We start from the raw sequence: 72,089 nt of genomic DNA, 5'->3' as shown, positions 1-72,089 counted from the left end.
TATATATATATCAATAGCCAAAAGATTTACTTAGTAATATGAATCAATTGAAATGTTGGTGTTCAAATAGAAGGTGACTTTATGCTCTCTAGTAGCAAAATAATGGAACCAATATCGAAGGAAGTGTGCTTAAAAAGATATCTCTCAATTGACAGCATTTTAGTGAATTGAAAAAGTGGTAATTGTAGCACCTTTATACATGAATAAAACATTTTACAATCTTCCGAAATTTCAGATTAACTTACATTGGCTTAATATTGCCAGTTCTGTGAATCCTTATGTTCCAGATTATGACAACTGGTCAAATAGAAGTATATATATCTTTAAAAGGGTAGCTGGAAGCCAAATGGCCTTCAAAAGCAAAGCTCAATCCCTATCCTAGCTGAAATGAGGAAATTTAGATCAAAAACCACAAGTACTTAATCAGACAGGTCTGAGTCATGTTCAGTGCTCTGACTAGGGATCAGTGATGATTAAAATTTTCATGATAATATCATATTTCCAAGAGATAGATGAGGTTACAATTTGTACTCATGTAGATTCACGTGATATCATTTCTTTAAATGTTTTAACATGTAGATTTTGAAGCTCAATTAATTTTTTACAGTTCAAACACTTGAATCAAGAACCCAGTGAAAAATATTGAACATTTGACAGGCTGGCATTACCTGACAATGATCTCCAAATAAACTATATCCTTGTAATGACAAAAACTGTGAAAGTTAAATGAATTCACTCTGAATGTCACCCAAAAATGTTTATTTTTAAAAAGACAATGTTATTGCAAGAAACCAACACCCAAATCCATCCTTAATTGATACAAAAATTATTGAATCATGTTTTCCCTGTAACAGAGTAGATACTGAAAAATAAATAATTCAATAATAGCAAATAACATAAAGAAGAAACTCATTGCAGTGTAAAGTCTGTAATAAGAGATAAAATTCAACAAGACATAATTGCTATATTCTGGATATTAACACAGTCCCAAAAATCATGCCACTGGACAGGCAAACCAGCAAGCTTGTCAGATACAGCATTTTTTTTTTTTCTAAAAGCACTCTAGAGGAAACAGTGTTGTATTTTTTTTTCTCCCTCTTATTCAGTTTTATAATCCAGTGAAGACTCTGGGATCCTCTAGAGTGGAACTATTTTCTGAGGATTTTTCTCCCTGGAGCTGCTGTACAATCACATTCATGTGCTGATTGCTCTGTGATATATTCCTCCTAAGGTCAAGTTTACTTTTTTTCAGAAGGCGCTTTCTGGCACAGATGTCACATATGTGTAAATAAGGATATTATAGGCCTTCCAATACTCATACATGTCACATTCTGTATGTGTCCTTGTGTTACTCTGGAGAGACAGAGATAAAAAAGAGTATTTCTTTGTTTTACTTGAAGGCTAAGTCATGTTTAACTATCTTTGCATTTTTGCTATCATTAATGTAGCTATTGTGAAAGCTTTCGATAGTGGAATTTTCAAGAATACTCACATTTCATTTTAGAAAAAGAATGACAAATTTGCTCCCTCGGCCTCTACAAAAACTAAGGACATTGACATTTTCTTATAATTCTGGTACATCCCAGAATAGGTAACCTTTGGTATATAAGTACATGCAAATATATACAAATCATAGAATCATAGAATCACAGAACGCTTAAGGTTGGAAGAGACCTCTAGAAATCATCTAGTCCAACCCCCCTGCACATGCAGGGTCACCTCGAGCACGTGGCACAGGACTGCATCCAAGCGGGTTTTGAAGATCTCCAGAGAAGGAGACTCCACAACCTCTCTGGGCAGCCTGTTCCAGTGCTCTGTCACCCTCACTGTTACGAAATTTTTCCTTAAGTTCCTGTGGAACTTTTGGTGCTTCAGTTTGTGGCCATTACCTCTAGGTCTGTCAGTGGCGACCACTGAAAAGAGGCCAGCACCATCCTCTTCACTCCCTCCCTTGAGGTGCTTATAGACACTGATCAGATCCTCTCTCAGCCTTCTCTTCTCCAGGCTGAACAGGCCCAGCTCCCTCAGCCTCTGCTCATAGGGCAGATGTTCCAGGCCCCTGATCATCCTTGTAGTCCTGCGCTGGACTCTCTCCAGCAGCTCCACATCCCTCTTGTACTGTGGAGCCCAGAACTGGACACAATACTCCAGATGCAGCCTCACCAGGACTGAGTAGAGGGGCAGGATCACCTCCCTCGACCTGCTGGAGATGCTCTTCTTAATGCAGCCCAGGATCCCATTGGCCTTCTTGGTCACAAGAGCACACTGCTGCCTCATGGTCAACTTATCATCCACCATGACACCCAGGTCTTTCTCCACAGAGCTGCTCTCCAGAAGGTCAGTCCCCAGCCTCTACTGGTGTCTGGGGTTATTCCTTCCCAGGTGCAGAACCTTCCACTTGGCCTTGTTGAATTGGATGAGGTTTTTCACCGCCCAGTTGTCCAGTCTGTCCAGGTCCCTCTGGATGGCAGTGCAGCCCTCTGGAAAATTGGCTTTTGATTGGTTGGTCTGTGAAATCCTTGCAAGATGCAGATCCTCAAGCTGTTCACATACATTTGCTCATTGAATATGCTTTACCAACTATAAGGAACGTGATGGAAAAGGAGGTGCTTTTTAATCCTTTGAGACTTCTGTAAAACACGAGATAAATTAAAGATACTATGACAAATAAATATATATATTTAACTATCACTGAAAGAAACAAAAATATCAAAATGAAGGGAACACAATTTTAAAAGAGGGAGCATTTGGTTCAGCAGAAGCAAAGGTGACTGAACAGTACCTCTTACATACATGTAAATACATGCATATATACACACACCCATGTGTGTGGCACTGTATCCATGACATCAAGAGAGAGACCAGCTAACTGAAAGTTCTGGAGAGGACATTCATAGTTTCTCAGAGAACAAAGGAACCTAGAAGTAATGCATTTAGAATGGCCATTTTCAATAATGTTTGAGAACAAGGATTTATTTATTTTTATACAAATGTATTGAACTGGTGGTAATGCTTAATTTAAATTTTGGGTGAGCTATGAGAGTTACTTTACCATATTATTGGGAAAAAAATGGGTAGCTAATTATCTATTGTTGAGTGAAACACATGAGGATCAACACTGTAAACCTTTGATTGTGATACTGTGAGAACAGCAGTCTGTTGGAATTTATGTGCTTTATGTTTCAAAAAGCTTTCAAGGCTTTTTGTTATCTATACACCCATTCCCAAGAAAATTTTTTATACTTCTGTGCCAGTATGTAAGTGGCCTTAGTGGAAAAGCACTTTAAGATAATATATTTGTGGATGTGTTTCCATTCATAGGTAGGGTGTGCAACTATAAGTAAACTTATCTTTAGATCAATTCTTTAAATCACATATTTGTTCTTTATATCACCACTTTGTCTCCAAGATCCCAAAGAGATATCTGCAACTTCACACAAACTTTTAATTATTCCCCATGATGTGTACATGACACTTCTGAAGGTGCTAGCTTTGTAAAAAAGGTATGTGAATTTTCCCCATAATGTGGTCTCATAGGCTCTTCCCTATTTACATGGGTATATTCAGGTAATCTTCACGTGATTTGAACTAATGTGGCAAAGGGGTTCATATGACACAACTTTGAGGCAGATTGGTTTATTTATACAAAATAATGATAATCTTGCATGGGATAACATTTTAACATAAGACTTTTTTTTTAGACAATTGCTATAAAGAAAACTGGATACCAATTATAGTTTTACATCTGTTCCTACTGCTATAATTAAGATGATATTGGTGAGTTTTGCGCTGTCTACAGTGTATGTATTTCCTCCACAGAAGTTTTAAGTATAAATATCACAAATTTCCAGAGCTGCCTAACGAATAGTATGATACTGAGTACTTTCAAGCAAGACTGGAAGATATATAATTTACACAATTTCTGAATATTAAAGTGCTAATCTAGTGTTACTGCGGGATAAATTTATAGAATATTCTGCAAGATGGCAAGAGCTATAATTATAACTTTGGATGCTGCACTACCATAGAAAATATAATCCAGCTGCAAGAATAAATGTCAGTCAGTCTGTAGTTTATGATCAGCAATGATCAGCAGTAAGCAAAACGTATAATACCTCTGGGTACAATGGTTTGCCCTGTAGGATCAGGAAATGGCATGAATAATAATAATTATTATATATATTATTATAATATACTATTATAATTATCTGTCTGTTTTTCAGACAGATAATGGTATATTTTTCTATGTTTATGAGAGATTCTTGAGGGACTATTTAAGTTTATTTTTGGTATTCAAATATTCATATTCTTTTAACTTTTTGGATACACCCTACAAATATTCTGCCCCCTACAAATATTCTGCATCTGCCCTAAACTGTATTCCAATAATTCCTATCCTTCTTCTAAGCAGTACTTTCCTGATGTGGTCAGTATTATTTAGTATGTGCTAAAAAGGAGGTAGGAATATATTCTGCTACTGTAGTTTCAGGATCAATCTATCTAAGACATTATCCTTCAGATAAATTGAACTATTTTCTTCACTCAATGAAAAAGAAAACACTAACCAAAACCAAAAGTAGAATATCAAATTCTACTTTTAGAATTTTAGAATCTAGAGGTCCATTTCACCAGAACACAAAGAAGTGCATCCAAATTTTGGTTTACAAATAATAAGTAGCAGTGTAATTACTGATTCTTATACTTGCCTATTTCTTGAGATCCCACAAGAAGATCACAAAGGCAAGTAGATTAAACAAAAAATTTTGGTAGTGACAAATGTCATTTCTCCTAAGAACTTCAAAAGTTGCCTGTATGTTTATGCAGACATTGCAAGTTCTGAAAAATCACAGTTGTGAACGTACACACTCACTATTCTGTGTTAGAATACAGAATTCTGAACACTAGTCAGAATTATAAAAAGATGTGCAGCCGTCTCAGTTGGGAAAGTCAGGAATCCTGAGAAAAATCCCTGATACTCAAGGGTAGGAAGGTTCTTCATAGCATGGAGAGGTTATTTAGTGATACCACCGATCACTAAAACCACAAAAAAGCAATATTTAGCTTAGACAAAGCAAGAAATTTTTAAATTATATATCAAATTAGAAGCACAAAATGGCATGAAACTATATATGCAGTTAACATGTACTATTTTTAATAAATAACACTGTTTTCTTAGATTTCCTGGATTATTTAAAGTGTTTTACTCTATCATTGGAAGTATAAACTGACAAACTACATGCATGCAAGCAAGAAAATGAAGGTAATCAATTTACTGAATTGTCTTAGGTTTTGAGAAAATCTTATATTCTCCATCCAATTAAAATACTTCATTCATAAGTTGTGAAAGAAAAAGAGGGGAAAAATATACATTTTGTAAGCTCCATTAACCAACCTTGTCATTCTAAAACAAACCCTCCTCAACTAACTTCTTGAACACCAATTATTTCATTGTTGTCTTTGAGAATGATACACTCTGACAAGACATATAATCTGTGAAAATATATGTATATATTTTGCATTTTTGTTCTGCTATTAATGTCTGAAAGTTCCCAGGAAAATAGCATTCTTCCTGCATAAAACAACACAATTTTAAAATGTATTTTCTAGCATATTACCATTTGTGTGCAGTGTGTGTGTACAAGAAGCAAAATGAAGAAAATATATTTCCTTGTGAACTGCTAATTATTTTACCTCAAACTATAGTAAAAAGAACTAGAAAGACTATTTTTCAGATTGATTGGACTTTTTGTAATATAATCTACAGCAGTATTCCAACTTCTTTCTCTTCATGAAACTATTTTTTCAGTTATTTCTGTTATTGCTATGATGTGATCCATGGTTTGCTTTTTTTTTTTTTTTTTTTTTTTAAGTGTCAAAGCATTTTAAGTCAAATAGACTCCTAAAACTAATGTAAAAAAATAATGTCCTTTTTAAAATTCTTCCTTGAAGGTATTTATTATTAGTTCCTTCTTTTCTTTTAAGTGAAATAAAATATGAGATGTGCATTTCCTAAAGTACTCATGAATATGATTAAATTTTCTACCTCCAGGTACTGATTTTTAAGGGCATGTAATGACTTAATTTTATAGTCATTACTCTAAATATTGCAGGTGAAGAACTGCGATAAAATCAGACCTTATTGGATAGTTATCAAATCTAAAATACCTCTACTTCAGTATGAATAAATTTGGTATTATTACCCATTTTATTTCTTATTAAATTACCATAGCAACACTGCTAGATATTCAGTCTCATTTTATAGTATTTTTTTTCTGAACAACACAACGACTGACAGATAGCAGATTTTGCAAGACAGTAACAAGAAATGCTAGATTATCAGAATATATTGAGATAGGTCGAATGAAACACAGAGATGGGTTATTGCAGGTATTTCTGTGGTGTTCTGTCACTTAATGTCATTATCAAGATCTATTCTATTGGTGACTGCAGGAAGCCTGTAAAACTGCTTATGAAGAACTGTTCCACAAAAGGATGTCCTGATACTAATTTGCAACAAACCAGCAAGTTGAGCAGAAATATTGCAGTATTCGTGTATCAATTAACTTAATGTTGAAAATAATTGTATATCTATTTCCCTTTATTAACCACCTACTGGTGGTTAACCATATTAAAATTTTTATTTCTGGGAAAAGTAAGAGTGATAATTGGGAAATACTGTCCGGCCATCATACTGAGAAGTTACAGTGATGATATCTTCATGCACATAGTATGTAATTCAGCATATTCATCTCTACTTAGAGAAATAATACTCCTTGCTGACTTGAGACTTTAAAAATTCAATTCTTTTAGATTAATCATTACTGCAAAATAACAAGTTGTTCTCTGCCTCTCTGCTCAAACATTAATGATGTCATTTGTGAGTGATAGCTAGATGTCATCAGTTTCAGGATTTTATTGAAAAAAAAAAACTTCTACAGAGTTTTTAGAAAACTTGGGATTTTTTTTTCTTAATTCCTGTTATTGCATGTAGTTTAAGTTGTTCAGGTGAAGATTCAGAGATCATTTAATTGATTTTTCAGTGATTATTTATTTCTTCAGATGATAGAAAAAATATTAAGAGAGTTTGCAAAGACCTGCCTCAGTGCAATCAAAAAATGTGGTCACTGTACTTGTCTGGATGAAAATTTAGGTGCCTTATCTGGGCAAGGCAAAAAGTGTGTTTATGCTAAAGATGAGGATCAAGAGGAGAGAGGCATCATGAGCGCATCAAGAGTGATCTGAATTCTAGAAAATATAATCTGCAGAAAAGATTGAAAGACTTAGGGCCAGTCAGTCCAAGGAAAGATGTGGCAACCCAATGTAAACTGTAGCAAAGTTCATTTAAAATCACTTTCAGGAAAGAAAGAAGGGCAATAGTGAAACTATTTATGGCCTGTAATAAGCCTGCAGAGGTGACTTGTTTTTTTAAAAAATGATTTAGGCAAACCTTTGTCAGGAAGTTTCTCTATGAGAAAGGTATAATTGACCTGTTTAGATGAAAGGAATTAATTATAGAAACTTTGGAGGTGCCTTCCAGTGCTATTTACTTCAGATCTAGAAATCTGTGTTTCTGCGGTTTGACAGTGTACTTAATTCTATGAGCTACATATAATATTTATTTTTGGTTCTATTTTTGGAAGAAAAAAAATGCTTTTGTACTCCTTTTAAAATAGTGCAAGAAGATTTAGAATCTCAGTTTAATGTCGCTTGGAAAAAAATTCCTGCTTAAGTGAAAATCAAAATCTTTCCTTTTCTGTGCCTGCATGGATATGTAACAACCTTTTAAAACAAAATCTGTTCTACTCTACAAGCAATAAAAAAAAAAAAATTGTTCCAAGAAATGTAAATTACCACACTTAGTCTAGCAGAAAGCCTCTACTTTGGAGTATTAAGCTTCTTCCAAAGCCTCAGTTCATGGCTCTATGGGGATCCACTATGGCTTTGCCATGATTAGCATTTTGGAGCAATTTTATTAGACTTGCCACAGTTAGTGCACAGTAATGTATTCTTGCCTTGGAGAAAGACTTCAGATTGCCTGAAGAAAAGATTTTAGGGATAACTAGCTCTCCACCTGATGGCTAGCTCCTTAAGAGAAGACACTTGTAAATCAGGATTTCAGGAAAATTATGTAGTGGTTTAGAAATATTTGGGCTGAGCAAAGCAAATGTAGGACACAAGTAAGGCAAAAGCCTTGTGTCTTGTATTGAGACTTCTGAGCACAAAGGAACCACTGACTTCTCGGTTGTGTTGCCAGAAGAGAAGGGATGAAGAGGCTCTGATTTTAGAATGTGGATAGAACAAGAATGAAGTCTCAACATATTAATTTATCAAGCATAGAACTCTTACTAAGTAGGGGAAAAAATGCTGCCTTTGGAAGTTTTCCAGCTAAAAAGTAAGCACTAGTAGAGGGCACCATATTGCAGACTATACTGGTTTCTCTAGTGGCTGAAAGGATATAAGATACTATAATTTATAACCTGGAAAAAGACCAGATATTTTGAAGATATTTCAGGATTCACATTATTTCAGGATTTTATGTAGGTTTTTAATCAGAACATTACCACATCCAACTCAGTGACATGCCATTATTAAGTGAAAGAGATAGGAACTGCATACTTTGTCCCTGCTCAAAGTGCAATGAGAGTCCTAGCTGGTACATCAATAGTGATGCATAAGCTTTAGACTGTAGCAAGATCAGCTGATTTAAAATTAAGATTTTGGATTCTCAATATCTATAATAAATTTATTTCCACTGCCTTTTATTTCTCAGGGTGCAATACCGAGTGTCTCAGTTTTCTTTCTCAGAAATAGTTCCTTGCATTTGGTTTCTTCTTGCTGACTAGCAACCTGCTACTGAAACTTCCTTATGTCTTAGAGCATTTGTGATATGCCAGTGTTATATGTGTGTATTCCTAACTGAATGTGAGCTTTTAATACAAAAGTAAAAGAATCTTAGATTAAAAAATATTTAAACTTCTGGAATACTTTGCAGAACTCCTACAAAAAAAAAAAAAAAAAGAAATTATAGCAAATGATCAACACTAAAATGAAAAGAATTAATTCTATCATAGTATCACTAAAACTGCAACATATCATTGCAATCACTTCCCCAATGCATGACTGTCTCAGAAGTAAAAAGAATGTAACAAATCCTCTTAAAGGAGCAATCTAATGTCCTCTACAGCTACAGTTTTTACCAAAAATAATTCTGCAGTGCAAATGATTACTTTGGTTAAAAATGTTACTGTGCTACTTCCTAGAAATGGTCAGGTAAGTTATATCATTATTGTGGTTATGCATGTCAACAGCAATTAAAAAAAAAAAAAGCCAAAACTTCTCAAACCCCAGAAAAACATCATCAAGATGTAAAACAACACATCCCTTGGCTTTCCGAGGACCTATCACCACACAGCTGTTCTAATTTAAAATTAATGCAATACTGTAGACTGATTCATTCAAAATTACCTACAGGCACAGTGCAATGGAACTCAAGCTCATTACAAGCAGAAAATGGAACCCAAAAAATGTTTTCTCATGCAATTTAAATGATTCATGATGAATCTTTATCCAGGAAAGACTAGCCAGTTCTTTAATGCACATCTATCTACAGTGATTCATTTTCAGGCAGCAATATACGTGAAAAAAAAAAAAAAAAAAAAAAAAAAAAAAAAAAAAAGAAAGAGGGATTTAGTTTATTATATGCTGTTTCTGAGTGTTTTCTCATTCAGCTCTCCCAGAGCACATTATTATAAGCTGCAAGCAAGTGCAAAGCCTTATATATATATAGCCCTTTTGGCAAATACTTTGAGAAATCCTTCAAGCCACCTCAGCCTAACCTCATAGCAGAATGTAGAAATAAGCAGATATTTTAAAATATACTTTCTTTTTGAAAGCATTACTTATTAGTAAACTTGTTCAGACAATTTGTAATGTACTTCATAGCTACACATGCTACCTGCAGAACCTGTGCATATCAAAAATCCACTATCCTTTGAAACCACAATTTTAGTTCTTATGTTATTTATGTGTCTCTTGAAAGACTTGCTCACTGGATTGTAGCATCTATTGTTATTCAGCTATATCAGTTACAGCTAGAATATGAAAATATTACTAACTATTTGTGGTTTTGAATTTTTGCCTTTTTAATAGCTTCTCAGCAGTAATACTAGGTACAGGGAAATCTTTGAGCCAATGTAAAAACAATGGTTATATTCTCCACTTAAATCAGTAGCTGAAGTTCAGTTGGCTTTGTTCAACCATCATTTGCAAAAGCAAAGCAAGAAATTATACCAATGGGAATTGCTCCTGTATCCAAAATTCAAATTTAGATAGATATATCACAGTACGCTGAATGGGCTTAAGTTTAAATGATTATATACGATATATAGAAATTATATAGAAATGCATTTTTTTTTGTCAAGAATGTTTCTCTAAATGCAAACTTTACATATCAAATCATAGAATAAATTAGATTAGATTTAATACTTTCTAATTACATACATCTCATAGTTACAAATCAACAATATGTATATTGCCATCAACAAGCTTATAATTTACTTTTTGAAAAGCATGTTAAAAGCTAAAAAAGGGCTCAGGAAATATATGGACTTTATTAGATGCAGTGTAAATCTTAAATGCACGTTTAGGGTATTTTCAAGAGCTCTAATTGCAAGTTAACATGGGAAACCAAGCTGACACACGTGATCAATACTTAGAAATGGATCACGTTCAGGTATATCAGTAATTATAGTTTATATGAATCAGTATGGTCACATATGTATTAAATGCCAGAGACAGCAGAAACTTTAGATATATTTAATCCCTTTAATCTGCTATACACTGGAAATATAAACATCCAATTGTCATTCACAGAGATACCAGTGGCACAGGGAGCACATCACACATTTCTGTAAGATGAAGATAAGTGCATCAGCCACACTGATGGAGATAAGCTTCTTTGATTTCTGGAGGGCTTGCTTTCAGTCCAAAAAAAAAAAAAAAAAAGGGTACTGACAAACAGTTTGCTGACAGATAAAAACATAATTAAATAAAAGACCTGAAAAAATAACTGCGGGCTTGATGTAGCTTGTTAACTGTTCTATTTGAAAAGTTCTGAAGAAATTTTGAAATAAACGATCTTATTTCACAGGGATAAGCAGCTTTGTACTGCACAATGCTTCTTATTTAAACAATGTTATTTTGATTAGCTCCCTTATTTTCATCATATGACAGAAACGAGGACTACTAATTACTCTGAATTTACAAGGTAATTAATGTATCTATGTTATGAATATCTCTCAAAATCACCATTACAATAAGAATTCGGGTGTACTGTGAGACAACTGCGTTGCTGAAAAACGGGTAAGTCTGAATATTGGAGAGAAGAGTAGGTGCAAATACACCATTTGCTGACATGTTGGTAAATGTGTTAAGATAAGCCTGTAATAACATTTTACTATTACCTCACCCTTTGCCACCCACCCCTGGCTATTTGGGATAAGGAGCAAGAACCATTTGCTCGTTTTCCCATTCATCCCTCTTCTGCTCTAAGAGGTGAGGACAGACTCTGAGAAGGGATTAATTCTTTACCTAGAAGGCAGGTAAGCAATCAAGGATAAGAAGGGCCATGACCACCATGAAAAATCCATCTGGACTTTATACAGCACAGTTTATAAGAAGCTCAACAAAAGGAATTCCAAGAAATATCAAAAAAAAAAAAAAAAAAAAAAAAAGAAAAGACCAGTGGGAAATTCTCTATTTGTCTTAAGTATATTTAAATGCAATGATTTACAAAAACAGATGCACAAATATTTATTTATTTAAATCACTGGTTATCTTTTATCATACATAGAAACAAGTACCCTTTTAATTTGAGATGATGACAGCGATGGCCAGACACAAACTCATTAGAGTGCTTTACATTTAATTTAAAAGACAAAATTATCACATACAACATACTTGTTTTCATAGCATTAAAAAAATTACACTATTAAATTAGTGAAAGTCACTGACTAAGCAGTTTGAGTGCCATAATTGCATATGCTGATCTTAAAATCTTAAAAGCTGAAATGATCAAAAACGTTAAATCAATTTGCTAAACACAGGCATGAGTTGGTTTTTGTTTGTTTTTGTTTTCTAATTCTCATTTACCTGTAAAATTGTTTATCTATGGCCTGTAAACTTATTCATTTATTATTATTATCATTATTACTGTTACTATATTTTTTTAAAAAATATAACAACATAAAGGCCCTCTCTGGGCTATGGTCTGGGGCCGATAACAGATATGGGTTAACCTGAAACACTGAGTTATTGAAAAACAACTTTTCAGGAGATTAGCTAACCAACGTGAAGAGTGACGATTCTGATGATTAGATGGAAGTGAAGATGATGACCTACTACGGTGTCTAATCTTTCTCACTCATACATACAAGAACTATTAAAGAGACATTTTTTTCTATTCTGTGAAGTCGAATATCTAAGAGAACTGGAGATAAATGCTATTTTTTCAGTCTATTGAGAAACATAGGAAGCACACATAGGATACACTGACTGTAGAGGCTATCAGGAAACCAGGAAACGAGAAAAAGGTTTAGCCCCATTGTGGTGCTTGCATCTTTTACAGGTATCCAAAAAGTCCTTCAAATAGTCTAGTCTCCAGCTTTTCCCTTTACAACAAGTATTGCTGAAGAAATGACATCTATTACCATTTTACCTAAAAATAATGGTAAGTAAAAATGTCAAGGACTTATAAGTGGAAGCATACAGATCCATACAGATGGATACAGATTGCTAAGAGCTATCATGAGCATGAGTCTTACTCCTCAGAGTTCAAGACCATCCCATATATGGTGAATTTGAACACACTCACTCTTAAAATATAGCCAATCCCACTTAAAATGTAGTTCAGATGCTTTTCAAGGTCTGTAGTTCTTTGCTTCTGCATTATAAAGAAGAAGAATCTTTCTTCAGGGAAAACATTCTCAAGAACCTATCTTATCCTTCATTAGTAGCTTTAAAAATCTGCAAAGCAACTGAAAAATAGCTGTATTTCTAAGTTTGTACATCATGAAAACCAACAATTTTCCCCTCAAACAGGTTGTCCTTCCTTTCATATTTCAAGAGGTTCCCAGGTACCCGACTGCTATCACATATTCTCTCCATGAGCTTTTCTGACAGAATACTTCTTTTTTTATCTTTCATCTTGTGTGCAAAATAGCTGTTGATTTTACATAATACTGAAAAAAACACAAGAAGGAAATCCTTTCTCCATTTAAGTCCTTGACAAAGATCCTACTAAATAAGAGTGTTTGATAAAAGTATTCACTGATTTCAGGAGTTTTTAAAAATCACAACTTTGATATAATATGAATTTTACTAGAGTTTTTTGTGCCTCGATCTGCTCCTACTCAATCTGTTCTCATTAAGGCTTGTGGCAATTTTCCTAGGCACAGTAGTGAGATCATAGAATATTCGTATTCAAAGTTTGAGGCTTTTTGTAAAAGAGTTGTGATGAAACCTGTTTAGAGAAGTAGAGAGATCATAGTGCGAGTAATATTTGTAAAGAAAAACAGAGATAGTATATGGAAGTAGAATGGCTCTGAAGATTAGCATAATTAAATGTATTTTTTTCCAAATATTTTAGGGGGTATAAGTTATTGATTGAACTTCCATTAATAACTTCTTATTAATCTAATCTACTCAATTGTAAATCATCTGATGGAAAAATGTTGTATAAGCTTTTAAAGTTAGCAGAGGTAGATAAGTTCCATATTGCAGAAAAACAAAGAAAGTAAAAATACATAGAGAAAATGAGAATCAAATTAGGATGAATGGTGTCACCCACTGAAGACTGACACAAAGTCTAAGCCAAAAGGAGCTTTAATCTGGAGTGAACAAGAAAAAAGATTGGGCAACTGTTAGTAGTATATCCAAAAACTTATTGAAAGCCAGATAAATAATGGGACTATAGAAAGTTAAATGTTACCAAAGTATATAGAAAGTGATTTAAACTAGATCCAGTCTCAGAAGACCAATAAGTTTCACTGCAGCATCCTGACTACAAACTTGGATCAGGTACAGCCTAGGAAGAAGAGCGTTTCTCATTAATTAAGAGTATTTAACATTGAACTTTAATAAAGCAGTCTTGTAAACTGAGAATAGTAAGGAAGTGATTTTGCTTAGTTACAAAAAAGAATTGATGAAATAAAAATTATGAATTCTCTTGGGGTATCTTCCTTTTATAGAAAGCTTTGTTGTAATAGAGCTCTGAAGACTAGTAAATAAAGTCAATATCTGTAAGAGAGAAATGCAGTGCATCTGGGAAACTAAAAAACTACATTAATTAGACTACTCACGATTGAGGGTAACTGAAAATGGAAACATCTCATGATGAAATTGTGAGGGTAATGGACTGACTTGGGCTAGTAGAACCAAATCTGTTTGCTTTCACTTTCCCAGAATGTTTAAGATTATCCAAGACTGTTCTTAAAGGCAATAATGGCATATCATGCACCCCTTCTTTAGTAAATATCTTTTAGTTCAAGACAGTAGATGTATTATTGTGCAAGGGCAGTAACACTTGCAATGTCCAGTATCAAATACTATTTGTACTTAATTTTATTATAAAGCCAGAAATCCTTTAGATAAAATTGCAATATACATGACTAAAGTGATGTCACTGAGCTTTATTATTTTCATTATATTTATAGTATACATTTCATTACATTTTATATTTGACACAATTTCTTTTTTGTTATTATGGTATCTTTCATTCTGACTGTTTCAAACAAGACCATTTTTAACTGTTGATGAGACACACTGTTAAATACCACTAGTAGACTGATTTTTTTCAATTACTTGTATTGTATGTAGAGATGGCCAACCTCCCACTGTCTACATCTGCTTTCAATTCACAAGCAGTTGGTATAAGTCATGCATCATCAACATTTTTTTGTACTACGTGCTATGCTGTCTCATCTGGAAAGCCATTATATGAAGTAATAGAAGCAGAAAGTAGGTACACTCCTTCTTTAAATTTTCAGCAGGGATCCTGCTTTTTGTAACTTCTGCAAATTGCACCATTAAATTGCATATGTTGGCCTGTTGGATACCCATAATTAGATAAATAAGGAAAAGTACCCACAAACTTCATGAACTGATTAACTTAATAGAACTGTCACTGAAATAAACTAGCAGATTATGGTACTTCCCATTTTTCACTTTTTTGTCTCAGTTCATCCAGCTCAAAAAAATGGAAAACCTTGTAGAAATGCAATATATCATATTATCATATATCACTACATATGATATAATTCTTTGAATCATCTATACACTATGCATAGCATATATACTAGATTTCATTAGCCCAATACTCTTCTTCAAAAACATGACTTTATCAGAGCATTTTTCAGTGAATTGTTGAAAAGATAAAAGGTAGATTTAATCAGAAGAAAAAAATAGCAAATAATGAAAATTGGCTAAACTACTTATTTATGTATTTATTTATGTATATTTTATTTTGGAAGTTTCGTGAAATATTTTTGTTCAAATAAATTTCAAATTTCAACATGAATTTCATCTCTGTAGAATCACCTCTCAGAATGATATTATGAGTGATGAATAATTCCGTAATATAACATTATATATATCATGCTTACTTCTATTCTAACAAAAACAGAACAAATATTGGAATATAGGAGCGGAAAAATTTATTTCCTCTCCCTTTTGGGGCTCAGGAAAAGTGTGTAAAAGAAACTTTGCCTGTAAGCACTTCAAAGATAGTCATCATATTCAAGTAGATCTAATTGACAGTTAAATTAATATGTTGTATAGTTGATAAAATAAACTTGAACTTTAATTCATAATTGCACACAGCTATTTATTATACCAGGAAGATGCATGCTGTTTACTGAATGAGGATCCATTTTCAGGACTGTCTCAGATCAGGAGTGTGTAGGAAGGAGGATGCCTTCCAGCCTGAGCCATGCTGCTTTAGATACAGCAAACTTGAGCTCTGAGAACTCTTTTTATAGAACCATGTTTATATTTCCAGAGACTTCCGATAGAGAATTTAAAAGAGTTTGGTGCTTTTAAGAAAACATATTTGAAAGTGATAGGAATTGGAATTTTCATCTAGATGAAACTTCCTGATATCTCATTATTTATATCTGTTCCAAGTCAGGGAAAAAAGTTGACGCTTTCCTCAGCATGAAGTGTGAAAAATTGCTACAAGTGAAATGTCATGAAATTTGCAATGGTCCTACTTCAGCAGTTGGAAGCAAACCAAGCCTCTGTGAGAGCTTTGCAATGTTTCACTCTGGATGATTTGACTGACAACCCTATGTAAAAGGCAAAATTCTTCCCGGAAAGCTGTGGCCTTCCAGCTGAGTTAATGTCCCCACTGAGGGCCTTTCCCCGTGGTGCTTGCCTGAGGAAGCATGCACATCTCCAAGGTATCTGCATACCTGTAGAGATCTGACTCTTCACACAGCTAAGGTACATATGGCAGATAATACTGTTTTGCCCACAGAATTGATAAATACCAGGAAAATATCTACATATAAGGTAGACCTCAAATCTGACTTCACCATCTGTGGAAAGTTATGCTTATCTTAGTTAACAATAGACTTGTGCTTTTTTTAATGCCTATCTTTACATATGGTGAACAACATTGTAGAAATTATTGATTTCTACCACTGACAGTTATGGTGTTTACCTGATTAGCTAGGATGATTGGTAGAAATCAGATCAGAAATCAGATTGGGGAACTCTTTTTTTTTTTTTTTTTTGGTCATGTATCAGTATCTATTTTCTCCCAGTTTACTTAGCCAAAGTAAAGCATAAATAAAACAAAGGTCCTTATTTTCAAACTGAATCATAGGTCCATTTGTGATGTGCGTCCGTGTGTGTGGCTGAGAGTCTTAGATATGATGTTAAGTCAGTTTAGGCCGTGGAATGAGAAGTGCTCTGAAGGTAGTCATCATATTCAAGTAACATTAATTAATTAATCAGTTAATGAATTGCCTCTTTTTTGCCTCTTTCTTGATAACTTCGCATTACTTATTAAAAGATTCATTGCCCTATTCTCAAAATCCATAGTATGTATTGACTATGAATAATGCATCATTTACTGAATTATCATTGTTTTTGAATTTGAGAGCTTTATTATCTGACATTTTCATTTAAAAATGAATGATATTCCTAATATAGATAATACACCTGCAATCAACATAGTTTTAAATTACTGAACTTAATGGAGTTTAACTCTCTTGTTATTTGAGAGATAATACAAAAAGCAAGTGTATGAGTTGACAAAATTGAAAATACTTTTAAAATGTTAAGAATTTATTTTTTTTGGAGGGGAGTTGCAAAACTACTTTTTATGAGGTCATTTTCTGATATAATCATGAGTAAATGTGACTTCTTTTATAGCCAAGGCAAATGAAGCATGTCTTCAATTAGAAAGTTCTGAAAATGCACTGTGGTAGCCTACTGAGAATGCAATTGCTTTTCTTCACAGCTTTACACCCACTCTTCTTTAGAAGCTTATGGCTGTAGATAAGTGCTGAAGTGCAATATCCTTCTCTTCAAGTGTTTTCAGTCACTGTGTACTTCAGATAACTTGTCTGATTTGTGGTTTGGGGAATCTCAAAAATATTTATGTGTTTGTTTTCTGTCAGCTACCTAGCTTAGAGGATTGTTGTTAAATATATTTAAGTAAGTATAGGTGTTTATGTAGACATGCCCATAATGATTTTCATGTCGTAAATACACACACAGAAGTTTTCAAATTGTTTACCATGCTCCATTCCAGAAGGTCTTCTCTCTGCAGCATGGATAAGTACCTCTGCAAAGTGTTATCTTGCTCCAGTTAACTCTCCAGTCTCTTTCTCTGCATTTCTGCATTTTTTAAACTTCTGCCTTTATGTATTTCATTCATAGTAATATAAGGTAATATTAAAAAAAAAGAAAAATCAATTATAATTAAAAAGAATCACATTTCCCCAAAATAGTCTTTAATAATAATGTTTTATGTTCTTATGATAGGCTAATACTTGCAGTTAGAATTATTAAGACAAAAGTTTGGTTTAAAGAATAAGAATTACAGGTAAGAGTCAAAACCCACTGATCATTGTCTTGAAACCTACTGATTCTTTAGAATGGAGCATTTGTCTGTTCTCCCAGAGAGGGATAATGCTCAAAACACATCATAAGTACTACAGACTTTTCATGTCTGTGTTATTGCATTTCATGGATGTTTATCTACTAAGGGACAATTTTCTTAAGTTGAACGATCTTTAATTTGATCACTAAATCCACTTGTTTTCTTACTGATTCAGAAGAACCTCTAGAGTGTTTGAGAAAAACCACCAGGACCTCCAATTTTTGTACAAATATTCCACTCATTTCCTAGTTTAGGAAATGCATAGTGTAGGTATTCTAAAAAGTATTGATAAGTAAAGAACTATGCATAGCTGTTCTGCAGAATATATATGTTTAACTAGTGTAAGAACAAACAGATTCAAAATGTAAAATTATACTTCCAGTCATAATTATTCTATTGTATCACAAATTAACAAAAAATGAGTGAATTAGATTTAAACTAGGAGTCTCCCTAAAAATCTTTGGTTCTTGGTGTCAAAAACTAGAAGACAGGAAATAGTTTTCTTAATCCTTCCTCAAAGCAAATGGTTTTCTTAAAGATTTATGTCATCATCACATTGTTTTCTTAAAGATTTATGTCCTCATCCTATCTGAAATATGTTAGGGTTAGAGAAGAGACCTTATGAGCTTGGAACAATACTAAATCAGCTATTCTAAGTGTGTTTCTGTCTTAAGATTTATTTTGTTTGATTATAATTGAGATTCTCAAGGAGACAGCTGTACATAGAACCCTTTTTTCCTGGCTCTGAACCCGAAAAAAATAGAAAATAACTCTTGACTCAACCAAATACTACAAATAAAAATACTCTCTTAGCAAAAAAAAAAAAAAAAAAAAAAGTTTTTAAAAAAGGGTGTTTGAGTAGATGATGTATACTACCACACCTCAAAATTATCAAAACTGCATTTTGTTTTGGGAGGATTGTATATCAAGAAAATTTCAGTGGCATAGTACCTGTATTAGATGAGGTCATGAGGTCCTAGAAAATACCATAGCCTCTCTAGTACGTAAGTCATCTATATCTTATTTTTCATCAACAAGGATGCCTGTGTTTCATATTGTGGAACATACTGGTCTTCTATGGCTTTCTAAAATTTGGTTCTCATTTAAATGTTTGATTTCTTGCTACAAGATAAATGTCTGGTCAGAAGGATAAATATGAAACCAGAAAACATGATTATCCTTTTCTTAAACATATTATAACACAGAATTTATAACAACATAGAATATATAAATGCATCTATACACATGTTTATGGCATATAATTATATAATTGATTGGTTTACTTTTAATTATTCTAAACAGTCCTAACCTCCTGTTTATTTTGCTATAATATTCAGCTTACAAAAGCTGCAATTAGCATTACTCTTTTATTACATAATAAGCCAGACTAGGCAGTAATTATACCACTAAGTACAGCCACTAAGTATAACCATGATAACCACTAAACAACAGCTAAGGTGAAATTCTTAAGTATTCCCAGTGTTGACTGTAGCAAACATTTTCAGAATTTTTAATGTATACTATTTTTTGTCTGATTTGTTGTTTAGTTACTTAGAAATCATACTGAAGGCAAAACATATTTTCTGCTAATAGAAATCAAGAAACATTTTTTATTACCACTTTCTACCTTGGTTTAGTGTTGAGATATGATCTCTGGGCCTTTTTTTGTGAGTTTCCCTGCTTAGAAGCTACAAAACAGATTTCTTCTATCTTGGAATGTCTATAGTAAAACAGTGTATATCACCTTTGGTTTATTCATTTAACTGTTGTGGGTTTTTTTATTTGATTTCAGGAAATGAAATAATTCAAAGTATCTTTGACTTTTAAGGGACAGTTTCAGGTGATATTTATGTCCTATTCTGCTGATAATGGAATTTGTTTAGACAGGCTTTTTGTTTAGTAGCAGCTGTTAAGAATACTGAAAGCCTGATTCTTAATGTTCATTCTGTTACTATTAAGGCTGAGAACAATAAGATTTCAATGCAAATTGAAGGACTGTATCTAAAAGTTTCTAAATATTGCCTGGAGAAATCATGCTTTCTTTCTTTTTTTAATATGCCGAAGCGAAATTTAACTAGTGGCAGTAGTTTAAGATCAATTGCAATAAAAGGGTTCAAAATTTTTGAAATTATGTTTACTGAGATGATTTTTGTTTGAGCTCATTTCATGGAAAGGCTATTGAACTATGGAATTCACTTCACCTTTGTTTGAACTTATTCCTTACAGACAGCTACATGGCTGAGGCTGGTCTTCATCATCTCAGTTCCAGAAAAGCCCATGGAGCCCATCCTCTTGGAGTCCATTTCCAAATATCTCCTTCTTACAAGAAGTCACTAAGTCAAAATTAGCTTACCAAGTACAAATTTTACATAACCAACCTGATTGTATCTCATAATGAAATGGATGAGGTGAGACAGGGGGATGTCATGCACCTGGTTATTGGTTCTGAAGTTGCCCATTTTTTTTGTCAGGAACCTGGATGATGAGACAGAACATGCTCTTAACAGGGGATAGAGGTTGCTGAATTAAAAGGACTGGATGACATGCTGAAGCTTCCATTCAGAGGGCTCTTGAAGGACTGTACAGAAAAACTAAACAGAAATGTTGTGGCATATGATAAGGTGTCGTGGATGAGTGAGGAGTGATGCACTTCACTTGCAAGAGAGAAACAGCAATGTTTTATTGAGGTAAGATAGTGACTCAGCAAAGTTCAGTGGTAACAAGACAATGATTTAAAGAGATTTGATGGCAAGGTTTACCCAGTTATTTACTGCATGGAGGACAGGGTCAGCTGAAAGTGTGAGGGAGACCCTCACATTGAGTCATAAGGTTCAGAATGGACCCCCTTGCTTTGCAAACTCCTTCTGAGAAGAGTCTGAGCGTGTCTGGATTTGGTCTTAGTCCCAGACTTGGTCAATGGTTTATCACTAAGGATTTACGTAAGCAATCAATCAAAGAGACATCTTAGCAAAATTTCCCAAAGATTTGCAAAGTTTAGCATGCTATTGATCACTTACTGAGGAACTGTTGCACGCAAGGAATCTCTCAGCCCTGGGGAGTAATCTTGAGAAGCAACCCTGCTCAAGCGGAGAGTCTGCAGTGCAGCCTGCTGCCATGCAGGAGAGCTCAAAGGGCTCTGGTGGCTGACCCGTACTTATGGGGATGGGAAATGGTCATTATCTGCATGCTGGATGAGTCCTAATTGACGCACGCTGAGTTAGCCCCTACCTACGTGCTGTTTACAGCTGGGTCAGGTTGAGGAGGAGAGAGAACTTTGGCGTAGGGGTGGTGTGGGGGAAAAGACACACCATCACATAAAGAGACATGAAAAATCTGTACCTGGAACAGAATAGCCACAGGCATCAGTACAGGCTAGGAACTGGCTCTGACAGAGTTGGGCTTGCTTAGTTTGCCAAGAGGATAAGATAACAGCCCCCAAACTACATGAATGACATTTGTGAAGACATTGCTGCCAACTCTCCTCAGTAATGGCAGATGGTAAAACAAGGGGCAATGGCCACTAGTTGTGGGGTTGGGAGGTTCAGTTAGGATGTCAGGAAGTACTGATTCATCAGGAGTGTAGTGCAGTACTGGAATTCTTTTCACAGGGAGGTTGCAAATTTTTTATTTCTAAAAATAGCCAAGACTGACCAGGTCCAGCAAGGGCCATAGTTTTATTTTGAGGAGGAGGTTGGATTATATGACCTCCAGAGTCTCTTCCAATGTATATTTCTACAATTCTACTTGAGCCAGTTATTACATGTTATCATTGAAATCAAAGGAGAAATGTTGCATTTGGTCAGCTGAATATCCCTTGCTCTGGCATTTTCCTGGACCAGGCTCACACTAGGGCTTTTCACTTTGTTCTTGAAGACAGCATGAGTGTAGATATTTTACAAATCTTTTCTTAGGCCAGCCTGTGATTAACACAGTGATGCAATCCTTTGAATTTTTAGTATATAACTAGTGATAAAATGATAAACAACTTTCATAAAATAAATTGATTTATTAATAAATGCAATACATTATTAAAGAGGCTGATTTCCAAATGCCAGTTTTGCAACACTGTGGGAGTGCATTGAAACTACTTTCCCTGTCACTTCAATGCCAAACTAAAAGTAAAATACATGAATACATGGGGTTGACAAATCTACTTGCATCCAAGTATAAAACTTCTCTGGAAACATACATACTTTCATCATAAGCAAATAGTTATTTGAGCAATCCGTACATGTAAACTAAGTCATATCTACCTAAGCACATACTTAATAAGGTTCTCTGTTATTTTACTCGCGTGTTTCAAGACATACTGAATTCCCTCAACTTTCAAAGGGCTTCTGTTATGGCTTTAAGAAATATGAGAACTGCTTGCTGGGTTTGATGTGAAGAAAATTGAAGTACACTTTTCTACATACATTTTGTTATGAATTATTGTTTTATTTGCCTTTTGTTTTTATATTTCTGCAAATAAAGATACTGGAATTCCAAGAATTTTTAGTAGAGATGCAGTTTTAGGTGGTGAAAACATTGAAAGAACTATGAACTGGAACAGTATGAATTGCACAATTGACACATACGCATGCATAGATGCCTGGGACCTTAACTTATAATGAATCTATAAGGCTTAAAAATCCATCTTTCTTAAATCTGAAAGAAGGGAGATGGAACTGTATGCACATCAGGAGGCCCTCTAAATGCTGGGGCTAAACTGGACAGTACACAAGATTTCAAGATGGGCAGAGAATCTTGTGGAGGAAGGAAGTTGCCTTATCACAGGCCTCTGCTTCCCAAACAAAAAAGAGTCTGCTTCTGCAAACTCAAGCACACCATCTTGGAGGAGAATCCCAAGCTTCTCTCCTTCCCTCACCCCCCCCTGCCAAATATTAGTCCTTCTAACAAATTGCATAATTTTTAATTTTATTAATCCAATTTTAGGGCAAAGGCACAAATGTAGATATTTCATTTTTTCCCCTATATCTATTAAAAATAATTTTGACAAAAAAGCTTAATTTGGCTAATTTTGTTTCATGCAAATCTTGATAGCTTAGCAGGCAACCATGACTTTTGGCAGTTTAACAATTTCTCCAGCAAACAACCAGCCTTCTCAAATAATGGATAAGCAATTAGAAGGAGCTAAAATCTGTACTATGGAAGTTCTGTTATTTCTTGTAAATATTACAGATCCATTTTTTTCCTGTGTTATGCTATCAATATTCATATTTCTAACACAGAGGCAAATATATTTAAAATATTTGCTGTCCGGGAACAAAGATTATCGTTTTTAGATTATCATCTAAAATGGGAAAGCGTCTAAGGTGGAATTCATTTTCCTTAGCTATGCTGCAGCTATATTGCAGCAAGATTGCAAAAATACATACATAAGTAAAATAATAACTGGTCTTTAAAAGCAATGCTTCAAGGGCATTCTACGACAAGCATCTAACTGATAAGTTGGATGATCTTTGTGATCCCTTTACTAGGGTAGGGGATAGAATTATAGGGTATGATACACAATGTTTACTTTGGGGTAACTCGTTTAGGATAAAATGCATTTGTAAATCACATCATAAGGAAGTTGTCAGGATAGCTTTACATGAAAATTGAATCACATTTGTTATATTAGTACAGGCACAATGTTATTTACCATATGTCTTGCCTTGCAAAATTCAGTTAAAGTACTTGCCAAGGCTGTACAGTTCATAAACAGCCTAATTAATACATTTGCCTTGGTACTTGCTTGTAGTCATTTTTAGGGGAAATTTTAACGTACTTTGTTTTTATTCATACCTACCCATTTCATAATACCAAACAATGCTTATGTTCATATGAACTCTATAGGAGCTTACATCATAAAGATAATTCTTTTTTAAAAAACTGCTATTTGAATAAACGAAGCTACCCAAGTATTGGGTAATACCCTAGTATTGGGTAGCATTTATTCACCCTTAACTTGGAATATTTTTTCTTAAGTATAAAATACATTATGCATCTTTTTTTTTCCTGGTTTAACTAATTTAAACAATAATAGAGATTAATTTTCTTGTACCTGTAACTTCATCCCTATTTTAATTTTCACGAAGAAACATGGAGAGAGATACTATACAAAACGAGACTGGAGAGAAAAGTGGTGGTTAACATGGAGAAAAGAACAAGGTGAAGGATCCAAAAGATAATGGAGAAAATCCAGGGAAAACACACTGAATGGAAATGACATAAAAATGGCAAACTAGACTGGGAGATTCGTTAAAACAAAAGGAAATAAAACATTTTTTGGTAGCCTTGTACAATATTCACTTTCATCTTTACCTCAGTTACTGTGTGTGCCAAGATGTGATAAGTTATTTTGAAAAGAAACCAAATAGTTCTAACTTATTCAAGCAAGTATGACACAATGATACAGTTTCCCTACTGACACTGTGTTTTTTTCAGAAATATTTGCAAAGAGTTGCTTTTTACACATGCTTAAGGAGAGTTGGGAACTCGTAGCTCAAGATCTTCATGCACAAGGAATAATAATAATAAAAAAAAGTGTACTGCCCTGCAAAGTCTTTCATGCATGAGATAAACTCAGCATCAAGAGAAATGCATCAGAATACATTAGTGCACTCAATCAATTTCTTCGGGTTTAGCCCCAGGGAGCTTATTCTTAAAGTGGTGGGCAGGAGGTCTTCAGCCTGCACAGGCATTTTGCTGAAATATATTGTTAATAAATAATTTGATTTGTGCACACATGTCCCTTACACAGCTTTAAAGATTTATTACTTAATGGCTGATTGAACTAAGCAGGTGAATTGAAACAGGGTGACATGGGACTCTTGCATCTAAGTATGAAGCGGCAAATTCATCACTGCACAAGTGGTCTCATAAATGCTCAACTTATATAACTGCAAAATGTATGCGTGTGTAAGGTCATAGTGCCTAAGTTTAAGTCAAAAAAATAGTTGCTTAAAAGGGAAGATTAGCTTCCATAAGTTCCTTATGTTTTAGCTAGGAAAGAGGAAGACCGAAGAAAAGGGAGAGAAAAACTTCACCAAACATTGATATAGAGCCAGAATTGCTGAAGCTTGATGGTTCAGCTAGCCTCGACAAATCTGCCAAAAGGAGTGCTTTTGTTCTTTCCCTTCGTTCCTTGTGTCATCACTGACATGTCTGACCTTCAACAGTGGTCTTGTCCAGGAGCTAAACTGGTATAAATCTACTTACTCTCTTGTTGAATTAGTCCTCTGCTGTGATGCATTTCATTCGCCAGTAGACGAATGTCAGTGCCAAGCATATAAGTGAAGTAAAGCAACAGGATGCTAGATGAACATAGCTGTAAGTGAGACCTTACTCTTCTGGTGAGCCAGGGAATATCTCTCTTTCACACTGAACTACAAAGACCAGTTTCCCAATTCAGATTCATAACTCAGTTGTTTGAAATTAGGCACTCCCCTCTCTCCCCTCTCAGGCATAAACATCTCTAAAAAGGCATATTGGAGTATTCCAACTTGCTCTAACATCCACTGCTCACCTTGTTTATCCTGGCTTTTTGTGGAAGAATTGTTCGAAAGTGGGAACTGAGAGAAAAACTAAGGCCTAACAGAAGTTATCGCATTACAGAAGCTTGCTTGGGCTGATACACAGTTGCCACTTCCAGGATGGTTGGTAGGCACAGACTCTGCTCCTCTACGGTTCCCTAGGCAGCACAATCTGCCCTCCTCTCAGCTCCAAAGAGGAGTAACAGAGGGTAGAGAGGAGTGAAGACACCACAGCCAAACTCTGTTGCACTCCCTGTGCTGGGCCGCTGATAAGCCGCACAGTGGCTGTCCAATGGGAGATATACGATAACATTTCCAGTGCTGAGCCAGCAAGGGTGGCAAATCACTCCTTTCGGATGAACTTTGCTTGAACTTTGCTCATTATAAGGCCACTATAATGTCAAAACACACCTGCATCCCAAAAGTTACCCGCCTCTGAGGTACAACCTCTCCTCACTGAGCATGCGCTCTAGATTTTCTATTGACTGTACCTTTAAATGAAAACAAGAAACTTTTTCACCAATCAGCAACAAGTATGACTATAGTCACTCAAGCTCCACGTGAATGTAAAGAAAAGTGTAAAGGGTTAACTCAGGAGGGAAAATGAGAGGGAAGAAACCGTTGTAACTCTTGGGTCAGTTGACGGGCTGATCCCCCTTTCCTCCCCCCAGACTGGGACGCCACCTGAGGAGACTCAAGACTGAGAGCCTTCTCCCATCTTCTGGGGTGAGTGATGATTGCACATTTGTACATCAGAGCTAGCTAAAAAACCCCACGCTGTAGTAGAGGATTTCCTGTACTGACATCTGAAACCTGCTTTGTAAATGTTGCATTTGAATAAATCATACTGTTTGTGAAACAGTCGACTATTTGTTTGTGGGGGCGATTGGACCTGCGGTTGACAGACTTTTCATGAATCCGATACTGTCAGAGCCGAGCTTATAGGTGATCACACTATTTGGGAACTCGATTCGCTCCTGAGAAGGCGATAGGACCTACGGTCCACAGACTGTTTGTGAATCCGATATTGATTTGATATCTACTTCCCCACCCTGTCCCCTTACGGCTTTCAAACTGCAACATTTTACACTTTTGCATTCTTATATCCCATTCATTCATTGTTCTACTCCTAAGTCCCTGACATTTTTTCTGGATCACTCCAAGGCTGTCTTGCGCTGTCAGAATGAATTTAGCTATTCAGTGACTCTGTAAGGCAGCTGTGCCTCTGCCATGAACAGATATTTCACCATTCAGAAGGTAAAATAACTATCTGCACATCATCACATTCAGTCTTATCAGCAAACAGAAAAGAAGTTGGAAGCCAGACAAAATACAAAGAAGGCACGCTTTTCTGTCATACATGTAATAACTCCAATTTTGACCACTATGATATGAAAAAAATGAGGAAAACAAACATATCTACCTTAACTATATGCTAAATATTTTGGGAGTAAATTTTTACTTCCTCACTTCTGCTCACTCCCCTCTTATAAATCCTGCTGCCTTAAAGTTAGTAAACGAGATTGTATGTAATGAAGAGGTTTTTTTTCTTGCTGCTTTCAGATTCTGCCTGTGAAGGGATGTTATAGCTACATCTGAAGGAACACGGAATGGTGCAGTCATACCTGTGACTAGGTTACAGAATTTGCATTTTACCATTCTGATTGCATTTCTGTTGTCTGTTAGAAACCTTAGAATAATTTTCTGTTTACTTGACATGATTTGTAACGCTGTATATTCATAAGAACGTGACATCTCAGGACTGAAAAAAAAAAAAAACAAACATAAATTTGTTACTTTGATGTTCTGTTATGCTTCAGAAAAGCTTCTGGAGAAAGAAGAAAGCAATCCAAACCGCCATGAATATGTAATTAAAATTTTATAAATGGTCATCCGCAAAGGTCACTTACAGAAGATTAAATATCGAAAGTTAGAAGATTGATGCCAAAATTAAAAGTTTTATAGACCTGTTTTTATCAGTTCTTAGTCCAAAAATTCCCCTTAGCTAACATGGCTACCAATAGTGGTAACAAAAACTGTTATCACGAATGCAGTTATGAGAGACAAAAAAAGAGTCCTTTTTTTTTTTTTTTGCTAATTTCATTCAGAACTGATACAAGCTATACTATCGAAATAATGTTTTTTATCATGGTAGGTTTTGCCTGAGGTTCATTTGCTGCAATGGTTTACATTACTGTTGTTTTATTAGTGGGTTTTCCCTCTATCTTCCTTATTTCTAGGACTCATTTGGATGCTAACAATGCTAATAATACAAAGTCCTTGTCTTTATCTGTTTCAGGAGGACAATACTATTAAATGAATTATGTAGTTGTTTGTTAGATGAAGCTATGATACCAGTGGTATAATAACCCATCTGGGAGACTTCTACTATGATAAAATATTTCTTCAGGTAAGGTGGAGCCCCTTAATACAAAGCAGGATTTTCTTCAATTCTTCTTAGCTCTGAACTCACTCCCTAGGACCTCACAACTTATGAATAACATATCCACTCAAGGCCTACTACATGAAATCTTAGTGGAAGCAAATTTGTTTTCACTGGATAAGGAGGTAGGGGAAAAAAAAGAATTTGAATTTTATTTCATGTGGTAATCTTTTCTTTACCTTTAAGTTAAGCAGAAAGTCTTCTGGCATTATTTTCTGATTTGCTAAATTTTCCGCTTTTGACTATGAGGGTCCAAAGAGGGACAGTATAGAGAAAAAAAGCTTTAACACACACCAACACTTATAGAAACTGTGAAAAATTCTCAAACTTTCATTTATCCAGGAGGACATGTCCTCAATAAATTTGTATATACCCATTAAAAAATGGCACCAGAACCACTATGATGGTTCTTTCTCAGAATTTTTTTCAGTATTGCCATGCTGACTTTCTTATATTTTCTGTACAGTGAGATTAAGCAAGAAAATAAATAAGGCAAAGAGAAAGGCATCAGCAATTTGAGGACATGTCAAGTGCTTTGAAATATAAATCTTTAGTAGAACAATGCTTCTCAATGGAAGTTATTAAACTAGGTTTTCACTTGCAGAAGAACTATTTTGAACCACAGCTGTAGAAGACATGATGACCTATAATATTCTCTATAGTATATTCTTTTCATGTTTCAACTACAGAGACAATCATTTCATCACTTAAATCAGGATATTTAACAGTCAAGATGATAAACATTTAAAAAGTCATTAACTTAAATTTGTATAAGGAAGACAGATCTGGGAATTTGATATCAGCTAACTCTGAGAAATACTAAAACCTTTCATTAAAATGAAAGAAAATTCTATTTAAATATAAGAAGATGAAAATAAAAATAAATGCACAAATAGAATGATAATAAAAATAACAGTAGCATTATTCTAAGGGCCAAGTCCTTAGAAATTCCAGAATTAGTTTCAACAGCTTAAGCAATTTTAATTTGCTTGTGTTAAGTTTGCAATTATGCAATTCAATGTTGTTTTGTATTGTTTTGTGAAATTCCTTTCAAGCAGTGATCAGCATGTCCAAATTAAAAAAAAAAAAAATAGGAATAAAACTTCTGGACAAAATAAATGTAGTCTTTTGTATGGAACACACAACTTACTTAGTACTTCACAGTTTTTTTTTCAGTACCTTCCTGCAGCATGGTAATATCATATTTGTTTTACAAATACAGATGAAGACTCAAGGAAACTGAAATAAAATATTTTCATTAATACTTGGAGGCAAGTATTTCAGGATCACTAGCCTAAGTATTCTCTGATTTCACTCAACAAATATTAAAATCTTTCTAAAATTACAGAGTAATGATAAGAATCGTCTTACGACAGGAAGTTCAGGTAGTACTAAAAAGAATAGATAGTGTTCTCAGCATGGCCTACAAATACCAGGTACAAGAAGTGACATTTTGTCACAAGGCTAACTGTTAGCTACTGAAGGATTTTTAATGATTTAACATTTGTAAGGCTGACTTCTCTTTTTTTTTTTTTTTTGTCAAGTTTTCTGTCAAGATGTCCTCTGTGTTTCTTTAGGGCTATTTGTTTATCAGACTTAAAATGAAAACTCCCCCTCTTTCTCTTGGACACAGGTCATGTGGAACATCTTCTTGTTCTCATAATAAATTGATCTGAAACTCTAAAAGCTTTTGGACATCCATCTAAAGAAAACAGAAATCTGTTATGTCAGAAAGCTGGTCTTCCATTAGAAACAACTTTATATTAATGAGACGGAGAAAAAGTGCTGGAAATGAAACTCTAGTAATTCTTTCATTATAAAAGTGCAGAAATTTCCTACTTTAGCAATTTTTTTTTCCTTTTATTGCTGCATTTTAACTTCACAGTGCCTGCAGCCATTATGAAAATTTTTGTCATTAATTCTTAACCAAACCCACTCTGATAATAATAATAAAAAAATCTTCTGTCGTCTACAAGTCAGGGTAAGTCATAGATATAGCATAAAGAGGCAAACAGTTAATGAGCTGACCACTATTTTTTTCCTCTCTCAGTCAGAATTGCTAGCATTTTATCACTACTAATTATCTCTGTAGAACACTCCTTGATATAATAAGCAAAGGTGAGCCTTTTCTTTTTTTTTTTCCTCAAATAGTTGCTAAAATGTCTCAGCATCATCTATTTTCATCTTGTATTAGTTGTTGAAGAGCCAAAAGAGAGAAGCTAGGAAACATAGATCATGGCCTTCAGTAATATTTTGCCTATTTGTGAAACTCAGAAACTTGTTGAGGTTCTGTGGCCATAAGAGCTGTAAAGCTGTTATTTGACTGTATCTGTGAAAGCCCTGGCAATACCTCCCACTAGCTGATAGGCATAGTTGCCTCATGCAAACAAGTTATCTACACTCCATTTGTGGCAGCAGCTGGGAGTAGCAATATTGCTGGACTAAGCAGTGAACCATGCCTTGCATCCTCAAAGGCAGAGGTTTTAATCATAGTTTGTGAAGAATTATTCTGCACAAGTTCTGGCAATTGTTCAAGCCTCATCAGAAATGGGATCCAATATTTAGACGGAGACAAAATACCAGATGCGCAGAAAAGTCCAAGAACTTTGCACTAGTCTGTGCTCAGATACTCAGTGATGAAGATCTTATAGTCAGATTGGGAAAATAGCTTTTTGTTTTGCTTTGTTTTTCTTTAGAGCAAGCTAAGATTCAAGGCAGAATTGATACCAAATACTGTTTCCCTATATGGTTTATATGTCATGTATTATGCCCAGAGCAACAGTAAATTACATTTTCTGTCTGATACTAACAAATTAGATGGTTGGGCTAGTGAATGCCATAATGCTGTATGATTTACAGAGACTGGATCAGCGGATGCCATACCTATGATTGCTGCTTCTGGGCATTATGAAAAGCAGAAATGAAGATTCATAAAGTAACTGTTTACTCTTCTCTCATTCTTTGAATTAATTAATTAATTAATCTTTTTTCCTGGACTGGACAAATCCAGTCTTTTCAAGCCTCCCTTTTTGTTCTTTCTTGTTTTGTATTTGTCACTCGACCCTCACTGTTTCTTGTTTTTTTTCTGTTAAAAAAGTCAGCTACTGATCTTTGTCAGTATTTTTTGTGCATTCTTTGTGACAACTTTGTGACAACAACAAAAAGTATTCTTTGTGACAACTTACTGTGCTATTGTGTCATAACTTATTCCTTCTTTCAATATCTGTTTATTAGAATGTTTATAATGAAATCCAACTAATTTATTTTGCATCATTTCTCCAATGAATCAAGACTTTTTAAAGTGGTAGGTATGTCTTGAAATCCATACCAGATTTATTTCAGAAATGTACTGTATAGCTTCGCTGAGGCTGTTAGTTACTATATTGAATAGCACCAAAGTTGGGACAATTTATTTGATCAGTTTTTCCATTTTGTCTCTGAAGTGTTTTAATGACTATTTGAGTTCTTGCAACAGGCTGTGCATTTGCTCTACTGTCATTTCATTGGGACAGGATTTTCATGCCTTGTGAGATGTTGCTTGAGACAGTGTCAAAAGCTTTACTTAAATCTTAGATATACCACACCCAGAGGGCCAATTACTCTGTCAGTGAGGGTATGTATGGGTTTGAAACAATTGGTTCTTGGAAAATCCATGTCCTCTGTTCCTTGTCACCTTATTAAATGTTATCAAAATGGCTTTTTAATAATTTGCTCCAAGTATAAAATTAGGCTGTTTGGTAATTGTCTTTGGACTTTCAAATAAAAGCATTATTACTGTCATGTTCTAATTATCTAAGACATTGCTGTGATTTTTAAGATAGGTGTTAAGAGTTCAAAGATTTCTTTCTTACTTCCTTAGATAATTGATTCTGTATTCTAAAACTGTCTCAGGCTGTACTCACTTTCTTGATCCAATCTTACTCTAATTGTATTAATTATTTATTTGTCATAAATTTTCATGCTGTATGAAGAATGAAACTAACTAAAGCATACAGTTTCCTTTTTTGTGCCTTCTCTGTTCACTGAAGGGATGAGGCTCTAACGTCTTTCCCCTTTCTCTTTTCTTTCAATGTACACACAGAAAGTTTCTATTTGTCATCACTGTACATTGAGAGAGAGAACATTACTCAATCGCTAGTCTTTTTGATTGCCTGTTAAACATTTTTACTGTGCATTTCTTCTACTATATTTATTTATATATATTTAATGTCCTAAAGATCTTGTGAGGATGCCATGCAGGTCGTTTACCTTCTAATTACATCTTTTCCCTTATTCATATGGTTTATATATCTGTCTTGAATATAGCTACTTTTGAGATAATAAAAGATTGCCTAATTTAATCTATCTCCTTTAAAAATCTTTTTAAAATTTTTTCTTTTTATTATTCAGAGCACTAATTCTTCGTGAAATATTTCACACTTTCTATTTCGTAAGTAACTCTTTTAGCCATAATCTTTTCTTCCTCTAATAATGAGTCCTTTACCCTTTCCAATTTGATATACTATGCATTCAAAAGATAATCAGAAGCTATATGTTTTCATAATAAGAATAATCACAAGGTCATTATTTCATCCTGCACTTTCATCTCTTATCATTACCAGAAAAACATCTGAAATAAATAAATTAGAACAATTCCTTACATGAAGTGACAGCTGACCTTTAGACTAAGCAACACCAATACCACTGGCTTTTCTGTATGCTCCTTGGTATCTTCTTTGGTACCTAATTAACTAACTGTTATTTTTGTACTCTTACATAGGGAACTTCCAGAAGGAAGACTTAACTGAAGATACAAGGAGATGGCTAATTTTGGAAGTGTTATTTTGGAAAATCTTGCTCGATGTTATTTTCATCTGTGATATGTCAACATCTTTCAAAATAATGTAGGATTCACTGCTATGAAGCTAAGATTCTAGTCTTTATTTTTTTCATGTGCTTAGTACTTTTTTTTTTACCTTTAATTATATTAAACTCTAATGAATAAAGAAAAGCAGAATAAAGTCAGGCCATTGGGGATCCTATTAATTAAGAACTTTGCTATTTGGTGTGTTTGGCATTTGGGACTTGGCTATGGTTAGGTAGTAATCATATTATTTTGATTCTGTTCCAGGAGAGAATTGTTTGCACTCTTATTAATTGAGAAGTAGACTAAAAAGAATAAGAAGATGAAGCAGTTAATGAAAAGTTATAATGGAATTGTTTTGATGTGAGATAGGTTGATATGCCACTTTCAAGGTTAATTTTTAGTAATAAGAGACATGATGCTGATGAACTTAAGGTGATTAAGCAACAGGGTAGGACTCCCTAATTTCATTGTGGGAAAGGAATTAAATACTCATTTTCTTTACTGAAACATGCACCATTATTCTAAAACTTTCAGTCAGATTGAGGCTTGCTACAACAGACACATAGTTAAGATGTAATAAATTATTTCTCTATTAAAACCTCAGTGAGACACATCTTTGAGAAGTTCTGGCAAAATTGTCACAGTAAAATGAAATACAGAGAAAAAAAAAATCCTTGGTTTAGAGTTATTATGCTTTTCAGCTGTATTTAAATTGTTTTGTATTGAGAGGTTAAACCTTGTTTAACACAGACAGGTGGATAAATAGAGTATTCAAATTTAAGTTAGCATAAAGAATAAAAACACTCATAATATTAGAACTGAGAAACAGCAAAACCACAATAAGCTATATTCCAGATTTACAGCCCCTTTAAACCGCACAGACAACATACTGAAAACAAAATACAACTCTAGTCTATAGCATATTGACAGATCTTGGAGGCCACAGAGACACAAAATCATATATTAAAATGCTAAGATTATAATGATGATGGTGATGATAAGCAGAAAAAGGATAATGTCTGCAATTTTGGAGCTTTTCCACCCACTCTTGCTGTATATGTAAAAAGAAAAATAGGCAGCTGGTATACCAGATGGTTTATATTTGTGACACCCAAAGCAAAAAAAAAGTTTAAGAATAAAAAGAAATTCTGTTAGCACTATCAGCAACTCAGAATCCAAATGATGATTCTTGCACTTTAGCTCTGGAGTAGATTAATATTACAATTCATCAAAAAGAATTTGAAAAAATCCACATTTTTTTTTCATTTTAATTACCTCATTTAAATTCTATTCTTTCAAGAAACACATTTTTCTGCAGGAGAACAGAAATGAGCACAGTGAGTTTCTTCTTAGAAGAACTGACCCTTCAGAATGAAAAAAAAAAAGCCTTCTCTCCTGCTTAAACACAATGTTTACAATTGCTATGAACCCAAGGAACTATTTAAAAAGTCACTTCTGAAGGAGCATATTGCTTTTCTTGGATAGTGAAAAATAGCTTCTCACTTTTAGAATTTTTTTGTTGTGTTTGCTAGAAAACAGAGCACGTAAAGCAGTCGCTTCTTTTTTTTTTTTCTAAAATCACCATTGCAAGTAACTCCCTAGAAAAGCAGATAATTAATTAAAGATTAAAATGACAGGTTGCTGTAAGAATATTATGCTCAGTCGTCTGTCGGCAGCTTTAACTCACAAGATTAAAACCTTCTGCACAGTGTTGCTATGTACTACCATAAGATTTCTTAGGATTCAAGAGTGAGATTTCACTGAACCTTTCTTTAGAAGTCATGGAGAGAAACAGTCTCTTTAAAAAATAAGCTGTTCAGTGTCAGCTGTCTATTTTAGAATTAGAAGACCTGCAGTCTGGAAAAGTCCATTTCTTCCACTTACAGAGATTCTTTAGACATCTGCATTTTGTCAGATGAATCCTCTTCAAGGAGAGTCCAAGCAACAAATAGACTCCACAGTTCTTTTTGCTCATCAATATATTTTACTCTATAACAATATTTCACAGGAGGATAGGGGAATCTGACATGGTTATTCTAAAGCTCAGTACTGGTTATTTTGAACTCTCCTTTTCACATAGTTATGAACATGAAGAAGAACTAGTGTATTTATACTGTCCAAGATTAAAAAAAAAAAAAAAAGGAAATTATATTAAAATTACTATCATATGAACCCAATATCTGAGAGGTTAACATAGATCAGTAACTAGATCAGTAACTAGATCAGTAAAAGATAATTTAAGATGTTTTATTATGTTAACTGTTTGGATAACTGAGCAGAACTTAGCAGAAATAAACTGAAAGAATAAGAGTTTAAGATGGGAAAGGTAAAGACAGAATTACATGACTGAAAGTTTTTAGATGTGTATCTTATAATAGTATTAGAGTTTTGGCATTCTACTGCCTATCTGAAAAATTCTTCTTAGCATGTGAATATTTTAAAAAATGTTAGCTTTTATGCAAAGAAAAGAAGTGAGAAGGAAAGGAATTTTTTTTTCTGAGAAACTCTAAGGCATATTAAAAACACATTACTCTATGTTACATATAGCAATAGGAATGCAATATTTGATACAATTATTTGTACAATTTGTACAATTTGTACAATTTAGATATTTGTACAATTTGATAAGATCCCCTCTGAGTCTTCTCCTTTCCAGGCTAAAGAGACCTAGCTCACTTAGTCTTTCCTCATAAGGTAGATGTTCGAGACCCTTAATCATCTTTGTCTCTCTATGCTACTCTTGAGTGCATATTCTATTCAGTTGGGGCTTGATTTTTTTCTATATCTGCAAAATTGGTTTTATTTATTATTATTTTTTAAAAATCTGCTTCCTGTAATGCCTTGCCTGTTATTTTTAAAATATTCTCAAAAGTCATCAGGGTCATAATTGTCATGCTAGTGTTCTGATATTTTTAAAATAATTTTTATTATTTTTAGTCTTCCTTTTTCTGTTACATTTGTTTTGACTGTGTGATGTCAATGGACAGATGGGAAGTAATATTAAGTATCTGCACATAACATTTCCCATGTAACAGTTCAAATATTTATCTAAGTAGGCTTTTGCATAACAGCTACTTCCAATTAATTTTTTCAATGCTCCTCTTCTGTTTAGAAATAATTTGGTTTTTGGCTATCATATACTTTGAAGTAATATTTCTGAAGGGAAAATCATGGCAATTGTGAGTTTTTAAAAATTAATTTTGAAAATTGAGAGAACTATTTATTTTTCTTTAGTATGTAACAGTTGAAGCTCCTGTCTTAGCATTTAGGTTAGTTAGACTTATTGCCTTCTAGCCTTCTAGCTAATGTATGCATTGAGATGATAATTCTGTTTGGATTTTGATTTTGTGTTGTGTGTTTTTCATTAACTGAAAAAGTCAAACATTTTAAGAGTGGGAGCAATGTATAAGTGCATTTTGATCCCTGGATGATATCTGAATGTTTATGTTTTTGGAATAACTGGAGTAAGTAAAAAGTATGATAACATGTCTGGCATTACTCACTCTGGTATTTCCCTTTTGCATTCCCTCTGGTATTTCTTGCTAACTTCCACATTCAATCAGATCAACATTTATCATCTAGGATACTTCTTATCTGATCTATGATGGTGAAGTGAATTTTCTTTAATTATTCTGGGACAAAACTAACTAACAAATTGTGATATGACATTCTTTCATGATGTCCCAGATTCTGTGGTGTTAAATAATTAGCTGACTAGGCAATACTGGCTAATATGTTCTAGTACAGCTAGGATCCTAGGATCCTAAATTAAATCCAGTGAGCAATTTTTATGGGTAGTGATAGAGAATGCATCAGATTATGATGATGAAGTTAAAATAGCTGCAGTTGTTTAAATAGGAATTGATATGGTTTTCTTTTTCTTTTATGTTTTTGGAATAACATTAGATATTTATATTTATCTGCTTAACCCAAGAATCACAGAAGCTATTCTTTAAAGCAGTAAGATTCAGAAAAAAAAGCTAAAAAAAAATCTGCTGCTTGTGAAATTATGCTTAAGATTTAAAGTTTATGTTGTTTCAGAATAGGAATTTAATTATCTATATTACCTCTGAGGATATTTTGTTTCTTGAAAAGTAAGAGAAAATATACAAATTAAACATATAAAGCTGTGCAGGGATTAACCCAATAAATCTTTTAAACTAGCAATGACATAATTTGTAGTAATGCATGGTCACATCATACCACATCACATTAAGAGTCTCATATTTATAGAATTATAAACATGCAAATTATACACATAAATAAACATAGCTTTCATCTGTAATAATCAAATTTTAGATGTGCTATGTTTGCTTAATAGCTTTGGGTGAAATAACTTGGTGATGTCTGTGGCTATTAGGCAATTCATGAGATCCTTCTCTGCCAAACAAACGTTTCCCCTACTAGTAGTCCTTTTTATCTAGACATCACCTACAGTCTTGAAATAATATATATATATTTCTGCTTACTTGACTTCCCCAATGCTTTGCGTTTCTTATGAATCTTATGCCTCTCTTTTCCTACACTGCAATCATATTTCCAGACATGTTCTGACTCCTACTCTACCCCTGTGCAATCACATGATTCATGGAGGATGCACATAACTATTCTTATCTAATAACTTCTTTCTTCACACGTGTTGGTTCCTTCTGTTCACACACTTAATAAACAGATTAAAACCCACTTGCTACAGCAACAGAATTCTCTTATTTTGAAAGAAGAGAGAATCCACAACTCTTTTAGATTAGGCAGTCTGGGGAAATCTGTATTTCTACAGCCTATGACTGAGTGTACTGAATTATCCTGTCCTGCAAACAATTAGGTACATAGATTCAGCTGCATTATATAAAGGATCTTTCTGGCGTGCACCATATAAGGGGCAAGCAGAGGATTTTTTGATCTTGATGACTATCATTTTCACAGAATGAATGAGTTGGCAAGGTAAAGCTAACAATTTCCCTGTTTGCAATAGAGGACCGAAAAGCAGGGGGAAAAGAAATAACATTAAATTCAAGTACTGTCTTTAATGGTTATGTGGAAAACTCAGGAAGCCTTGTAAAGACATAGGAATCGTGAGATATATAGAGGAAGAAGGGCTTGTTTTTTTTCTAAATTTCTAGTTTCTAAATTGTAAGAGTATCTGAAAAGGACATAAATGAATTTTGTGTGTGTTAGAAACAGAAAATAAACCACTTATCCACTTTAGGTTTAAAACACTTTGGGTTTAACAGCACACCCAACCCATGAAGAGGTTTAACCACAGAAAATTTTGATTCTCCTGTGAGAGACCCACCAGACATATTTTTCTTTACTTCAGGTGAAATCCTGTGGCAAAGAAATAGGATTGCCCCAGATAACAAAAGATAGTGGTGAAAGCATAGCATCCAATTTTTCCAGCCACAGGTCATGCATTTTTAGATAAAGTTATTCTTTCAGGTCTCTTATGTTCAGTAACATAGGGCGAAAATATGTATAGATTTTAAATTCTAAATCTAAGTTTTCTTCTTTTGCACGTCAGACCCTAAAAAAAAAAAAAAAAAAGATTTTTTTTCTTTGTCACTAAATAGCTCAAATAGCATTTAAATGACATCTTAGATATTATATCAGCTAGACAGTGTTCACATACCGAAAATTGGTCAAAAATTCCAGTCAGCATGCTGTGGAGCAGTGAGACTCAGAGCACGAAGAATAAAAAAAAAGTGTAGAAATGTGATTTAACCCACATACTGAGCTGATTTGCTATTTAAAGGTTAAAATAAATCAGCGAAGTCTTGAATCATATGCTCAACATCAGTCATTTTTTTAACATTGCTCAAGCCAAGCATAGGAAACTCCCCAGCTGTGACAATGACCTTAACTTTTTTGACCTTCATTTGGGACCATTTCAAATTTAAATCTAGAAAGCTTGAATGATTTTGTCAACCTGGAATATTTGTTTTGTTTCAATAACAGATTTTTCAAAGGTTGCTTAAAAGTTAACAGGAAAAAAATATTTTTTTGAGCATGCTTTTATACACCTCACATAAATGTAACTAGGATTGAGAAGTACTTTTTCTATTGACTTAATTCTATTATAAATCTCTCTACATTAAGTAAATGCAAGGATATAATATTGCAAGGTCAATGGCACAAGGACTGTTGTGTTCCGGCACTTTAGTGTTTTTGAAAAGTCACCTGAACACTAGTTTTAGAAGTGCTTAGGCACCAAAAGATTCTAGTAGTGTCAAAAGTGATTTTCACAGGAGTTGTGTTGATTTAGCAGCTTTAATTTCTTTTAAACCACCTTGAGATGTTTCTCAGGTGCTTTTGTAAATGCCACTAAGAAAGGGGTAAAGGAGCCAGGTACTTTGTACTACTTTAGGAACCTAAAATAAGTTCAATTTTAGAGACTAATGTAGGAGCTTTAGTCCTGCTAGGGCAGCTATGGTACCATCAATCCAAATAACCATAATGAAGATCTGCTATAGGTATCAGTAAACATGGCAGAAGTGTGACGGGTAGCTATAGAAATTCCCTTAAATTGCTGGGCTGCTATGTTGGAACTGGGAAGTGGGCTGACAGAAACATAGAACCAGTAATAATGTCTCAGCTCATCCATATTTGCGTAAATATATTTGAAAACATAGCCGTCATCCCAACTGCCCAAATGTGATAGTCTACAAATAGACTTAGTAAACTATAAATCTTGGAATAACTTTGAGGAACTACTTGAAAGTACATATTTTTGAAAACTCTGACCTTCACAACCTGCCTAATTTCCTTTCTGTGTGCGGCATAAGTGTGTCCATTATACTGCAGCTACGTCCCAGAGTGCTGTTAATGAATGTTCTCTGAAGTTGCTGGCATTCACAAGCTTCACAAAGATAAAAGCATCTTTCCTGAACATTTTAAGGGCCTGAGTATGTCTGTGTATGTGTGTTTGCGTAAGTATCTCTGTAGGAAGGCTACCATACTATTCTATATATAGTTTGTATAAAGTGAGGGAGACATATGCATATATATATTTGTATGCTTACACATACTCACAAACTCCTGCCCCGCAAACTCTAAACAGCAATGAAGAACTGCAAAGGCTAATACAAATTATCTAATTTGGTAAGGAGGCATTATTTTGCCTAAAGGTTGAGGGGAAATAATATTAATGAACTTTTTCAACACTTATTTCTGATTATATGAGTAATATCTACTTAATTAATATTTAGTAATGTTAATAGTTTGTATTCAGTTCAGTGCTTGAAATTAACAGCAAAAAGAGCCCACAACATTCACCAGCACTAGGTTTCAAACACTTAATATATAGATTGAAAAGGTCAAGATGTTATAATTGCAAAGGAGCAAGTTTGTTTTGATTAGCAGTAGGAGCTAGCACTGCTTACTTTAGATTTGAAAAAGGTAACACAAATTATTATACAAAATATGCTAAGTTTAGGTCCATCTCAATTCCTGACATACAGGCTTTGCAATAAAGTCCAGCTGGAGTAAAATGTGTAATTATCCCAATAGATGATAATCTTTGAGTTATTTCACAGAAAGTACTTCACAATCTTTATTAATGCCTCACTTGCTAACCTTAGTTATAGATAGATCTTTAGATGAATTCTGTGCAGAATGGAGTAATTATCATGCATGTAATAATTTCATGCTTATTCTGCTACAGAAAAAAAACACACATTCGGCTGGCTGAACAGTAAGCTTTAACTATCTAAGGAACACTGAAGCTTTTCATTCTAAGATATGCTAGGAAGTCAACCTGCATACATTTTCAGTTGCAGAGTGAGATATCCACATCTACTGCATTATTGCTCTCTGAATCCCTCACAGTATATTACTAAGGGCAGATAAGTTTACTGCAGACTTCAGGGGGATGCAGGATCAAGCTTTAAGACACACAGCTGTCATTAAATCACAACTTTTTGTCACACCACAACCAAATTTGGGACCTGGATGGAGAATGTCCCAGATTATTTCTGGCCTATGTACCTTGTGCAAGGGAGACAGATGGAGAGCGGGGTGGAGTAAAGGACCCTGAAAAATACCTGATTTCACCTGATACAGAATACAAGGCCAGAATCGCACAGCTGGATTCGGTGGGAGAGAAGCATTTCCAGAATCAGCTTAGATGGATCCAAAGATGGTCTAGACTGTGTACTGAATCTGTGACTTTTAGGCTCCCTGCTGCTTAATGGGTTCTTCTGCCTTAAGTTAAGCACTCAGGTTCCCTATATGAGAGAAGATAGGAGGCTTAAGAAGTTATTACAGAAATTGGCAGAGTGGGTGAGGAGCTAGCTAAAGTTACCTTTCAGGATATGTTTCCTCTCTACTATTTTAGCTGACTGTAGTTGCATTTCCAGATCTACTTTTAACCTTGCAATTTTGTATTTCTTTAACAGTGCAGGTGCAGTAGCATGGACTAACTGACTAATGGCCAATTGACAAATGGGCACTCCCTATGGCAGAAAATTAAGGGACTACACAATTTAATGACTATCTTTACTTTGGTAGTAGTATGACCATGAATTTTGAAAATATTTCTTTATACTTCCAACAGTTCTGAAAAATAATAAAGATCTTTGTGGATCTTTCCTCTGAAAAGATGAAAAGACAGATTTTTCTATTAACTCAGTGGGGAAAAAAGAAATTATTCTGGTGCTCTACTTGATTAATAATATTAAACATTCTGAAGCATTCAAAGACCTCTAGATAGGATTTTTGGTCCACTTGACTGTGGACCTGAAACAGAGGTCCCAGAAAGAAGCTTCAGTCTGTGTCCAGGACTGTCGATGAGGTTATTTATGAACACTGAAGGGAAGAGTTACCCTGATACTTAAAAAGACACATTTCTGAATCAAAAGGCCTTCCTCCTCCCCGAAAAATGTACAGAGCTTAAATTTTGATGAAGTAACTTTTGGAAATATTTAAATGAAATACGATTAGAGAAAATACATCTCAAATTCCCTTGAGATGTATCAATAGTTGTCACAATTAAGAATTAAGAAAATTTTATATAATTATTTTTAATTTAATTAACTGCACAACCACCGTTTTAGTACATCCTGTCATCATAATCATACTTTTTTTTTCAGTTACCATTTCTATGCTATTTCTCATTTAAAAAAAATCATAAAATACATTTTTTTCCCTGAATTTTGTAATCTTCTGTGTAATTTTTACATTTTTTCCTCCTGTCATCAGAATATTAGCAACTCTCAATATTTTCTGATAGAACACATTTTGAAGTCATATCATGAGGTCTCTTAGATAATGTTTACATAGGTATTTTTGCATACGAATTTTCCTAGCAATTGTGACACTGATTCAGGTTCTGTGATTTTTTTGTGGATATAAATTTTTAGCAATGGTAGCACTTTGCAAGTATTATGAGGCATGGAATATTTTCTAAACCAATTAAAATTGCTTGAATATACAAATCTAAAATGGGAAAAAAAATTCTCATTGGGAAAATGGAAGAACGGGAAGAAACAATTCATTGCTGTTTTAATGAGATATTCTACAATGGCAGGTTTAAAAATAGATCTTCGTTCTCATGACTCACTGTCAAATTGACAGAATGCGGCTGCCACACTGCAGTGCCGACAACAAGTGACAAAATTCAATAGTCATTATAAACGTGAATGCTATGGTCTGGCAGCAGTGTAGAAACTATATGTAGGTTTTCTGTAGTGACTCAGAATGTGATTTGTTATGTGAATAATGCAGTCAGTGGGGTGTCTTTAAATGGACTTTCCATATGTTAGTCATTAAATCCAAGGTATCTAAATCAAAGTCCATACTACGCTCTGAAAGTATGCCAGTACAGTTTTCACACACTTAACATTCTTAACTGTCAAATGATGATTAATTTTGAGTATTTAAAATCTTTAAAATTTTATTACTCTAAGTGCTTTTGTATTCCAGGCTTCTTTTTATACCCAAAGGCTTCATTCTGTGGTAGAATAGTAACAACAGATGAGTTAGAAGGTATGTTTTCTGGTATCCTGCATTTCTGCTACTAGAACCTACTCTAGGGGACTTAAAAGAGAAACTACATAGCGCTAGCTGCAATAAAATCCAAGTTTCTTCGCTGACACATCTCACAGATTTTGTCAAACTGCAGCTAGGTGAGTATGCCAAAACACAAACAAGAGTTATTGCTTTCTCATGAGATACCATTGGCTGCAGCTCCTGATACCCAAGTATCAGAGGAGTACGTTCCTGTGTGGTTTACTGAAACTGGGAAGTAGGGAAAAGAAAACTGAAAACAAGCAGACTTAGGAGCTCTCCCTAGGCTTTTCTGTATCTTTGGTACAGCTTAGAAGCAGATATAAGAAGCAGTCTACTGCCATTGCCTGTGCTGAGGCACAAGAAACAGGAAATCCACAGAAAGCATTAAAAGACAGTACTGCAAATTTTAACTTTTAGGAAGTGCTTGTCTTCCAAAACTAAAATTTAGAAATTTATTGGGTGAGTAGGACTCTCTGGGTGGGCTCAAATGTGCAAGTGGGATGTTACATACCTATCAACAGTTTACTACACAAAATGCTGAAAATTAGGACCTCACTTGTTATGTTAGCCTCAAAGGATGCCTACAGCTGCCCAGGAACAACTGATCAAAATTATTCCCTGTAGGTTGTTGTCTTCCTTGGTGGAACGTTGCTACATTATCCGCTTCTATACCATATTTCATGTCGCATAAAGAGCACAGCTCTTCATTTAGTTCATTTAGTTTTGTATGTCTTTGCTAACAATCTTGAGCAATTAACAATTTTAACATTGTGTTGTGTTCAACTTTTCTCATGTCTCTCAGAAAAGTAAACATTTTTTGTACAACATTTATTAAACATTTAAATATTCTTTTTTTTCCTTATTCTTCTTCTTTTTTTTTTTTTCTGATAAAAAGAATATACAAAGACTATATTCTTTATCCTCAGCTTGAACTAAAAAGTTAAAAAACATTCCTGAAACTTTTATTTGCAAGAAATGCTCTGACCATCTGAAGGCTGGAATTATATAAACAAACACATAAGCTTCAACAGACTGGAAGACAGGGCTTATCTTTACTTGTTTGTCATTACATGCTACATATATTTGCATAGGTTTGAAAACAACACAAATTTCCCCATTTAAATACAAGATTTAAATATAAAAATAAATTTATTTAGAGAACATAGCTTTTCCTTGCTAGGTACATTTATTGCTTTAGTAGTTGTTCTTTAGCCTAATAATTACAGATCAATTCAAAGCTAACAGCAAATAAGAGCAAAATACAATAGCAGCTAATGTTCACTAAAGTATTCAAAATACATATGGAAAAATTCTCAATCCTGCAAATGAAGACATAAACCGATGAACACACAAGTAACAGAAGAATAATAGAAGTGTGGGATATGAACATACCAAAATATAGTTGAAATATGTACTAACAGGAGACATGCTAAACATACTGTGGAAACACATGCTAACTTCACATAGTGATGACATAACACTAGATGCAATTCTGTCTTCTTACTGCTAAGTACATGGTATTTTTAAAATACCTTTTAAAAATGGCAAAAAAGCACCTAGCACAAATCCCTGAACCTCTGGAGGTACACATTAGAAGCCCAGACTTCAGAGGAACCTGCTTTCCTTCTTTGTAACTAAACTGTATAATCTTTATTTGTAATTTATCTCTAGTCCACTGTGGCTATTTCTGTTCTCTCAGCCCTTTTCCATGTTGTTGCATAATATCTCTCTTATCTGAGTCCTTTACAGCTGTTTCTGTATAAAGTCTATAATTTGGTGGTCTCAGGATTTCTGAAGCAACAGCACTTCCATTATCTGTCTTTCCCTTGGCTTACCCCAGATGTATGCACACTGCCATTTGACAGACTAACATTCAAGATTGCTGAATACCCCCACATGCCTTTGGTGGATATCAGATGGATATTTTTAGCCAACAGTTCCTCATTTTATGATTCTACAACAGGACACATTACATATAGAAATGTGGCCTGAAGTTAAGAACCTTGAAGAGCACATCGGAATTTAAGAGCTGAAGAACTTAAGAAAACCAGATTAGTGCTTCTGTGTTTCCACTCTCCTTCTGAGAGGAGAGTGGAGGATCAAATTAATCAGGTCTCCACACAGGCACAGATCTGTCTGTATTAGACTTTGATCCTAGTGGTTTACATTTGCGGACTTTATACTTGGTATCTGGGATGCATTTTGTTACATGCTAGATCATGTCAGAAGAAGACTAAGGTGTACATGACATCTCCGCTTAGTTTTCACTATAGTATGTTCTGTCAGTTCCTTCTTTCTAAGCTCTCAGGGCATAACATTTTCTAGACACTGCTGAATGCACCTACTGGCAAAGTAAATCTGTTAGGGTGACATATTCAGTATATCCAAACAGATTTTATTGGCCCTAGATTGATTCTGCTTTTCTGTTTTCCAGAAACTTTTCTAATTCTTCAAAACTTGTTCAAAACTCAAGATTCTTGGGCCACACTGTAAGCTCAGATTCAGTTAAATTGCACTGTGGACACAGCATCTTTAATAATATTACTAGCTTAGTACTTCTTTTTCACCTTATTATCCCCATAGTCCCATGTTGCCAGTTTTTCCAATAATTTTTCAACATACCTATGTGTATGTGCAATTACTGCTAATATTTCAATATTTCAATTGTTTCCAAAAATGTTTTGATTATGAATAAAATAAAATGGTGGAGAATAGTTATTATTGCATAATACAATACTAAGCATAATAATTGACCTCAATCAATAGCAAGTTGGATAGAAATTCAGTTTACTGTATTATATCACATCATTTATTATAGTATCTGTATGCCATCCTGCAGTAAGTTGGGAAAATAACAAATATTTATCACATTCACTTCTATTTTTTTTATTTTTAGAATAAATAAAAATAAATATCATTTTAATAAAGATCGTTTTAGTAATAAATTTAATGAATTTACAATTAATATTATGCTAGGACATAAATTCAATATTGAGGCTGCATAGGAAGTGCTGAACACTAAGAGCTTAAGATAAAGAAAAGGTCAGAGAGACTAAAATATATATAAAAAATCATTGTACATAGGTTTTTTTTTTCTCTGAAGCTATAAGAAATCCACACACTGTGAATTGCATGCCCAAGATTCTAAATTGTTCTGTGCTATAAAAGCTGGTTTATAGAAAGCAACTTGTGTGAGAATCTATTAAATTTGGTTAAAAATATTTTTAACTCTTCTGAAAGAGACCTATCTAGTCAAGAAATCAATTTCTCAGCTCAAAATATCAGAAATCCACGGCTAAATTGGAGGAAATATGTGATATATTTGACTTCTGAACCCTGAAAAGGAGAAACTGTTCTAAGATTGACCTTCTCTTTACAATTTTATACACCTCTGTTGACCCATTTTACTCTCCTGATAGATTCTAATTCAATCTTGGCAGTGGACATTCTCTCTTTTGATATTGGCCTTCTTTTACCATTCTTTTCTTCTTTTCATTCTTCTTGTCCTCCAGAAGCTAGATTTTTTAAATTTTTTTGAAAGTTCTACCATGTTGTCTAGTTTCCACCTAAGAATATAGGAGAATATAGACTGAAGATTTTGAGGTCTGCAAGAGTTTTAAGTGAACTCTGTTGTTTGTGCAGTTATTTTGATGCAAGGCTTAATATTCAAATAATGTCTTCAATAATTCAGTGAAATAAATATATAGACACGATATTAATCTAATCAATGAAAATAAATTCTAGTTGTTTGCTTTTAAAAACGTGATTGATATAGAAAGCAAGTTCGGTAGATTTATTGTAAATTTCCCCTTTTATATTTCTGCAAACTTCATCCTGAGTAGCCTTGTGAAAATCTTTGATCTAATTCTAGCATCCATAGCTTACTGGTCCGAGATGACTGTTGGTAAATGGCTGCATTGACCTGTCTGACTTGGGGATATAATGGAGGATCAGTTAAAAAATAAACAGAAAAAAAAAATGGCTAGCTGAAATCAGGACTCTAACAATAAGGAATTTTATGATAAGTTAATTTTAGTCATAGGACTATGCTCATATTGCCTTCTGTGGGAATGGATTTTTCTTGTCTTGTTCAAACCACCTAAAATTAGTCACCTATTTTAGGGTAAGCATACCGGCTTCTGCTACTGCCAGAGAAGAGAGATAGGCACTCCAGCTGGCAACTCATCCTTTCTATCATGGGGACATATGATTCACCAGATCACCCACTTCAACAGCCTAGAGGGGTACTGGGTGATTATATGGACTACTCACCTGATTATAGGCAGCTAAAGATAGATAAAATGAAAACCCAGCCATGATGTCTAACGAAGTCACTGCAAGAAATCTTCTCTGTGGGTAAAAAGACTAGAAGATTTGACCAACTCTGCATAACATATGGTCTTAAATGTTTATCAGTTTCTTGGCTGTGACGCAATAACAGGCATAATTTCTGAATTAAGCAGGTGGATGGCATAGCTCCCATAATGGCTAAAGTTTGCTACCTCACTGTGATAAAAGCAACAAAAATGCTGTAGTTTGGGGTTCACCTCATAAAATACAGTGCAGAAGGCAGAGTGAACAACTTTTGTCCTTAAATGCAAAAAAAAGAGGAGTTTAGTACTTAAAGACAAAGAGATTGTGGCATCGATATGCCCCTCTGTGTATGTTTTCTATATGCATTCAAAGAATCAGCACCTGTTAAAGAAGAGCCTTCTTGCATAGGTGTGTTTTTTTACTACTTTTTAGAAAGCCTGAATCAGTGAAGTGAGAGACAAACAGTTTTTACTTTGGAAAATTCATTAAAGAATCATTTGAGCTAATCCTCTACCTTTAGGTATTTTTTTTAAATATACATTTTTGAGACGAAACAAAATATATTTGAGCAAATAAGATATATTTAAAGTTCCGTGCAAATGTTCAGCTCTGAAAGACTAAACCTCTTACTCTTCCAGTAAATATTTTCCTAAATGTAGATTTCACTCTAATCTTAAAAATTTGAGGGAGAAAAATCAAAAGGTTTTCAAGATCATTAAAATTATTCTTTTTTGTTGTTGTTGTTGCAGTAGCAAACACAGATTTCTAAGACTGAAGAGCTTGAAAGCATTTTCCGTGAAGCAGACCAAACTTTGTGTAACCTTTTCATATTATATATTTTTCATATTTCACATTATATTTTTATTACTGATCCTCTATACTGGAACTAACCCGTATTTTAATTACAAGGTACTTTTTCATAGTGTCACATTAGGCTGGAGTATAACTTTATAAAGAGGTGAGAGACCTCATGCACAGGCTCTGTTTCTAGTACTATGAATTCTTGGTGTTGAAAGTATTCTTAAGAATGATTGCATCGTGCTGAAAAAAAGACATGAAATAGGAGTGAATTTTCCAATTGAAAGTCTGGATCAGTGCACATTTATTACCATTTTATAAAATATCCTCACATCTTTCCATTTGGTTACTTCTATGCTTATATATAACATTCTCTTCCAGCCCAAATATTAATAATCACCTAGACAAAGTGTTTAGATATATATATATTTTAAATAAAAGTAAATGTCTGAAACTTTTATTATTTCTTTTAAAGAATCCTGTCCAAGTAGGACCCTGTCCATTTTTTTTGTGTGTGTGAAACCAGTCTCTGATTTGGGATTAAATATGAAATTTTTCCATACAATTTTTTTGAAATCTCCTTGTAAACAGACCTTTCTTGCATATTTCTTGATTTCTTTTACTAATGGACAGTTGATAGCATTCAGCATGTCAAGCATTCTTTATCCCACATACGAACACTGATTGCCAAAGCTGTTTTTCTCAGGTGGAAATGTGTCATGAAAGTGCTAAGAAAGTCTTCTTTATCATCTGTTGATTATTTCATTTTAAAAAGATAAGAGCATAGTATAATTGCCAAGTAAAATAGATTTAAAAAATAGGTTAAATCATTTAATGAGAACAGTATGTTCTCTGAAGCCATTACAAATAACTCCAGTTAACTCTTTGCTTCTGTTTTCACGGTTGCATTCAATGGAAACATAGATAGGCAAGCCCTTCTTTTAATATATTTCTAACTTTCCAGAATGTTAATGATGGCTTCTAAGATAAAACATTGACAATATACAGAAAATAAATTAATTTAGAATTTATTATTATTGTTATTTTGTTAAGTATCTATTCCTTTTTTCCATCAAATGTTATGTATTGATGAAATCTTGCTACTGCTCTTAAGATGAATAACTGTAAAAAATCCAAGAAGATAGAAATTAAGAGAAAAGCAGCATAAGAAAGTTAAAAAAGGAAAAACATTAAAGTTTAAAGAAAATAATTAAATTTAAAAAAATGAACTGAAAAGAAAACAAGATAGAGAAATGAGCCAATAAGCAAAAAAAAAAAGATTTTTCTTTAAAATAACATTTCACATTGCAACATAGAAAAACATTCAATGGGGAAAAATAGTATTTTGTAAAAAAAAAAAAGAAAGAAAGAAACAATTTAATAGACTTCAGTATGCTTAATTGGTTACTTGTGGAAGTATCCTTTATCATAAGTGATTTTATTTATCATGTTGAACTGAATCTTGTTACACAACTGAGTTTTTCTCTAAAACTTCATAAAGTCTTGTGGATATCTTTAAATTTACACAGCAATGTTGTCCCTGTGGAGAAAACATTAAAGCCTTTTTTACCCATGGGTCTCCACTGGTTCCACAAGAGCATAAAGAGGATTTCTCCTCACAGTAGTAACTACAAGAATTATGCTCAAATGTTCCTTAATTATTTATTAAATTTTGAAAGATTTAGACACAAAAAGTTTTCCCACAAATATGACAGAAGAAGGAGTAGGTTGAGGCCTGCACGCATGCACGCATGGTGCTTCTGTGACGTGACTCAGTTCAGAGAAGCACCCAGATGCTGTGATCAAAACAGCAAAAGAGACAGCCACTGTTAAAGGGTGATTCATCCCTTTGGAGGAAAGCTTGCTCCTTTCACAGCAGAAGTCAAAATAACCTACCTAGCTTGTGCTCACCTTTTAAAGTAGTTACATGGCTCATGATGAATCCCACACAGCAGAAAAGACAAATATGGGGGTGCTTTTCTGTTCAAAGAAGTAAGGTACATATTTGGACCCGAAAGCTGATGTTGAGGTTTGCAGACAAATGGCCTACTCGGACCATATAATTATGCCAATAAGACAGCAACATTAGAAGCTGCTAAAAATTCCCTTAAATCAAAGTGAATGTAAAGCCTGAGCAGATGGCTAACTGATTTATGGGTACCCTAGCAGAAAAGCAAAAACAAAAACAAAAACAAATGAATCAAAAAAACTCACAATGAAATAATAATTGGATATAATTCAAAAGTGAAAGCATGTTAGTGGACTGCTGTCTAAGCAATCCAAAAGTTTATAAGTTCACACCAACTAACTAACTAACTAGCTACCTTATAAGTATAATTCAAAAGTGAAAGCATCTGAGTGGATTGCAAGGTAATCATACAATAAACACCTAAGGGAGGGTCTCATGATATCAAAATTATGTCCAATGGTTACAATTAACTAGGTGCAGGTTATTTATTTGAAAGGAGACACCAGTCATAACAGGGAAAGAACTCAGCAGATGAAAACAGAGGTTGATTACTGTTTATTTTGTTAACTAACAGAGCCATTTTTAAAGACACTTGTTTTTATGCTTTTTGTTGGTTGATTTGCTTATTCTTATGGTTGTGCTCAGATGCTGAGATTTGTGTTTTCTTAGTACACTGGCTGAAAATTGACTGAAATTCCAGTTGGTCACTGGAGGCTTTTAGCAGTGTTGGAAAAGGATAAATGTGGGCAGCAAATGAAAATATTATTAAAGAATTAATAGTAAAATACTTCTTCCCCCTCCCCACCCCCCCGAAACTATTAATCTAATTCAACCTATTTAACATAAAGGTCACCAGTATGAATATGTATTATTCTTTGCACACCACCTAATCTATATCAAGTAGTACTGTTACAACCCTTCCCCTCTAATAAAATTGTTATACATGGCCATGCGTTTTTCTGATACAGCAAAATGAGAAAACAATCTCTTTCAATAATTCTTTTTTTGTTTTTGCCAGGGAAACATATCATAGCTTCTTCAGAGACAACAAACAAATGCTATTTTCACTGTCAGTGTGAATTCAGCCTTTCATTATTTAGATAAATGCACTTTTGTGTTATATGTATAACTCCATGATGTCATGAACCTAAAATGATGAAAAGCTGGAACCTCTTCAGAAATGTAAAAGCAATATCGTACAGCAGACACAAAACACTTCTACCTGTGGAGTCTACTAATAGCTTCTAGACTAAATGTGAGCAAATTGGCTATGAAGAATTTGGGTTAAAAGTCTAGAAATTCATAAACTTGCAAATCAGAACAGCACTGGTATATGAGTTAATGGGGAAAAAAAATGAACAGATGATTCCAATTATCACCTCTCTATTTTAATCTTCTTTGGTTTCCACATTTTAATCATTGCCTATTTAAAAATACATCTTTGATCATCTAAGCAGTGTTTTCACCCTCTAATTATGTTTCTCCTCTCTCTCCTGTACATAACTTAACCATTAGCAGAGCTAATTCTATAAGGTTTTCATTTATGAATCATAACTTTTTGTCTCCTGCTCTATACACATACATGCCCTTTTATCTTTTTTTTTTTCTCTGCATTCACTCTTCCGTGTCTCTTCTTTGATGGATTTTTTGGTAATATTTCTCTAAGTAAACTTCACACACACACACACACACACACAAAGTCAATTCCAATCCACGTAGTGGGATCTCTAGGTATTATTTGATGAGGAATTTGTTGTTTTACTCCATGGTCTGTCCCTTCTTTTTTGGTATATCCTATTTTCAGTTTAAGCCCCAGCACCAACAAGTCAAACACTGCTGAAATATAGTTGGTGCAGTGAAAAATTGTCATACGTAATTAAAACTTATCTTGTTTTCCTTAATAAGTCAGGATTTTTGTGAGCATCTTTCTTTACATACTGTGGGTATTGAATATCACAATACCCTCTGCTAGTTGATTTAGGAATGGTTGCTGTAAGTCACATGAATAGACTTTGATTCTAGAGGTTGAACATGCACTCTCTTTTCCTTTCCTTTCCTTTCCTTTCCTTTCCTTTCCTTTCCTTTCCTTTCCTTTCCTTTCCTTTCCTTTCCTTTCCTTTCCTTTCCTTTCCTTCCCTTCCCTTCCCTTCCCTTCCCTTCCCTTCCCTTCCCTTCCCTTCCCTTCCCTTCCCTTCCCTTCCCTTCCCTTCCCTTCCCTTCCCTTCCCTTCCCTTCCCTTCCCTTCCCTTCCCTTCCCTTCCCTTCCCTTCCCTTCCCTTCCCTTCCCTTCCCTTCCCTTCCCTTCCCTTCCCTTCCCTTCCCTTCCCTTCCCTTCCCTTCCCTTCCCTTCCCTTCCCTTCCCTTCCCTTCCCTTCCCTTCCCTTCCCTTCCCTTCCCTTCCCTTCCCTTCCCTTCCCTTCCCTTCCCTTCCCTTCCCTTCCCTTCCCTTCCCTTCCCTTCCCTTCCCTTCCCTTCCCTTCCATTTTCTTTCATTTTCTTTCATTTTCTTTTCTGTAAATAATGACCTTAGGCATAAAAATTCAAATGATTATAGAAAACTTACTGACAAAAAAAAAAAAAATCCCTGATCTTCTGCCTTTGGCAGCAAGACTAGATGACTAGATCAGGATGAGGAATGAGGAGGAACAGAAAGCATCTGGTATAATCTCTTTCATTTGGCAAAAAAATCTCTGACAGAGAAAACTTGCTGCCTTAGAGATTTCCCATAATGTCACGCTCAAGGCACTCTTTTAAAAAATTTCCTTTGTAATAAGTTAGTGTGAACACTGAATATATAATCAGTGGGTTTAAATAGCTGCTTTGCTGTCCTTTCACACAGGAGAAAAACTAAAAATAAAGAAAAAGATCTTTAAAGATCAGAAATTGGTGTGACAAAAAGGATGAGGCTCATGGCAGGTATTAGCAACTGCTTTCTCCAAAGCATTGCCATATACTCCATCTACTGAAACTACATTTGTCAATACTAATGGATAGCAATCTCTTGGACATAACATGAATGACAGCATAAAGAGTTTTTCTCTGAGTATAGGGTGGAATAAAAGTAAAACAAAGTATCTATTTCACTTTCCCTAATTATTATTATTGTCATTTTGTATAACAGGTTTTTCTGGAGACTATAGCCAGTGTCAGAATCCTGTTGTGCAGGCACTGCAGAAAAATACAATCAAAAGGATTTATTTCCCCAAATCCTTCATAAAAATATTATTCGTGCTGCCGTCCTTATCCCACCCTTTCCAAGCACATAAAAATGATTGGAGAATTCAGCATTTCAAAGAATTTTACCACAGCCCTGATGCCAATGGGCTAGGAATAAGACCTGTAAAGGAGTAAGGCAAAAGGCATGATCTCTTCTTCATCAAATAGCATACTGCCTTTCAGAGACTAAATATCCTTTTTCCTTAATAACCAAACCAGTAATTTATATAGGTAGATAACAGGAAGATAGGAGGAAGTATGTAGCCGTTTGTTATGTCCACATGGTCATTCAACCATAAATGAATGCCATTTAGTATGAAGTAGGTTTTGCAATTTTTTGGAAGGAGAACAATTTTTGACCATCCATACTACATGATAGCTTATAAAGCAATATGTAAGCAGATATGCATATTTAACGACTTTAAGTCTTAAGCATTTTATTAAGAATACTCTAAATACCTGTATTATTCCAAAGCAAAATCTCTTCTGGCTGAATCCCAAAAAAATGGTTTTTCTGTTTACCTATGGATAGTACTACAGTACAGTAGTAACAATGAAGCCTGTACTTCTTATCTAGGAGGCACAACTTTATTTTCCAGGAAGAGAGATTATAATATTTTGCTCCTGCTGTTTGTTTTGCTGTTGTTGCTGTTGTTTTGACTAGACGTCTGTATCTGGAACCATCATCTTTTAGCAAAGATGTGGATGACAACATGTTCTGGATGAGGTTACTGGAATAATTCTGTGAAAACTGCTACAGTTATATATAGGGACATAGGAGAATTTTTTCTTTCTGATGGAGAATGAAAACTACTAGTTCAGGGATTCCCTTTGAATAACATAGGGAGGTTTTTAAGCCACTTGTTATTTATTTATTTGTTTGTTTGTTTATTTATTTCCTGCTGTACTATTGACTAATTTCATTTTGATGTTTTGGTGCAGGAAGAGCAGCTGCTGTGCATTATCAAACGAGAAGTTGCTGCTGCTGTACATTATCAAACAAGAAGTTACTCTTACCATTAATTATATATACAATGAAAGAAAAGAGACAACAGGAAATATCCATGTAGAAAATAGCTGAAATTGAAAACCTGAAATTACACTGTTTTAAAGAAAGAACTGTCTTATAATTTGGTTAGTTATAGAGTCTTGTTATGAATGAGGGGGAAAATATTGAACTATTATTTCTACTTTCTAAAAGAGAATTTTATTGCAGTTTTTGTCAAAAAAAAAAAAAAAAGCAAGCAGGTTAGTTTTGGACATTTCCTCTAAGTACTCACATACATGAGTTTCTTTTGAAACATGACAGTTTCTTTTGGGATGCAACAAGGCAAGCATTAATGGCCACATTCTATGCAGACATGTGCAGACAGGAAAAAATAAAAAAGAAAGAAAGGAAAAGAAAAAGCCGCCACTTTCTCTCTTTCCTGCAACTCGGTTGCTAGAAAAAGCATAGAACACAGTAGTGCTTTTAGTGTGCCAAATTGGCCCCACCTATGTTCCACTGGCTGCCTGGCTGGCACAAATTTCTAATAGATGGAAAGGAAAATTAAAAAGATCAAGGATAGGTGGTAGAAAAACGACAGCAATAGAAACTGACCCAGAAGAGAGGTAAGAGCCAAAAACTTAAGTTCACATTTCAGGAAGATCTCAGAAAAAGGCACAGAGATGATGATGGCTAGTCCTTTTCCTTATTTAGTCTGCTGAAGACCCCTTTGAATATGAAAAAATAAAGAAAGCCTAGCCGTAAAACAGAAAATCTCTGTATTTCCACTCTTTGAGGCATCTATTATAACCTGCGATTACACAAGGCTGTAATATACACACCCTGACTAGTAACTGTTCTTGTTAAGGAGTTTATTGGCGTTCCAACTGATATCAGTGATTTGAGTCATCTTTCAAAAGCCTGTGAGCAAAAAGGTAATTTCTAACTTGTCAGAATGAAACTTTTCGTCCTACCACATTCACTTGGGGAACAAACATATATGCAAGCAGTAGTAAAAAAATAAGTCGCGGAAAAAAGCCGCCGAGCAGGAAAGCGCAGGGAGCAGGAAGCCGCCCCAACCGCGACCCCCGCACGAGTGGTGCCAGCAGGGAAGGCACCTCGAGAGCCGCCCCTGGGGAGGGCGAGCGACCAGGACCGCAGCGTCTGGGCTGCAGTTTGTGCAGGCAGGGGCTGCAGGGAGTCTCCTCCCGAGTCAGGGAAAGAGCTCGCTCTCCGTGGTCTCTTCCCTCGCTGAGAAATCAGGCAAAGCCATGGACTCCACTCAGCAGAGAGCCTCCACCAGGAAGACTGTGGCAACACAGACTGAACTGCCACAGAAACATGCTACAGTCCAGGTCTCTAGCTGTACAGAGTGTCTGAACCTCTCCATGTTACCAGGGAGTAGCAAAAACAACCCCTGCCTTAGGTGTGAGCAGAGGAGGTGGATGACCTACTTAGACTGGTGGTGGAACTGAAGGTAGAGAGGCTGAGGGCCATCAGAGAATGCAAGAAAGAAATAGACTGGTGGAGCCATGCTCTGAGGTCATCCCAGGAAGTGCACCCAGGGAAAACCCCGAATCGATCTGAAGATCCCCTACCCTTTTGCCATAGTGTGGAGGGGGCAGAATTAATTATTATGAGATGAACAAGAATGGAAATGGGTTCCTGTTTCAATTGGCAGGAGAACTCTTTCCCACCCCACCTCGCCCGCACAGGTGACCATGTTCAACAGGTATAAGACCCTGGAGCTTGACAGCCAGACAAATGAGGTCAAGGACCAAGGTCCCTCCTGGAGGGCTTGTCTAGGGTAAGTCATGCCTTAAGGCCACTTCCACTAAGGAGAAAAGGAGCACCCGGAAGAAGTGGCGTGTGATTGTTGTGAGTGACTCCCTGCTGCAAGGCAGAGGCATCAATCTGCAGATACCCAACCCCTTGCCCAGAGAGGTCTGTTGCCTGCCAGGGGCTTGAATAAGGAATGTCACAGAGAGATTCCCAAGGCTTGTCCAGATGTCTGACTATTATCCCTTGTTACTATTACATGTGGCACTAATGATGCCATGGGGAAACTGAGCAAAGTCAAACAAGATCTCAGAACTCTAGGGATAGTAGTCAAAGGTCTGGGAGCCCAGGTTGTGTTCTCCTCTATCCTGCCAATGAGGGGAATGGATATGAGGAGGAAAAGGTGGATATTGTAGGTTAACATCTGGCTGTGCCGCTGGTCTTGGCAACAGGGTTTTGGTTTCTATGACATGGATGGGGCAATCAGTGTGATGCAGCCAAAGTCAGAAGCCGTCCAGCAGTAGCATGGAAGTGGGGAATATAAGATATGATTATAGAGGATTGGCCCTCTGTCACCCCTCCCGGGAAATCTGCAGGCTCTGAAATGCAGCACGGGGAATAAACAGGAGGAACTGGAGATCTGTGTGCTGTCCCCGGATCGTGATCTCATCACAGTTACAGAGACATGGTGGGCTCACATGACTGGAGTACTGTCAGGGATGGCTATGTGCTTTTTAGGAAGGACAAGCTGGGAAGTCAAGGTGGTGGAGTTGCTTTTTATGTGAGAGAGCAACTGGAATGCATGGAGCTCAGACTGGAGGTGGATGATGAGCGAGTTGAGAGGTTGTGGGTAAGGATTAGAGGGCATGCTAACATGGGAGACACTGTGGCATTTGCTACAGGCTACCTGATCAGGATGAGGAAGCTGATGAGGCCTTCTACAGACAGCTGGAAATAGTCTCATGGTCTCAGGCCCTGGTTCTCATGGGGAACCTCATCTGCCCTGATACCAGCTGGAAAGACAACACAGCCAGTCACAAAAAGTCCTGGAGGTTCCTGCAGAGCATTGATATTAACTTTTTGACACAGGTTATGGAGGAACCAATGAGGAGAAGTGGGCTACTGGACGTACTACTAACAAATAGAGAGGGACTTGTAGGAGATGTGAATGTGTGGGGTAGCCTTGGCTGCAGTGATTTTGAGTTGGTGGAGTTCAGGTTCCAATGAGGAGGAAGTAAGGCTGTAAGTAGCCTTGCAAGGAATAACCCCTATGCATCAGTACAGGCTAGGTACTGGCCTGGAGAGCAGCTCTGCAGAGAAGGACCTGGGCATCATGACCAGTTGACCATGAGGCAGCAGTGTGCCCTTGTGGCTAAGAAAGCCAGTGGGATCCTGGGGTTCATTAAGAAGCGCACATCCAGCAGGTCGAGGGAGGTGATCCTGCCTCTCTACTCAGCCCTGATGAGGCCACATCTGGAGTATTGTGTCCGGTTCTGAGCTCCCCAGTACAAGAGGGATGTGGAGCTGCTGGAGAGTGTCTATTGCAGGGCTACAAGGATGGTCAGGACCCTGGAACATCTGCCCTATGAGGAAAGGCTGAGAGAATTGGGCCTGTTCAGCCTGGAGAAGAGAAGGCTGAGAGGGGACCTGATCACTGTCTGATCACTGTCACCTTAAGGGCAGTGAGGAGGATGGTGTCAGCCTCTTTTCAATAAGACTAGAGGAAAGACTAGAGCCAGCAATAAGACTAGAGGAAAGGACTACAAACTGAAGCATCAAAAGTTCCTCAGGAAAAAATTATTGACAGTGAGGGCCACAGAGCACTGGAGCAGGTTGCCAAGAGAGGTGTGGAGTCTCCTTCTCCAGAGATCTTCAAAACACGCTTGGAAGCAATCCTGTGACACATGCTGTAGGTGACCCTGCTTGTGCAGGGGAGTTGGACTAGATGATCTCTAAAGGTCCCTTCCAACCTTAATGATTCTATGATTCTAAAACATGGAAAATAAAAATGGGCACTTATTAGGCAATCAAGAGAGGCAGGTGGCCAAATCTTTCCAAATTAATTTTTTCAGCACTAAAACAACTCACAATCAAAGGAACACAAGAGTTCTAAATTATTTAAAGAGAAATAGGGCAGATTTTAAGCCCTTCTTTTTTGTGTACTGATATATGATTTAAAATATGTAAATAATCCATAATACAAACTAGGGAAGAAAGGAAAGTTCTACAAGGATAATCTTACAATCCAAACTGTGTATCTGAGACATCTGCATTTTCTACTAAATGCCAAAATCATAATTCCCTTGACAAACAAACAGATGATGTTATTTTCACAGATTATCCACTAGAAAAAAATGCCTTACGTATTTAAGAAAAAACAAGCATGTAAGATTCAAATGCAGTGAACGAGGGAACAAATTCTTTTTACTTTTCCTATTTTTTTTCTTTTATGAACTTAAATGATCTACTAAACACAATTTATGAAATTATAATAATTTAGATGAAATGTTCTTTGTAATACTTTCCTGTTTCTTCGTGCTACTAAGGAAAGAAAATGTTTTAGCTCCAGAGAAGTAATCCATATATAATTCAGGTTTGCACTGAATCTGTGTTTTTGCTGTTATTCTCGGGCGTATTCTCAAGCATGGAGATAATTAGTGTTGGGCCAAATTGTTAAAAATAACTGGAATGTACATTGACAAAGCAGTTGCTGACAAGTCTAAATTTTATTATTATTTTTGATTAATCATGTTACACCCTGAAGTGATAAAATATACCTTCTTCTCTTTTTCAGATTGAGCAGTCAAAATTAATTCAGGAGAGAGTGATAGAATGTAAATTTTCATTGTTTGCTTTCAGAAAACAGCCTACCTAAAGATTCTTTTCATTCCTTTTTTTTTTTTTTCTTCCTGTGAAGTGGATGGATACAAAGCGATTTTGAGGGAATAGTATATTCTGTGGAATTAAGAATGCAAGAATGCAAGTCTTTTTTTATTTAAAACATATCTGAGACTTCTTAATAATTCTGGTCATCACTATTCATTCCTCATAAAAACAACAACAAAAAAAAGTATTTTTTTTCAGTTTAATGAACCCATTTTACCCCAGGGAGGAATTTTGCTCCTTGTCTTTATGATTTTTTAAAACTATTACTTCAGAAAATCCCAGAGGAATTTGCAGACCCGAACACATAGAAACACATAGAAATTGCATCCCTTCCACTGAAGTGTAACCACTTGGATTGTGCTGATTTATGGTAATGTAGCAGAAGATATGAAGACTAGAACTGTCTAACTGGAATTGGGCAGTAAATTGATTTGCCCGAAGTGCAATTTAACCAAGGCTCTGGAATTAACATCTCTATGAGTGTTAGAAGTGCCACAAGAGCCTTGATTACTATAGCTGGTGAGAACATTAATTTTGCACTTTATGTAAAAATGGAAGCTCTCCTGCACTGCGAGAAGATTGGTTTCCTGAGGTGTAACTGTATCATGAAAATAATTAATTAAAGTTATCATTAATTCAACTCTTTTATAGATATTGCAGAGGAATAAAGTGAAGAGCTCTAATATGTTCTTAAAATCATTTACATCAAATCTAGTCCTATGCTAAGTATATCGGTATGTTATAACAGAGAAGCATTAAAAGAAGATCTAAAATTGCTCTAGATGTTTTGATTGAATATTTATCTATGTTAATGTGTTCAGTGTTCTTTTGTATTTAAAGTGAATTGCTTGACTGGGTAACATTTTTTGGAATAATTACAATACACTTGTACCCTTTTTTTAAATTATTGTATGAAGTCCAAGCAGAAAGAATGTGCAGTCAGATAGATGTGATCATCATGAGACATCTGCTGCACAGAGCAGATTTAGCAAAGGCATAGCACATCCACATCCCTCCATTAAGTTCAAATCTAACCGGACCATTTGGTTTAGTCTGTGAAAAATTAGATAAAATGCTTTCCTTGCAATATCTTTGATTAATGTATTTGTTTAGAGCAGAAGGATGAGGAGCTTTGACACTGAAAGCTAGAACTCGGCCTGCTTTGTAGCTATTGCCGTGACTTTCATGTGGACAATCTCAATATTGCTGCTTATATTACTGTCAATGTCAGCTTGTCAGATGCCTAGAGCAGTGCCAGCTTGGGTCATTATTTGTGTAGTTGCTATTAAAACAAACTGAAGGACTCCACTCTTCTGGATTGTAAATGTATGGCATAAAACAGACAGAGTTGTTTTACAGTGCTTTGTAAGTTTTCCTTTCCGGTTTGTTTTCCTTGGGTTTTCTGAGACTCTCTTTTGAATTCTGAATAATACAAATAAACACTATATTATCCCAGATCTGGTATCTGGCTGTAAGTAAACTCAGAAACCTACATTTATACAAAGTTTTTACATTGCTGTCCTCTGCCTCTATGTTCTTTCACATTACCCTTTTAAACCTTAATTTCACTTGATTAAATTAGGTATATAATGGAATAGTAGCAAGTGTGATTTATTACACTTCATTTCCTTCATGAATTTGCTTTTGTAATCATTTTTTTAAGGATGTCTTAAAATGAATGAATTAGCGTGAAACTTTTTAATAGAAAATATGTTTAAAAACACACACACGTTCGCACAGCAACAGATTGTTTATACAACAGAAACAAAACATTTCCCAAATCGAATGAGCTCTCCGGACTCTGGCATTGCCCTGTGGGATTGATATTCCTGGGAGCTTCATAGATTGTACTAATAAGCAGAAGGTTCTCCATATCTGAACTTGCCACAGCCTCAGAACCCCAGAGATCTCAGTCTCTCAATGATGACAAGGAATTATACTTCATGTCCATGCCCAAACTTCATGTCTCTTTTGTTTGTTTGTTTGTTTTTTGATGCCAGGTTATATTTAGGCATGCATTTGTGGGGCAAAAGCCCACACATATCCCTGTCTGCAGAGGTAGGCAAGAATCGGACTCAGGACTTCTGACCTAAGTCAGGTACCATCTTTACCTTCTGAAACTGGCCCCAACATTGCATACATGCACAGATACTTCTTGAAGTTACAGTCTTTTTTAGAAGCAAATACGATGTGCTGAAGCCATCCTGAATGTTTCCTGCTGGCGGTAATACAAACTTGCAGTGCTTGGATTTTGCAATTTCAATGTAAACCTAATACATCTGTTATTCAGGTGATATATATTGACATAATAAATAATTTTATGTTGTATAGGGACTTGACCATTGTTGTTAATTTTTTTTTTGTTTCTGAATTTTCTGCTATGGTTACTCCTTATGAGGAGTACATATAAAAAGAATATAACTTTTACATTTTTTTTATAAATATATATGTTCAGAAAATAGTCATATATTTTCTGTAAAAAATCCTTACTGTATTTCCTCCTTCTATTCCTCTTAGAAAGTAATTAATTTCTGTTAAATTATACTCTATGTTCACATGCTTAGTATTCTGCTTTCTGACTTCCTTTCTGACTTCTGGAGTATACCGTATTCTTGTTCTGCTGTGCCATTTTTGCTTGGTCTGTATCTTTAAGTATTTTATCTAAATTTATTTCAACTCAGAGATCACGATTTTTGTTTTTCTCTATATCGATTTTGGCAGCTTCAATTAAACATGTTTTCTTCATGCAAGAATCCCCTCAAGGAAATTCCATCAAGTAGTAAATTGTTTCTTTCCAGCTGTCACCAATGGGAATATTAACTCTTCTTTCATACTCCATGTCTTACCTATTTTGTAAATATTTTCATTTTGAATATGATTAGCTAAGGATGTTTCACCACTTTGATTTCTGGGATAACTCTACTGTCAACTATGTTACATTTGGATTTTGTTCCTTTTAAAATCAGATCAAGTCCCCAGCTATCCTAATAACTGTTTATTCTTGTAGACAAGGGCTCATATTCTATGCATTTATAACAATTATCCCAACAAGGCAATAGAGAACAATTAATTTGTGTGCAAAGACGATGTTCTGTAAATACAGTTTGAGTTTGTTGCACGTGAAGTTATCAGAACACCTAATGCAAAAACAGCTTGCTGAAATCAGCAGAGAAAAGCTAAAATTCATGATCTGACTGAAACCAGTTCTTCTCTTTAGTCTGACTGAAATCAGTTCTTTTCTCTAGTCCAGAGAGTTTTAGTGCTCTTCAAGTTCCCAAGAGGTATCTTCTGCATGACAGAAACAGTCTTGTGCAGTGTATTTTGAAAACTGAGTGTGATTCTCTGATCTTTTGAACTTTTCTTAATCCTCAGTACCCAACTTTGTGTTCCTTTGATCCCCAAGAACCAGTTAAGTAGCCTGATATCTCCTTGCAATATTTGTGATGCCAAGACCTTCTTCGAGTTTTAAATATCTGTAGGTTAATGCAGGTAGAGACTTAAGCCAGGATAACTCGGACTCTTTTGGTTTCACACACACTTGTCACATAACATTTTGTTTTTCCTTTGACCCTTTGACTCTTTTCTCATTACTTGGTTGCATATATCTGGTATTTAAATATATTTTGAGACTTTTTTTTTATGGGTATGTTTTAGTAACTTTGTGAAATGCCTATGAATACTTTTTAAAACACTGTTTTAGCTGACAGCACAGCTAAATGAATGTGGTGTTCTTTTGCTGCAAATAAAAGAATTCTTATACAATGAAAAATAGAGTGAGATACATATCTTTTTTTTTTTTTTTTTTTTTAATCTATAACTCTGTAAGTCTATAAACCACAAATTTTATATAGGTACATTGTACAAGATTAGATACATGCTAGATGCCCTGGAATATTTAGGTGGGGAGAATATATTATTACTTGACTAGGAAGTTAAACTCCTTTATATTATTGATGTGAAGAGAGAGAGAGAAAAAAAAGGCAATTAGAGTTTGGAACTAAATGTTTAATATTTCAGGTTTACTCAGAGCTGCACTTATTTGTGAACTGAAGTATATATTTTTAAAGAAAGTTTAAGTTTTGCAGATTTAGAAATGCTAGAAAAGGTGGTGGTGGGGACTAGGAACTTACTCAATCTTCATATGAGGCAGACTTTAGAATAAAAGGAGGTAGATGAGGACTTTTTTACACTTCTTTCACTTTCTCTCTGCCTGTCAGTGTGTCACATGCAGTAAAGCTTTAATCAGTCACACCATCACCCTCACTAAACCTGGAAGTCAATTATGAGTTGGCTACCCACTGACTTCCTTGCAGTGCTGTCCTTAGGTGTGCAGTGAACCAGCAATTAAACTGACTGCTTTGGCTCAGGATCCCTGTGAAGAAAGGCTGAAAACAAGGGAGCAAGTTCTCCAGGAATAAAGGCAAGTTGCTGATAAGCGTGAATAGCTGGATTTAATCAGAATTTATAGAAGCTTTTCAGTGGGACTCTGGTATGTAGAATTTAAAAAAGAAGGATCTTTTTGAGTTTTCATGTTCTTGTTTTGAAATTTCAGAAATACTGATAGCTAGTCTCTTTCAGCCAAGGAAGAACCAATTGAAGAAGGGCACTGGAGATAGTTCTACAGTGCTCATAATAACATGGAAAAGGGAGGAAGAGAAGTCTAGGTAAAACATGTTGAAAGTAGACCAATGTACTTAATACTGTTCATATATATGTATTATGATATATATATAATGTATATTTATGTATATATGTATATATATATGTGTATGTATATATATATGTGTGTGTATATATATATATGTATATATATGTATTATTGTTTATATTTTTTTCTTCATAAGACAGGATGGAACCATGACAAAATGGTCTGTAAAGACTTCAAAGAAAGAGTGATGCTGTAGGTACCATCAGCCGTTTTTTTTTCATTCGGAGTCCAGAGATCTCTGGTGATGAACTATGCCCTGAAAGATGGGCTTAAGACCAGCTCTGAATTTTCTGTTTGTTGAGTTTATGTCTAATATGTTTGAAAATATGACATAATCTGAAAGAAAGGGTGGCTCCCAAGAGGTCCTTTGGGAAAAACAGATATATGTTGAACTGTAGGCTTATATATAAATGCATATATGTGTGTGTGTGTATAGTATATACTTATACATATCTTCATAAAATATATTAATAAAATAGGAGCTTATATAGATCTCTTAATATTTTTATAGCTTTTATTTTATTTCTATAGCATTCTATAGCAACCAATTTCTATAGCGACTATTTTTTTCTTACGAGCTATGGAATGTTAACAAGGAGATTGATCAAAAGGTTGATCAAGTTGTGGATTTCTTGTGAGCTATATTTTTTAAATGAATTAAATGGGGGAGAGAATGGCCTGAAGCACCGATTCACAAGAATTGGCATATTTTATAACTATCAACACACTTCCTAGTGAGGTTTATGCCTGCGTCTACATGTCAAGGCACATTCCAGAAGCAGTGCTCAAAACACATCTTTGCATGAGTCTGAATTTTGAATGCAGTCTGAAGGACTGAAATAGATTTCAGGTGCAGTGACATGTTACTCATTGATCTCTAAGTATGATCTCCTTATATGTACCAGAATTCAATATTTTCTTTTAAAAATATAACCCTTCAAAAAAAGAAAAAAAAAAAAACCTTATATATATAGCCTTACTGATAGTGAGGCTTCTCACCTGGAATTTTTCCAGTAATTTGAAGAACAGCATCTGTCACATCTACAAAATGCAGCATGGCAGATACAATGTAAGTGCAACTAATTTCTTAGCTAACAAAGACCTTCTGCTGTGTGAGTATGCAAATATTATCAAACAATATCAAATGAGGTTTGGTTCTGAAGAGAATGGGTCACACATGAAATAACTTGCAGATGGTAGCCTTTATGGCAACTTCAAACCTTTTTTTCTCAAGTTGATAAATAATAAAGGACAAAAAGGATACCAAATATTAGTATCAGTATTGATACAAAACTTATTCAATAAAAATGTTACTGCCAGAAGTTTTCTCACAATGACATCTAATATACTTAAAAAAAAAAAATCAGAACAATTGAAGGTAAAACTACATATTTTTTTTTCCATGCATCTGCTGATTTCAGATACCTTCAGCTTAGGTTCATAAACTTACAAACTCTTGAACTTGCAAATATAGAGAATGCATTCATTGTTTTAGCTTTAGAAAGAGGTAGAAAACAGTAGATGTTTATATGTCCAACAAAAGGATGAGAGATGCTCACATTGCTAAAAGGAGCTTGACCTCAGTCCATCTGTTGAATTTCTCCTCCTTTTGTAATTTCATATGAAAACTTGAAAAGAAACTTTAAGTTCATATAAGATTATAGATGCTTTCTCCCCCCAAATTCAAAAAGTAGGAATGTTTCTTGCGTTAGAAAGCAACCTCCTCTGGATACATAAACAGATGGAAAGACTGAGGAAGTCCATACAAGATTTCAGATAGTTTAAGTCTTTTTTAAATGCAACCCTTGCTATTTTGATTCTTTCATCCACAATAAAATGCACAGTATCATTTCTAGTAATATATTTAATTATCCTGTTTAATATACTGAGGTACTACATTTCCATATATATTAGGTATAGCCAATTGGAGAGGAAGATGCTTATCATGTGGGTTAGGAAGCCAATTGCACAGTGGCACAGCCTGTGTTCTCTATACAGCAGTAAACACAACACTTCTCCAAGACCTCCAGGTTAGCATCCCTGCACTTGGCTATAATTATCTGTGAGGAATGTATGATTAAATCAACTATGCATATAAAACCCAAGATTAATTGGCAAACAGAAGTCACACTTGGTCAAAAAGTTCACCCCTCACTGATTCTGAGTGGCCAGCAGCCTTAAATTCAGTCTCTGAACATCTCAGAGCAAAGCTCTACTTCCGTGCTACGTATCTTGAATTCTGGTCACAAGCAGCAAAAAAGTGGATACTTATTTTTGTTTTAAATTTAAATTTAATAAGCAATGGTCCCTGTCAGCTTTGTCATTCCTCTCTGAAAGATCAAGAGCTGTAACAAGAAGCAATACTAAGGGAAGATTAAAAGAGACTGAAGCGATGGAGAGAATTTAAAAGATTAAAAGCCAAACAAAATCAGATAGCCAGATAAAAAGAAAACCAGTAAAGACACATCAGAACTGTGACAACAAAGATACAGGTGGCAGCACAGGCAGAGATTACATGAAAATTAAGGTGAATGAGCCTTACTAGAGCAAAGCACAAGGATGAGGGAAGCAAAAGAACAAAGAACATATCAGCAAAGAGGAGGAAAGAAGGATCAAAGGAAATAAAATTAGGTATACAAGACATAAAGGAGAGAAGCTATGGCTCAAGCCTAATACTGCAATATACAGTCAAATCATCAGACAAAACCCTCAGACTTTGAAATTTTCAGGAAAAAAGGTCTCTTTCTGGAAACTTTAGCAAAATCAGTATTAGCACAATAGACATTGCTTAAAGTGGAACCACTGTATGTTTGTCATAGTCAGGCTTCTTTAATGCTGTAATCTTGTAATATAAATATGTGTATCAGTTTAATGTATACCTAACTGAAGAATAAAGTGAACTTCACTCAGTTCTGTATGAATAAGGTCTAGTTCTATGAAAAAGAGGGACACTTAAATGGGGTAAATGGGGCAGAAGAGAGGACACAGTGATAGAAAAATTTTATATTTGTGTACAGCAGATGTGGTGAGTTCTGCACAGTGTAAGTGTTCTCCAAATGGCTGTCACTTTAAAGGCAAAATGTCAACAATGTCAGTGGATGTAAAGTAAATCGTTGTTAATATGTAACAACAGGGGAAAAAAAAGTAGTTCTCTTCCTGCTTCACTGAGAGCAAATTGAGAAAATCCAAAGGGAAAATAACATCTTAACTAGCCTGTATTAGATTTCCCATGGGGAAAAAATATGTTTTGCAGAAGAGAAATGAGAACAGTTCTTCATCTGAACTAAGCACAGAAACCAACCAACCAACCGAAAGAGTCTCTCTACATCTACTTAGAGAAACATTTTCTCTTTTTAAAGATTTGCAACGTTACATATGGAAGTGGTTAAATAATAAAAATAGTTGCTTTTTTTTTTTTCTGAGCATTTGGATATATTTCGCAATTAATATCTATATAGTATATAGTCATATAGTATATGATTAACAAAAATGCAACAAGATATACTTCTTTCTTAGGGGTTTCATTCTGTGTTTTTTTTTTTTTTTCTTTCCTTTTTTGGGTATTTACTATTAGTGTTAGCCATTAAAAGATATCTTTCCCATACTTATCCAACTATGAGAATTATAAGATCCTACTGCCTGTACTATTTTGTGGAAGTACCTTGATGCTCTTGAGGTGCCCAGGAAAATTGCTTTGGGTTACTGGCTACTCAAAGTTTTTTTTTTGTTTGTTTGTTTGTTTGTTTTTTTTCCAGAGTTTGTCACAATATACATAGGCAGAAAAATACTACAGCTTGTTTTCCAGTTGTTACCTTGAACTCTCTCAGGGTTGGAAGAAACCTTAGAAATCTTCATGCCCATCTCCCACCATGAAGTCATGCCCTATACCCTGTACTCTGATACCCTTTCATGCTACTGTCTGTCTAGTTTGTGGGTAAGGATCTTCAAAGATCTTCGTACACCCTGACTATGCTTGGAGTTCTCATGTGCTCCTCACTACCTCATGTTCAACCAAAGATTATGGCTAAATGTTCACTGGAAGGTTTTCTTCTTTCCCTGCCTTTACTGGGTATAAAAATAGTCCCAGCCATGTGAGTGCATTTTGTTGGATGCCCTTGGGAATTTACTGGATAGCTGCAGAATCTTCAAAAGTATCCCAGTTCTCTAGTCCAGAGATGTACTACAACCTTAGGGGAGGAAAAGACAGTCATATTGAGAATAATCTGAATTATATAAAGTTAAACTAAAAACTAAAAAATAGCAAATCCACATTAAAAAAAAAAATAGCTACCACAGAACACGTGATTAGAAAGTATTAAAAACACATGGGAGGAATGAGCCCAAAAATACATTCTTCATCTGCTAAAACCAAGATGAAATTTGTCAAGCCTTTTTTTTTTTCAGCTGATTTACCTTATAAACTTTTTTTGATACGTCTCATGCAGGATTTCTGTCTTTTTTCCTGCATTACATACCAGATTGCTTCTGAAAGGGAGTATCCTGTGCTTATGAACCTTGATTACTTGTATAACTACTCTTAGTTTTTGAATCTTCCAGGGAATCGGAATCCTATGGGCCTTGAAATTCTTTCCTGCAGATTACAGTTTTAAGTTTGCTCAGCCTTTAGCTAGAAATGCCTATTTGCTTTATAAGTTGTATTTTTATTCTTCTATTCATTTTTGCGTTGTTTTCCATTTTATTAATTGGACCAATACTCAATCTGCCATAGGTTCTGGAGGACCTCTGCTCAATGAATTTTGAACAGTGATCCAAAGATAACCATTATGAGAGTTTTCCAGCAAGATTTTCAAGAAAGTCTACTTTACTGTAGATTTGTCTTTCTGTAGACTTTGTCTTGTTTATACAAATGCCACAAGAAATTTGTCAAAACCCTAGTGTCAAGACCTATGACTTTTCTTTCATCTTTTGTTAGGAGGGTTTCATTTCTTCCATACCAGGAAATCAAATAGGGTAAAGTCAAATCCGTGTTACTCATTTCTCAAAGATTTATTTCTTAGTGCTTGTAAACATTTTATGGGATTAATATATTCAGTATTTTTTTCCTAGAATTAAAGATATATATGACTTTTGTTTTTTCCTCTTCATTGAAGAATAAATATAAGATTTATTCTTCTCAGATTCTCTAATATCCTGATGTACCTGTCATCTGTTTGTTTCCAAACAAGGTCAGAAGTAACTTTAAAATGTTACTTCTTTAAGTAACTTTGCATGAAACTCCTCAGATAATAGCATTTTCAATACTTTATACCCACTCTCCTTTCTGTTCTTTCTCTGTTGTAGTCTAAGACTTGTCCCTTCTACATAACAGGCCTTATTCAAATAACTTCTGCTTTGGCTTTCATCTCAGTCTTTGTTACTTTTCACTCCTGATCTTTGATTAAAGCTCTCACTCAACTTTATTATGTCAATACAGGATGACTTAGAGATATTTATAAAGCAAAATTTTGCTAGCATCTACACCTGCAGAGCCATGTATTTATCTGGAGGATACATCTATTCCTACTCGAGCTTTTAAAATATTAACAAGAACATTATCTACTTTTTGATCCTTTTCACTGTGCTGCAGAATTTTATGGTCATGTTTGATCTTCTTAGTGAGATTCCTGGCACTAGTACAGATATTGATATTGAACATGTACCAGTATCGGTTGGTATCTTTAAAAAAGCTTGTTAATCCACTGAGAGGAAATAGTACTTTTCTTCCAGTAGAAAGTAGATTCATACTTCAATAATTAGTGTCTGTACATACTGTAACTTGTGTTTTACATAAACATGTTTATACAGATAGCCATAGAGCAAACCTGTAAAAAAAAAAACATAGAATTCGTGTTTCATTAAAATCCACTGCTTGAAATTGGATATGAAGGTAAAGTCTGAGATAGTGGTAAATTGGTGTGACTGAGTTTTAGCATCTTCTTAAGGATTTTAAGAGATATTTTGACCCATTATGATATTTTTATGATTATATAAAAAAAATCTCATTTGTTATTAATTTTGTATAGTGTGCAAAATCTTGAAATTGCTTAACATTATATTTCTAATAAGAGTTGACTAAATTTCTAAAAAAAAAAATAGATATTTTATGTAAATAATGACACAACAAAAGAAATAAAGAACATAGTAAGTTATATTTTACTTTCTGCAATATCCGCATAGTTTGTAGTTAATTCCTGGAAAATGTTGTGCTAAGTGAAATCAGTTTTAACTTTTATTTCAGTAATGTACACTTTAGCTGTCATCTGAAGAATTTGCAGAAAATACACCATTATACTAGAGCTGCCTGAGTACTCTGATACAATCTGTCCAGTGATAAACAAACACTGTGCACAATTTGCTCATATGATAGGCAAAGAAGATTGAACAGAATTTGGAAGATATTTAGTTGAATAACCCTGTCCCACTGCCAGTAAGTTTCATAAATCATAGTGTATAGACATGACTTCCTCCTGCGAGGTGGGAAGAAAAAAGCTGGGTGAGGGTTTAGTGAAAAAAGCTGAAAGGTAGTTCTGCAGGTTTTCTTGTTGACATTTTTTTTTCTTAAAATGTGATGTGTGCCCGTTTTAATAAAACTAAATTAACAAGGGAAGGGAGTATCTGCTCAAGCTATATAAGAAAGATCCATAAATTGACTAGATTTGCAGGTACAGGTGGTAAAGACAGACAAGTATTTCTTTGAGAACAGAAGGAGCTGCTTTCAGCATTCATGACAAATTTTGTGGGAATAGGGGAAGGAAGTCTGTCATGGTTTTGTTCAGCTTGGTTTGGCTAGTTTGGATTTATCATTTATTTTAAACCTTTTTGAAAGACTCACATTTAATATATTGCAACTGAAAATCAGAAGGAACTATAAATTGTAATGAAAAGAGACTCAGTACTTCCTTGAAACTCCAGATAAAATCATTATTGTCCAAAAACATAAGAGAATATCCAGTTGTAAACCTTAAGTCAATATCTATAATGACAGATGTGGAACATCAGTAAAAAACATTATTACTCTTTTTACTCATGTCGGCTATCTGAAACTTAACATTTACATACACTCAGATTTTGCTCATTAAAAATGTTTCTCTTATTGACTACTTATTTATTCAGAAAGCTAAGTTAGTCTTTGAAAGGTATCATAATGGCAAGGATAAATGAAAGACTCTGAAATGTCTAAAATTGTTTTTCCTATAATTGTTTAAGGAAAATATGCTGTATAGGGTATATAGGGTATATCTAGGATAGTATGCAAGACTTTTAGTAGAGGAAGCAGTGAAATGAACGCAGAAGGAGTAGAATACAGATTGTACTGTTTCACTTAGAGTAAGAACAACTGTTTAAACTAAGAAAAAGAATCTGTGGCATTATGCAGAGATTAAGAGTTTCTGGGAGATTGTTACAAAAAAAAAAAAAAAAAAAAGGAATGGGTATATAGTCACCATACATGTTTTTCTACACCTGATTAGATGTGATGGGTTAACTAATATTGCAGCAAGCAAAATAGGACCTTACGTTTCTGGACATAGCCTTTTACCTAGGTGTAAATAAGACACTATGAATGAGCAACATCAAGGCTTGGATATATTGGCTGAGGGACGGAGACAAATAGTATGGAAAACTTAGTCCATGCATCATGATAAATGTGCCTGGAACAGGTTTTAGATTAGACTAATATGGTTTCATTTCAGGCAGGTCAAGATTGTAAGATAGCTGTGAACTGATTAGCATATGACATATTTCCTGTAATCACTGGTGCTGCTATTGTTTCTGACTGAAGACACACAAAGGAAATGATTAATTCTAGATCTATGTTCCTACAAGTAGCAGGAGAGATATTGACTTTGTAGAATGGCACATGTAGTTTCAGTTTGTACCTGTTGTCTCTTGTCCTGTTCGGGGCACTGCTGAAATGAGTCTGGCCCCATCCTCTTCACACTGCCTCCAAGTGCTTACGCACATTAGGATCCCCCCTCAGTCTTCTTTTCTGTAGCCTGAATAGTCCCAGCTCTCTGTCTTTCCTCATATGAAAGGTGCTCCAATTCCTTCACCATCTTAGCAGCTTTTGGTGGAAGTTCTCTTATTGTGGGAACCCACAAATAGACATAATACTCCCAAGTGTGGCCTAACTGAGCTGACAGCTGAGGACTGAGCACCCTCAACCTGCAGGCGATGCTATTCCTGGTCTAGACGAGAATACCATTGGCCTTTTTGCCCACAAGAGCCCATTGCTGGCTTATGCACAGTTTGCTGTCCTCTCAGGTCATTTTCTGCACAGCAAATCCTGGCAATATTTGGGCAATAAATGACAGCACGATAGATTTTGTTATTACTCATTTGCATTTATTCAAGGACAAGCATTTGTCCTCAATGATATGCTTATGAAAAGAATCCAACAAGATTTTCGTACACTGCTTTTTAAATTATTAAGATAATTTCTTGCTTTCTACTAAAGCATAC

This window comes from Tinamus guttatus, unplaced genomic scaffold (assembly GCF_059628265.1).
Source record: "Tinamus guttatus ecotype Peru unplaced genomic scaffold, ASM5962826v1 Tinamus_guttatus_pri_ptg000506l, whole genome shotgun sequence".
NCBI lineage: Eukaryota > Metazoa > Chordata > Aves > Tinamiformes > Tinamidae > Tinamus > Tinamus guttatus.
The sequence above is the reverse complement of the archived record's forward strand: the minus strand, read 5'-3'. Positions refer to the sequence as shown.